Source organism: Silene latifolia, chromosome 11 (genome assembly GCF_048544455.1).
Source record: "Silene latifolia isolate original U9 population chromosome 11, ASM4854445v1, whole genome shotgun sequence".
NCBI classification, from domain to species: Eukaryota; Viridiplantae; Streptophyta; class Magnoliopsida; order Caryophyllales; family Caryophyllaceae; genus Silene; species Silene latifolia.
The window spans coordinates 205,544,301-205,616,389 of record NC_133536.1 but is presented as its reverse complement, the minus strand read 5'-3'; the positions used below and the strand labels follow the sequence as shown (position 1 = coordinate 205,616,389).

Below are 72,089 nucleotides of genomic sequence, written 5' to 3'. Positions count from 1 at the left end.
TTTTAGATGCTTGCAGGACATGGATAAGGAGCCTCGCCCCAACTTTTTCGTACTCCACCAACCTGATTTTGCTTCTCGTCACTGTCTTTTGCTAGTTCTTAATAGTTTTATCGTAGTTATGTTTACTTACGAGTGTAATAAGGGCATTATATGCCCGAACATTATGTAGGTATGCCTTTCTTTACTGCTGTCAAAAAAAAAAAAAAAAAAAAAGAGTGTGATATTGGTTATTAGTGTATGACTAACTATAGAAAACAAAAGCCTAAGAACATAGAACCTGATTCACAAACATTTCTTTATAAACGAAAATAGACAAATTACGTAAAGGTTTCGTTTTCCATGTCTTGTGAGGTCGAAACGTAACGCATCACTTTGTCGATGGCCATAGTTATCAAATACTTCCTCTGAAAGATGAGGGGGTCAATTATTAGATGACAAGTGAACTGATTGAGTGTGGAATATCAAATTATCCATCAAAGACATTCCAATAATAGAAAGGCAAACAATTAACTGATACATCCCGAAATAGAATAGACAAACAAATAACTGGAACGAAGGGATCGAGTATCAATTAGAGAGCACTTCATGGACGTAATTAACTAGATTAAGGTATCTTCAAGGTCTAGCCTTTAAATCAATTATGTTTATCATGCATGGGTGATCCCATTTGGCCAATTTATTATACCCTATCAACAATATCATCTAAAGAACAATGTATTTTATCTAGTGTTTTGCCTATTTGTCTGAAGATTCAAAAGAATCAAGTTTGATTATATACTGTTCAAAATTCAATAAAATTGGAACTTGTCTCCATTACCATGACATATACCAACATTACACCCAGGGGCGTCTAACAACCCGTGCAACCACGGGCGGAGGAACCGGGCCTCCGGTTTTGGACATCGAATTTATAGGCCTTATTGATTAAATTCAATACAAAAATCGAAGTATAGTGCCTTGTGCATTCATATTTGGGGCCTCATTTTTTCTCGGTGTACCGGGCCTCCGTTTGTTTTAAGACGCCCCTGATTACACCACTACTATAACAGTATAACACAATCAATTCAATGAAACGAATATATATATAGTTTCATTCTTTGCCATACAAATCTCTTGATTGTAAATCAAACACATGTGCATGATCTTTGTAATCTCTTTTAACTACATTTAATAAATAATTCATCCGTCTCATTTATTTATTTAGCTATTTTATTATTTATAAGTGATTTTTTTAATTCAAAGCAAAAAAATGATTAGGATAGGCGGCATGATACTCTATCTAAACGACTAAGGCCATATTCTTTTCGACTAAAAGGTGTTAAACTGGACTAAACTTAATGGAACTGAACTGAACTAAATTGAATTGAAGTAAGAGTTAGTTTGTGAAGCGACGAGCTTTACTAAACTGAACTGAACTGAGAGCTGAACTAAACTGATCATAAGCTGAAATTAAGTCCACAAGAAGAGGGCCTAAGACAAACAAGAGCGAGTCCACCTTATCAAATGTTGTGACAGGTGCTACACCATTGTTGAAAAAACATGTCAGAATTGACAATTTGCTACATGATTAATTATAATTTGACACTTTTTTTTTTTTTTTTTTGATGACGAGGGGGTTGAATCCTCCGGGCCTATAATTTGACACTTCATTAGTTAAGTCTGTCAGTAATCAGTTCCCTAAACTGATGCATTGGTATAAGTTAATGTTGAGTAATAAGTTCACTACATTATATTATAAATCATGGACTCAACCATGAAGACGAATAGCAATAATTCAACTCGGATTTTAGTTAGTGGCCCGGAATATGAATTTAACGTTTTTATTAACTTTTTGATGCAAAAACTAAGTAGTAAATTTGATTAATTATTTAAAGATTCTTTTGGGCATCTCTTGCCGCAATTTTGACTAGGTTTTGTACGTATTAAGAGGTTAGTTGCCTAGTTGCGGCGTGGACCGTTATTTTGATAGTGACACTGTTTTTTTAGGCCGTAGATACCTTGGAGCTTAATTACATTTACAACGTGCTTTCACATGCAACATGTATGAGTTATGGTGTAAGAATTTGCATTAATTAACCATTAACCATTCTACGTACTATGTATCTATTCAAATATGTAAGTTATGGTGATTTATACTCCTCAAAATAAAATGAATACATTTTATGGCGATCTCATAAGTTATATAAATGGGTGTTTAATGTTACTTCATACTCCGTATAATATTATAGTCTTTTAGTCGTATATGGTAGTGATGTGTCACGTCTTACATGTATTGAGGACACGAGAAATTCTTTGAAGGCTAATCAGTAGTGAAACTAGGTGAGTTAGTAAGAGGAGTCGCTCTAATCATGAGCAATGGAAAATTTGATAATTTTTAGTAAAAAGCTTTTATTTCGTTTTCAACTTTTTTTCTAAAAGTTTTTCGCCTCCTGGAAATTTAAACTCCTTAAAGACAATTTCTGGTTCCGTCCCTGTAGGGATATAGTTCACTTACAAGCTAATAAATAATAAGTAGTCGAAGTGGATCACCCATCATATAGTAAGAATAATCGATATCTTAGACATCGACAAATGTAGCAACGAAATGTTCCAAATCAAATAGACCACATAAACTATGGGATCTACTTTCGGCCCCCTTAATGACGGACTAATCCACTAAAAATGGTCCTATACCTACAAATTAGGCATATGATAAGCTTCACAATGGTAGTTAGTCGATAAGTTGATGAATATAATAGTGCAAAATAGAAATTGATGCTAAGGTAAACTAACGACTAAAGCAGAATGTAGCCTTGAGTCGTATAAAGACAAAACAGAATAGTTGATTAATTATCAATTAAGATATAAACTAAACATAAAAGGGAATAATATTAACATCATCAACTTGATCTTGTGTCTTCTTGCTTCTTTGGTTTGACTAACCTGTTAATTAGTTTGAAAATGCTCTCTTATTGACAAAATGAGTAGTTTGTTTAATAAAACTAGCTTAAAAACTGTTTGAAATTTGAAAAAAAGTACCTGAAAATTGAAAAGTTAACTAAAACCTAAAAGATAAACTGATAAGGTAACTAGAGTTATAAGCTGATATATAGTATCTGATTATATAAAATATTTGGCCAATTAGCTAAAAAGATACCCTCTAGTAAAATGACATAAAAAACATACAGAGTAATTGATAAATAAGCTACCTATCAAACACTTGCAAATACAATAATAAGTTAGCTTAAATTTTGGTCAAATAAAATATTTTGGTCTATTTTTTTGTCTTACCGAATAATTACTGAATATTACACACGCATTTCTTATACTACAAATTAAAACAATATAAATATGGATATTACGGAGTATTAAAATTGATCATTTGACGGATGGCCTAAGTGCATATATTAATGATTCAAATTTTCAAATATGCGAAATTCTCAATTATCACTCCTTCACTTGAAATCTTGAAATACGAAAATATTATTACTATTTTTAATAAAATTATTATAAGTATTATATTTTCACAGTTAACTTCTTATTAAATGTCCTTAAAACATAGTATGTTATAGAGTCTGTTATTAACAAAAAAAATTATGACGATATTGAGACTCGATTTTCTTACAAACCTCCCTACCTTATGATTGTATTGTATGTCGGTAGTTATTAACATTAACATTGGTATTTTTTGTTTGATATATAAAACCAGAAATACAAAGTTTCTGGCAAAGAAAACGTGAGGAGAAGAGGAAGAGACATAGATGATGGTGTAAATAAAGACGGTTGCCATACACGGGGAATGGGATAATATCCTTGACCATCTCCTGTAGTACAAACTGACATATCACACATGTTACCATTAGTTATTGATGAGTATATACTTAAGGCCAAGAAAACAAAGGACTTGTCAAAATGACCATGAATATTGTACGTTCAATGTTAACGTGTTGCACGTACACAACGGAAACATCAAACATTTAAGTTCATAGGCAATTCAACATCTTTCCGTCCATGATATACATATGTACACACAAAGGGTTCATTTTATGAGGAGATTGGAAACTTGTCTTGGTTCTTAGTAGGGTTTTAGCGAAATATAGTAAATAACTCTCATAAGTTTGATACTAGGTGTAATTAAGTCTCCTATAACTTATTAATGTAGCAAATCACCTCTATAAGTTTCTCCCAATGTGTAATTAGCCACAAATCTTATTTTTAAGAATAAAATTTACTAAATTAATTATTATACTATTATTGAAAGTCCAAATATTTAATCAAATATAAATTTTAAAGTTCCTAATTATAAAAAAAAAACATGTTCAAATATATTTTTATAATATTTATTTATTTATTTTGGTGAAAAAATGTTTATAATATGAGAATTTAAGTGAAGTTACAAAATTACTTGACCAATTCTTTTTTTTAAATTAAATTTGATTTGCATTTTCCGTTGAATATGTAGAAATATATTGTATTTAATTTTTAATAGATATATTTAAAATTATTTTTATAATAGAAAATATTAATTTTATTTAAAAAAATGATAGAAAATTTGATTTCTGCTTAATTACACATTTTTGGAAACTTATGGGGTTAATTTGCTACAAATGAAACATAAGGGGTTGATTTGCACATAGTATGAAAGTAATGGGGGTAATTTGCTACATCCCCGGTATTCTTTTATGGGTCGTTTATAACTAGAAATAATTCATCTAAAAACAAAGTACAAAATAAATTATTGTAGCGGGGTAATTTGTTTTTTTTTATGTGTGGACTGTGGACTGGGGGCATTGTCTCACATTAGCAGAACTAGAAGTAGGATGATGAGGAGACTAATTTATATGAAGTATATTAGTTGATTACTCAGTCTATTGCCAGCGGTTTGGTTTTAGGATAAAATCTCACTAATTTGTGGATAGTCTTACTTTTGTTACTTTTGAAGGCTTCTAACGAGGTCCAACAAGTGGTACCAGAGTCAATGATTTAATTGGGACCTCAAATGTGATGTGATGCCATGGTCGAAATAATGCGGAGGAGCACTAGTTGCGGGAGAGTTCCAACAACTAACACACATGTCGGAGGAAATTGTTGAGATATTCTCATGTTTAGTGTATCAGGCATTATTATCTCACATCGGTAGAAATAAAATAAGAGACTAATTTATAAGTTAGAGGACTATTCTTCTTATCATCAATTAATAATTTCACTATATATAAAACCTGAATTACTTGTAGTGTTGTGGATAGCCTGACTTTTGTTACTTCGGTGGCCTCCACACCCTCCAACAAGCTCCAACATTACATTTTCAACATCATAATTAAATTCGAATTCTAAACTTATTTTTATCTATATTGTAAGGGGTCCATTTCGTGTAAGTATCAGTGGTGGTGCACCGGTGCTAATAAGCTAAATAAAATTCGAATCTCATCTCTTTCTACCGATTTTATTATTGTTCATGTGTGAGCGTCCCAAACTTTAAAATACGAGATCTTCCACTACACTAAAATAAAGCAATAATTACTCTTCATTTAGGATAATACATCCCTCTTATACTAAAAGAATAAGAGTTCTCCAAAATTTTCCCGCCTAAATGAATTTGGCTATAATTGGGCTTTTATTATATCATATCTGTAATCGGATTTTTATTATATCATATCTGGATATACCGAACTTTCGCTTTTTCACCAATTAATACAAAATATTAATAATAATAATAAAGTTACAATTAAATTTCAAATTGAGTTAAATATTACTCTGTAGTTTATTATTGTTTTCTTTAATGTTTTTATCTAAAATACCGCGCGAATGCGCGGGATCTATACTAGTACATACATTAATCTTTGAAATTGATTTTATTTCCTTCCTTACATAGTTACATGACTTCTCTATCTGAGTATATGAGTCGGCCTTGTACGTAATTTCAGTAGTTACTGTGTTAGGCGTGCTTCGATTGATATGTCAACAAATGAAGATACAATAATACAATATGATTGTTGACTGTGTAGCATGCATGTGACCAAAATTGGGATTGTTATATGTGAACCGTCGTGTCCAACCAGATCCTTTTGCCACTGTTTGCACACTACTGAATGAACCAACACACGGTATTTTTGCAACAAAATTAATGTCACAAAACATCATTATTCTGATAGCCCTCCTTTCACATTTTTGATTGACGTTTATGGATTTTTATACACACCAACGTGTAACTTTTAAATGTCCTTATTATTGCAAAAGGATATATGAATGTGTAACATTGTAATTTTTTTTTTTTTTTTTTTTTTTTTTATGACAATGGGTTAAATCCCCCCGGGTCCATGCATTCCCGCACCATCACAATTCACATGGACCATGTAAGCCACCCCCTTCGGGGGTTGCAGTGGCCAAGTGATTATCGCCCCAGCTGGTAGTCGAACTCGGGACCTCTCAACTCCTACATTTATGCAAGCTTCAAGGTTTAACCCTGCATTTATTTTTGTTACGGTGCAAGCTCAATCAAGTTATATGTCCGTGGTGTAAAGATGGAGAACATTTTTATAAGTGTTCACCAAATCTAATGCAGAGTATTATCAATGGTGGATCCAAAAAAAATATGTTTCCGGTGTCTTTTATACGGAGTAACATTTTACACATATTATTCAATAAACATGATATTTTTAGCATAAAAAGGCCGAAAACATACAATTTTTTTTCCGGTGACCAAGGACCCCATACCCTAAGGCATGGATCCGCCAATGAGTATTATGATCGAGGTATTTTTAGAATGGGGTTAAGAGTAAATTAAATCTGCAAAAGCTTAACCTAGAACAAGCAATATTGTACTATTATGGTCAGTAAACAACAATACAGCATAGGTCTAACAAGAGGTATCGACACCTCTAGATCCGCACAACGTATATTGTTGCTAAAGGGAATGGCCCTGTTTTAGAACCTTTTCCGAGAAAATGAGCTTCTATGGTTATATACTTGTATCAGTCCTATGTGCTCCTAAAATTGTTTGATATATGGAGGTGTATATCTTAAATTTGTTTTTGATTATTTTACTTCTAAATACTAGTGCAAAAACACCAAACTATTACGTAGTATATTAGATCTCCTAGGCATATGTGTGACGATTAATCATGTTAAGCTCATTTTTCCTGCAATTTACATCATATCTGATATCGTACTACATAGATTATGCTACTTTAACAAAATTTGCAGAAGCTAAATGCTACGTAAAAATTAATTATAAACAGAAATTATACTGTAACGTGTATCATTGGTAGATCTATAAAATTAAGATGATGATTCTGGGCCAATAAGAGTATATTGTGCATGCAGCGCACTTTGCACGACATTACTAGTCATCACCACTCCCATCACATCCACTACACGTCAAACATAACCAAAATTATGCCTACAACTCTATAAAGTCATCACACTATTTAACGTCATCTTAACTTAGAACGGTTTTTACATCACGATTGAAATAAATGTGGATATAAAAAAAATTGTGAAAAATCTTAAATTAAAATGGTCTTTAGTAAAATAAATCAATTATTTTTACTTATTTGGGTACCTTTAGATTACATAAATAATGCTAACTTATTGTTAGTTTTTGTTGCGTGAATGACATTTTTTCGTACTTAATCGACAGGGTAATGTAATGGCAAAATAGAGTCATATACAACATGGTAGGAAAAATGGTATTTACAAATTTTCATCTTCGTAATAGTAAGTCGGTAGCACAAACTGTATTTTATTGGTAATTTTAAACACACTTATTAGTGATCTAATGACGGAAAATGTGATTCCATATTATCTAGCGGGTGACAATTATAGAAAAATACGTCAATTTTAAACACACTTATTCGTGATTTATGATGTTTCTTTTTTTTTCCTAAAACACCCTATATATTTTGTACCTGAAGTTTTTTAATTGACACTTGTATTTAGGCCTTATTATTTTGGGTTGAATGGATTTAAACTGAATTTAATTGATCTGAAATGCTGAACTTAATTGAAATTTGCTGGATGAATAAAACTGAATTAAGCCAAACTGAACTGAAATAAGCTAAATAAAAGCTGAAATTAATCGGAAACGAATTGTGCTATATTTGCAGTCTTGTATACATGTACTCGGTATAATTTGTAAATCAGTTTTTAACTTGTACGAGTATGGATCTAGTATTTTGCCAAAAACATAATGAGCGAGCTGATGTAACACAGTAACAGTAAACAGTAAAAGTATGTCAGTGATTTAGAAGTGATATTACGTGTTAAATTCCACTATTGTCTTTTGACGCATATGATTTGATTCAGTGAGCTATAAGACCATCCCCAAGCAAGGTCACCGACTGGGTCGTGACCTTGTTGGGTCACCTTAATGACACCTTAAATTAGGATTAAGGAGTTAATTTTGGTGACCTTCAACTACTCAGGGTCAATTGGTGACCTTGAGTTGAGTTGGTGACCTTGTTGGTGACCCGCTAGGTGGCACACTCCCATTGGCTGGAAACAAAAAGTACAACCGTCAAAATAAAGAGAAGGTGACCTTTGGTTGAGTATGATGACCCAGTAGGTGGCACTCTCTCATTGGTTAAAAAGTGGAAAATAATTGGGTTGGTGACCTAGGTCGTGACCTTCTGCTTGGGAGGATGAAAGTGGGTCAAGATAATTAAGGTGTGATAATGAGAAAAAATATTGGTGACCCGATTAACTCGACCTTCTGCTTGGGGATGGTCTAACGGTCAAATCTTTCTTAAACTATTTCATTGGCCTCAATCTTTAGCCCGTCCTAGAAGGAAGAGCAAGACGGAAAATGGTTACTCCTTATAATATAATTTCCTTAATTTAAAAGGTTTATCTAGATTAATCAAACTCACTCACCATAATCTATTGAATTGTTTAGTTTATAAATGAAGTCAAACATTTTAGAAAACTCCAATTATTAGAAATTTGGCAAAAGTATTTGTGTATTTGGTGGTGTTTTAATACTCCCTATTATTGGAATGTGTACTACGGAGTATTACCTAAATGAGAGTATGTAAGTTAACGTTTTTATTAAGTGGACAATGGAAATTTATGCGAAGTTATAATTTCTACATTATACTTAGGGGGAAAAAATGGCATAAGTGTTTTTATTCTATGAATGGAAATTTTGAATTTGTACGTTACAATGTGATTTGATATTTAGAGAAAATTATATGTTCTTATAACGATAAATATATATTACAAGTACTTTTTCTTGTTCGACTCTCTGCATGGGCAGTATGCGGTTATTGTACAGGGACTTTCGGGGTCTGTTAAAAGAGCGTGCTGGCTTACCGTGCTGTCGCGTATCTCTCGGGGTTTGGTCTCTCAAAGGTGTATCGCTCTAGGCTGCTAATGAGAGATGTTCGTCGTTACCAAAAAAAATGGTACTCCCTCCGTCCCGGTCATTTGTTTACCTTTGATTTTGGCACAAAAACCAATGAAATAAGAAAGGACCAGTTATTTGATGATAAGTGGACCAAATTGAGTGGAAATAATCAAACTGTTCATAAAAAGCTTTCCTAAAATAGAAAGGTAAACAATTGACTGAGACACCCGAAAATAAAATAGGTAAACAAATAACTGGTACAGAGAGAATAAGCAAATAACCGAAATCGTTAAGATAATAAAATCACTTATCACTAAATCACAAATTTAATATGTGGAAAATTATCAAATGCCGTCATACCAAAAGGATTAAGCTTTGACGCAAGAGCAAAGACAAAATTAGAATTGTGTTAATTCCAATCATTGCAAAACCTTGGATTAAAAAAGCTTATATCTAATCAAAGAAACACGTCATGTTTCACCTAATTAGCCATCTCATCTCACTACTAGTACTAAATTAATAGAATAGTCGCCCCAAAAAATTAAATTAATACGGAGTATAATATAAAATATAATGGAAATGTCTTTAATTATGGTAGTCTCCCTTAAATATAATGGAAATGTCTTTATTTACACTGTACATTTGTATGTAATAATGCAAGGGAAAAACAATATATTTGACTATTTCGTTTATCTGTGCTATGATATTCAATCCGTCTGAAGCTTAAGATGGATAATGCCGTTTTAAATGAGAATTTGTGTTTTTTTTTTTTAGTTTTGAGAGCTTTGTAGCAGTTATGAACTAATAAAACAACTATTGTACTTTAATATCTTAAAATACACTAGTGTGTGCGTGAGATTTCGCTTTCTCTAATGTTAACATAATAATATCATGAAATGAGATGCCTAATTATAAGTGTTTGATGATGAATAATTGACCGTCTTAGTTGTTTTATTTATATGTAGTGCGGATGGAATTATGATCCGGTAGTATAATAGTATGATGCACGTAGGAATAACGTCAAAGCATCAATAAGTTATGTGTCACATTCATTTAGATTTTTAAATGCAAATAACATTGAATAAAAGATGTTCGTTGTTGGAAAAATTAAGATACTAGTACCCCCTTAATGGAGTTTTAGGCCGTATTTACTTAGACAAGGACCATTTGTACTAAATTAAACCGAATTTAAAATGAGTTTGATTTAAAAGGTTAGAATGGAGTGAAATGGAAGGTGATATTATGAAATTATGGTCCTATGGACATATAACCTCACACATGTCAATTTTGTTCGGTTTAATACTCTAGAACGGTATGGAGGGAGAATAAAGTTTGAAACTTGAAAGGGAAGGTGGGTATGGAATTACACGAGGTATGGTTCGGGTGGTATTAGAATCCGTCAAGTTTTTAACTCCAGTCCACAATGCTCCAACAAAAGACTAGAATGATTTAAATCCATTCCATTCTAACTCCTCAACCAAACATCCCCTCAATGGTTAACCAAACATCCCCTCAATGGTTATGAACTTCACTAAGCTAAATCTAAAAGAATGGAAAATTTTAATAATAACAATAACAGTTAGGGTTAATTCACGAGTATATAATCCATATTATCCCTCACCTTCTCAAAACATATCGAATTACGCTTAACCTAAAATAAATTCAACTTCAGATAACTTCTTTTCAAAATAGTATCGCTGAGTTTTTGATTTGTTAAATTAGTTATAAATTAGTTCAGAACCCGTGCAATAAATGTACAGTATATATAATTTTTTATTTTAATAATATATTTAAATAATACTAGTATCTCATTAATTGTTTATTTTTTTTTCTTGTCATTGTATTTTTTTCTTTAAGAAAAAAAATAAAACTGAAAATTAATCCAAGATAATTGAGTGAATTGATCTCTTACTCGTTGCTACTATGTGACTCTCTCCTGGTCCTAACCGGTATTAAAAATCATAAAAATCCCCCTACTACTAAGAGAATAAAAATTCTCAAAAGTTTTCCCTCCAAAAGCCATCTACTTATATAAAGAAAGAAATGAGATTTTCCTATTAAACTATTATCTTTTTTTAAAGCATGATTTTTTTCATTAAATTATAATTATAATTATAATGTTTTAATCAAAATAAAATAAAAGGGGTAGAAAATTATAAAATACAAAATTGCTAATTTTTCTTAGAAAATGACTTGATGCATACTTACACCGTATAAATCATAAAAAGAAACTAATATTATTAGCTTCGTGAAAAAAAGTCATTAAGATAATTTTAAAAAAGTTATAAAACGAAATCATTAACTTTGTGATTAAAAAAATTGATTTCATGACATACCCAATTTATTTATTAGTTTTATAGTTTAATTTTCTCTCATATTAAAATAGGTGAAATATGAAAATATTAATTAAGGTATAAATTTTGAATAATAAGTAATAAACTAAAAAGTAAACACTCTATAAATACCGCGCATTTATTGCGTGGGATCTACACTAGTACATTATTAAATGGTTGCTTAAAGAATTACTCCCTCTGTTTTTTTATATATGATTTTCTCACATTTCGAGACACTTCATTCTCTTTTCAATGTCTCTTAAAATATAAAACTAAATATTATTATACGTATAGTCATATGAAAGAGTTTTTCGTAAGGAATTTAATGCTACCATTTTTATATTTTTTAAACAAATATATTTTTGTAAATATTAAAGTCAAAAGCTTACTCGTAAATGCAAAACGTCATATATAAAGAAATGGAGGGAGTAAATAATTACTACGAGTCCTAACTGATGGTTTTAAAAATCATAAAAATACCTTATTAAATGGTTACTTAAAGAATTAAATAATTACTACGCTAAAATCATACAATTTGTTGAATATATATATATATGAATGATCAAAGCGTCTTGCTTGTGAAAGGCTAATGTCGTCACAAGCTAAAAACCTCTCACAAAAAGGGAGAGGGGACAAGGTGGGGCACCCCCATGTGCTCCCCCACTCACCTCTCATGGGTATTTTTTGTGAGAGGAAACGGTATCAATGAGATTTTGTAATGAATGATATTTTAACCACATGACATGATTTTGGTGAATGAGCGGGAGTATTTACAAAAATTAATTTTGTCCATATAACATAAAGAGAAATATACGTTTCTGTGGATAAGTATTCAGTCGAAAATCTGAAAACCTGCAAAGGGCTCTCCCTGTAGTTAAGTTCAGGCTTCAGGTTCTGCAAAGTTTTGGGACAGCAAATTACTTAAAAGAACCCCCACAATCTGAGTGAGATTTACTTACTATTCACAACCTTTGCTTGTTCCCATTTAATTCATTTACTGTTCTATTATTGCTAGATTGTCAACTGCACGTCATTCTGTTCTTGCATTTATTTTCATTCTCAGATGCCAACTCTATTATGTGTACACTACAAGTTAACTCTATTAAACAATGTGATGGTAAGGACTAATTGCATGGAGTTTTTAACTTGATTTGTGTTTAATGTATATACGGAGTATATCCTAAGCTGGTTTCTCTTAAGATAGTTATATACTCTATACGGAGTAAATTTAAGACGGATTAAATATTACTCCTTTTGTCTTCTTCAAATTAACTGAATGAAATTAGACATATTTAATAAATTTAATTTCCTTTTTTTCAGTTAATTATGCTTGTTCCAAATAAAACTCTATTAGTATGGTGGTAGAGTCAAGGTTTTGAAGTTAGCGGGGACGAAAAGTTTCAGCAGGGGTTAACGGATAAAGGTAATAAACAAAAGTAAAAAAAAAAAAATCAAAAATTAACTACAAGCTTTAAATTTTTAATCTTCCGGCGGAGCCAACGCCTGCCAATGTTGTCAGGATCGGGATTCTACTTTGGATCGATGGGGAGGGTAGAATCGAATCGGTAGAATCGGATCGTAGAATCGCAAGATTCTACAAACTCACTAAATATAATTTTTTATTTGGTAAAAACATATAATTGAAAATCAAAACACTTATTTATTAATATTTATTCATAAAATATTGGTAATTAATGATTTTAGTATCATTGTATGAACAACTTACACGAAATTTGGGTTTTACGGTGTCATTATATAAAAATATATATTAATTTTTTTTATTATGGAATCGGATCGTAGGATCGTATTATGATCTCATCTCTAGAAATTTTCAAATTAATAGGATCGTAAGATTCTACAACTACGATAGAATCGTAGGATCCAGAATCGGTCAAGCACTTTTGGATCGTAGAATCGTAGAATCGTTGGATCGAATAGCGATTCTGACAACAATGAGCGCCTTATTAGCCTTTCCCTAGACCCTAGCTCATCCTAAAATTATGATGTTTTTAGTTAAAAATTTCGGATTTTTCAATTCATTTTATTACCTTAATTATTTACCATTTTAAAATTTGACATCTTAGTATAGTCCATTAAACCGTGTTCTTTTCGGTTGAAAATAACTAAACTTGACTTAATGAAGCTTAATTGAATTGAACCGAATGAAGCTGAACTGAAGTAAGAGTTAAATTACCCTTGATTTTCTTTGCTTAATTTCAACTTTTTTTCAGTTCAGCTCAGCTCTATTCAATTCAGCTCACCTTTTCACAATTTAATTCTTAGGCTCTATTCTTTTGGACTTAATTTCAGCCCATTTTAGTTTAGCTTTATTCAGTTCAACTCATCTCTTCACAAATTAATTCTTATTTCAGCTCAGTTAATTTCAGCTCTTTTAAGCCGAAAAGAACAATTCAATTCAGTTCAGTTCAGTTCTTATCAGTCGAAAAGTACATGGCCTTTGCGAAGATATGAGCTGAACTGAACTAGTATAGATGGAACTGAATGAATCTTAATTGAAGTGAATTAAATAGAGCTGGAATGAAGTCCAAAAGAATAGGGCACAACTGAGTAATTTCATATCATGGTTCTACTAGCGACTAAATTTTACTGCTATTTCCTAGATAGTGACACTTGATTTCTCTTAAGATCGTTTTAAGTGTGAACAACCCAAATACATGCGGAGTACTTCCTCTGTTCCAAATCCCAATGAACAGCTTACATTTGTTTTATTTTGCGAGGAGTAAATAAAGTAAATGTAAATTATTGACAGAGACGGAGGGAGTATATGCCTAGCATTAATAAATGCATATTCTTAAATCTTAACCGCATAAATAAGTTGTTTTAAATCCGTTTACGTTTACTACTGTATTATCTTAGACAAGAATTCCAAAGATAATAATACTCCTTAGACCATCCCCAAGCAGTGGTCGCGCTAACTAGGTCGCGGCCCGATTTTACTCTTAATCCTAACTTATTAACTTTGACCAATTTTCACCCTCCCAAGCAGAAGGTCGCGACCTAGGTCATCAACCCAATCATTATTCACTTTACAACATTCTCAATCATTGTTTTTTATTATTGTTCAACCAATAAGAAATTGACACGTAGAAGGTCAATAAGACCCCTCTTTTGATCAACCTTGGTCACAAATTGACCAACCTTGGTCACAAATTGACCATTTCTTGTTTTTGGTCACAAATTAACCACCCTTGGTCACAAATTAACAATACTAATTACTTGATTAACCGTGACCAAGCAAGGTCACGACCAAGCAATTGACCTTGCTTGGGGATGGTCTTATAAATTCTTTAAAGAGAGTAAGTATAAATGGTTAATAAATAATGAATTAAACCCACTGATTTCCATACAGAAACGAGTACATACATGCAAATTCAAACCAGTCGAACATGACGTTTGCATTGGGAATTCACTATACCAAACGAAAGAAAACAAAATTCATCACTCCAAAACACAGAAAACAAATTAAAATTTGAGCAGCAAAAAAGATTAAAATATTCTCCCTTCACTTTACCACTACTAAATATTTTTTCCAAAATTGGTGGGCTTATCGAAGCAAAAGAGAGGCCCAGGTGATGCCCACTGCCACACTCTTCTGTCACCTTCTTCCTCTTAAACTCCTCTCCCTTAAAAAAAAAATACTTAATTCATGAACTAAAATTACATTTAGTCGATCTTCTATAAAACCGTGTTATGATAAGACAACGTAGAAATAATAGCAACTAGCTTAGATTATACAATTAGTTGTATTACAATTATAAAACCTTGTTATGATAAGACAATATACAAATAATAGTAACTAGATTATAATACTAAAAATGTTTTTTATACATTTAATTTAAATGTTAGTCCATTTTATCATGAGACGGTCTTAAATAAGACCCGTGAATTACTCCTTATGAAATTACAAAAGATTTGTTATTTAAATAAGTGGTTGAAACTCGATTTCTAATCTAGTGTTTTAATGATTAGGTTAGCATAGAGGATTTCTGTCCCATTCTGTGTGTCACACCACTTAGCTTCTAACACCTCAACAAATTAATATATATATTGTACTCTCTCCTATTCTAAATAACTCTCCCTATTTCCCTATTTCCTTATTTGGCAAACTTTTATACTTATTTTAATCACCTCACCCCACAACAATACCCCCACAATACTCATATTTTATCTTATTTTAATCACCTTACCCCACAACAATATTTATTTTAATCATCTTACACCACAACAATACTTATTTTAATCACATAATACCTTCCATCTCTCCAATCTCCTACCCCACTACAATATTTTACCATGTAATACTCTCCTCCCTTAATTCTCGTGCCCTCCATAAAATGGGAGGGTTATTAAGAATAAGAGGGAGTAATATTTTATTTTGCCACAAGTGACATGTTAAAAGATGTTCACTTTAATCGGTCTGAGTTCGAGCTCAGGTGGGCTCGGGACCAGCTCAAATTTTTTAGCTCGGACTCGACTCGAAGCTCGTCAAGCCTAAAAAATTAAAGCTCGAGCTCGACTCGGACAAAGCTTGAGCTTGGCTCGAGTTCGAATCGAGCTCGTTTTATCTCCTTATTATTTTCACCATCTCACTTTTTGAATCTAAATAAATATAAAAAATTTTAAATAACGAATAAGATTATAAAATACTAAAAAATATTACTCGTATATTATAATATACTTATAGATGGCTAAATAACATAGGGAGTATAATTTAAATAAAATTAGTGCTAAAGTATAAAAAAAAAATGAGCTTCCGAGTCGAACTTTGCTGAGCTCGGATTCGGCTCGTAGTTAGCCAAGCTCGGTTCGAGGACGAGCTCGTTTTGACCGAGAACGAGTCAAGCTTTGGCCGAGCTGATTTTGAGAGCCTGTCGAGCCGACTCAGATCACTCAAAATACTCTCAAAATCTAATTTTGTAACCAATAAATAAAAAACAAAAATAAAGTAATTCTCCCTAATAAATACCACCAAATCTCCCCCATTTCTACTCCCCAAATTCCTCAGCTATTGAGACCATTTCTCATCAAATTTTATCTATACTTTCTCTCTCTTCCTATAAATCCTACTGCCCACAATCTTAAACTCTCCTAATTCCTATAAATTTCACATCTTTATCTTCAATCACTCAAATCCAAATCCAAACCCAAAATTTCTCAATTTTTTTCACTACCCATTTCAATTCACTCCAAAATTCAACTTAGGCATCTCTTAAAATCACAAAATTCTAAAAAAAAATTGCATCTTTTCACTCAAAAACCCTAAAATTTGAGTATTTTTAAGTTTAATTAATCAATTAATTAATGATCATGGCTTCAGAAGCTTCAATTTACTCTCCAACAGCAAATAAAACGATTTATTTCGATGAAAAATGGAAACTTTCAAAGAAAGAAGGAAGTACAAGAAGTAGAAGTTGTAGATCTTCAACTTCTTTTCTTTCAGGCAATTCGTCGAACAAGAGGTGTGCATTCTCAAGGAAGTGTGCTAGGCTTGTTAATGAACAAAGAGCTAGATTTTATATTATGAGACGGTGTGTTGTTATGCTTATTTGTTGGCGAGATTGTAATGGTGACGACTCGTGAAATACAAATACTTGTGTAAGACGATTTTACACAATAATTACGGGTGTTTTTATTTTGTGGGTTCTTTTGCCCCTCTTTCTTTCTATGAGATGGGTAATTTTGAGGGGTATTTTTGGAAGAAGAGAAGAAAATTAATTTCAAAAAATTGATGTAAAAAATTAATGGCATCCAAGGAGGAAGAGTAATTAATTAATTACTTAATTAATGATTAGGGTTTAAAGATCATCTTGATCATACACTAGTTTGTACAATTTTAATTAGAATTTTAGTATTAGAAGTTTTTTTTTTTTTTTTTTTTTTTTTTTTGCACTTGAAATAATCAAAATTATGGGTTTTAACTTTTAAGTGACTTGTATTAACTTGTCCAAATTGTAGATTTCCTTTGTATGCAAAACCAATCAAGGAAATTAATCTTCTATTGTGTTTAGTAATTGTTTGTTGATTTTTTCCAATCAGTAAATCACCCCAAAATCCCCAAAGCATTCTGTATTTGGTTTTTGGGAGAAACGGGTTGTTTACCGTCGACAACCGTGTATTTGTTTATGTAGCTAATTAATTGCTTGATCATTGTTTTTTGAGCTAGCATTGTAGCTAATGCTAATCTAGTGACTCCAACTCGAAATTCGGTTTAAAATTGTAAAATCACAAGAGGTGATACTCATATCTCGGAACTCCCATTTTTGAGTAAGATTACTAGAGGTAATACTCTTTAATTCGATTTGAAATTGTACCGGTATCAACTACTCTTTGTGACCGACTCAATGTACCAAAGAAATTGGTTGGTGATCTCAGGAGACTATACACTTGATTAAATAAGAGTAATTAATTCTTGGAAAATGATAAATACAGGGCTGTATTTAAGGTACCAATAAAGAAAAGAAAAACTTAAATCAAGCATTAATGACGCCAATTTACGCGTAAATGTGGCAAAAATTCCTACACAAATTCTCATCATAGACGGACACTATCCGTCTATAGCTATAGACGGATAGTGTCCTCTCACAAAATAAAGTGGGTAGTGCAAGTGGGTGGAAAATGAATACCCCCACTTGCACTACCCACTTTAATTTGTGAGAGGGACACTATCCGTCTATAGCTATAGACGGATAGTGTCCGTCTATAATGAGACGGACTGAAATTCCTAATTTAATTCCATTTTGGGAAGTAATTTAATTCTTAAATACCCTTAATTCTTAAAAGAACAATTAACAAAATCAGGTGAAATAGTCATAGTGAAATGCATGGATGAGCATTGTAGATAATCTAACAATCTATGGGAGAGATGATACTCATTAATGATTTGAAATTTTATTATGGAAAATGATACATACAACCCTCATTAAGGTAACTAATAAGGAAAAAAAAACTTAAATTAAACATTACTGACATCAATTTACGCGTAATTGTGTTATAAATTCTCAATTTAATTCCATTTTGGGAAGTAATTTAGTTCTTAAATACAGCCCTAAGGGCTGTATTTATCATTACCGTTTTATTATTAGGTGCGGTAATATAATGAGCGACGATACTGACTCCGGCTCAAAATGTTACCCGTATTAGCACTCGCAAAATAATGATGGACAATATTCATAATTCGGCTCAAAAATCGACAAGCATTAGCTGCCGTAAAATCTAACAATGAGAAGTGATACTTATAACCCGTTCCGAGATTCTACCAATGTCAACCACTCTTTTTGCAACTCACCCTAACAAAGAAATTGGTTGATGATCTCAACTGACCAAACACTTAATTAAGTACAATCCTATTTAATTCTTGAAAAAAAATTAACGAATTAGGTGAACACAAATTCTCATTGAAGACATGACATATCCGTCACAAGCTGAAGACGGATACCATTTTACCTCACAATGTACCCACTTTTTCTCTCTCTGCAACACTATTCATGTGGTCCCCTTTCTCCACTAACCCATTTTGTTACCATTTTATCTCACAAAATATCCATCACAAATGGTAACCCGTCACAAGGGAGACCAATTGTTAGGTGAAATAGTCATAGTGGAATGCCATTAAAGAAATGCCAAGTACAAGCATACGAATCCAACGGTCTAGGGATGCCCTAAAGAAGGTCGGCATAGATGCCCTTAATTTTGTTGCTAATTTACTACTCGTATCCCAAGCCTGAAATGTGTTTTCAGTAATTATTGCGTGATACGATTTTATTATTATGAAATGGTTTTATTGTGTAAAAAGATAACTTATTTATTAGCAGTAAATATATATTCGTTCTTTTTGAATAAAAATGGACCGTCTCAGTGTGAGACCAGCGTTTTTTTGGGTTAATAAATGTTTAAGGACACTTTGGTTTAATTGCAAGTTTATAAGATTAAGGCTTTTATGCACTTTGAGAAAAAGTGTGACCACATTGATACATCTATTAAGACAAATATGCATTTATAGTAGACCATATGCTTTTGAGTTTGAGAGAAGTTTTTTCATTATTTCATGTGTACTATATAAATCTTGACCATCTAATGGACCACTTTGACTTTTTTTGTGCCAACCTTTATGAATCTATATGGCCTTGATTTGCTTATGGACATGGTGGAATGGTGGCTAGGGAATTTTGGATAAGTTTGGACGAGTAATGATTTTGTCTATTTTTCAAAATTTTGATGAGTTTGTTTTTATTAGTGATTCGGATTTTAGGGCGAATTATAGATGTAATTAGAGGGAAATTATTTTCTAAAGTTCTGCATAAATGAGGGTGAAAATGGACAACATTTCGGTCATTTATCTATTATGCTAGAAGGTTAACAATAATAAAGATCTAGATTACTATATTTAGCATTATTAAATCTTATTTCTTGAAAAAAAATAAACATCTCCATCTTTTGATTGAGAAGATCCTAATTGAAAACGACTTGGCTTTTTGGGTTATTTGTTTATTCAGTAGAGAAATAGATTTTAGAACGAATATTTGAAACTGTCATAAATTCTGCAACATGTATTGTAATTTTGAAATAGCTTTTGATGGGATACGAATTTACGGCTCAATCCCGTAACGAAGCCCACAAAGGGATTGCCCCTTGATCGGACAGGCCCGAGCCTGGATCTGAATGCTAGAAAAACGTCGACTACACCCTAAGGGAGGTCATATGAGTCGGGCCAGCACACCCCCGACCGAGCGAGGGGAGAAAAGTTGTCAGCTCAACGACATGTCGCAGCGTCATGACGTCAAACGAGGAGAGGCTTACATAGAAGCTGCCACCACCATTCATCTTATAAATAGGGGTTACTATTCATGGAGCAAGGTAATTCATTTCTCACCCGATCTCCCACTCTCCAAAAATTTTCTCTCACTACAACAATCGGCTCATGAGAAACCTGGTTGACCTAAAGAGAATATGACTTAGCCATCGAAAGAGCTTTTCTCGGAATCTCCTCCCCTAGCACGAGCGAACCCAATTGGTAGCAAAGGGTAGCAGCCGCTACCCCCAAAGAAAAAAAAAAATCAGTTGTGATGGTCGTGTTCTGCTACCCCCAATCTGGATAAGTAAAACAAGCGCATAGATAAGCCAAATTGAGAAAACGTTTCCTTAATATAGTTCCATTCTAACCGGTCATAAGCTATCTCCATGTCAAGCTTAATAGCTATCCAACCACCATTACCACCTTTACGCTTAAAGGAGTTGAAAATCTCGTGAGCTAAAAGAATGTTATCTTGGATATATCGATTTTGAGTAAAGGCGCCTTGAAAAGGATGAGTAAGTGTAAAGTGGTTATACAAAAGATATTTTCACGAGCTTTTCTCTTTTCTTTTTTTTTTCTTTTTTTTTCCTTTTTTATCTGTATATAAGCAAGGAAGTAAATATAGGGAAAACAACCCAAAATATAATATTTATTTACCTACAGATAAAATACTTTTAGCTTTTGTTTTACGTTTTTTTTTTCTTTTTTTGAAAAGGAGCAATTAATAAATTAAGAAATCCAAGTCAAACAAACGTTCAGGGGGTGAGTCCGTTGAAAGGTCGTCACAAGCCACTGAGTCATGCATAAAAAGATAAGTAATAATGGTTGGTAGAGAATCCCAGGTGAAGACCCTGTTTGAATCGGAGAAATCCTTCCTTAAGAATTTAGCAAAAGCATTTACAACGACATTGGCTTCCCTTGGCTCAAAGACAAGCTTTAAATAAGGCGAGACTTTAAAGAGTTCTTTGCAGTCCATAACAACATTAGTTGAGTTACCCAAAAAAGGAGAGCAATAATGGTCATCCTTGCTAATAAGGTTGACAGCCGATAAGCAATCTAAGCTTTTGTTTTACGTTTAATAAGATCGATAAAGGCTAATTGTCTAGAAATCTAGAATATAGTGTGTATGTGTCAAGGTTATTTGGGATTTAATGGTTTGCGGCCTTCCCAAGCATTTTATATTTGAGTAGGACTTTAAAACTCCAGAGAATTTTCTTTATATGTTTATATTTGTTGGGGATAGTGATAATATATAAGCCGAGTCACTAATCACTTTCATTTAATTTACCGGAATCACCTTACCTTGCCCAAATCTAAAGGGGAAGGGGGGATCCGAAATTGCAAAACTTTGAACGCTGTCTTTTGCTCTCGCATGTGTTGGAGATCCTTCTTTCTCTACCACAATGACGCCTCCAAGGCCCTTCTTAAAAAATATGTTAATGGTCGCCGCCATCCCAAGCCCTTCCATCTCGACTCTCATGTTTGGCGTCGTATGGGTATCAGCTGGCCTATTGTGGAAGATTTCCTCCTTTGGTCGATTGGCAATGGCTAGTCTACCTTCTTTTGGAAAGATAATTGGACCTCCCTTGATCCTCTTCGCTCTCATGTCATCTAGCCCCTAAATTCCATCTTCGCTAATTTGTTGGTCTCCGCCATAATTGTGGACGGCTCTTGGGACCTCTGCAACCTTGATTCTTCCTTCCGCCCTTCATCTCCGCCACAATTTTTGCCATCCCCTTACTATCTTCTACACGTTCTGACCGTGCTATTTCCTCCTTTAGTTCCTCTATAGGCGTCTCCTCAGCCTTGCTTATACCGCCCTTAGCCATGTCCCCCTTTCTTTCTCTGGAGTTTGCCTTCGTTGGCTTGGCGAGTTCCAACACAACCTCATATATCTTTTTTCTTATGGCTGGTTTGGTAGGATAAGATCCCTCACAAAGCCACTCTTTTCTCTCGCTCCATCACTCCCTCCTCAGGTTGTGAACTCTGCAACCACTCCCTTGATAACTCCCTTCCTCTCCTTCGGGATTGTCCGACATCCCTGTATTAATACACATCAAACTTGACATACTTCAGCAATTAAGTAACTGGTATTTCTAGCCCCTGCTAATCAGGGAATCGACCCTTGCTAGATGCAATACTATCTTTATATTTTTTTCCCCTTAAATGAGATTTTCTATTCCCCCCCCCCGTTTTAGTGTCTTCAATAAAATGATTTTTCAAATGGGTGAAGAATCTCAAATAAATGTTGCCAAGCTCTAAACTTCACGGTAACAATTCATAATTAACTTTTCGCCATTTGATTTATTTTTATATTTATTGCAATTTTTCATATTATTGATTCCATTATATTTATGTACTAGGGACTTTGTTTTATATTTTATTTAATGATTATGTTTATTATAATGGTTAATTTTTTCTAAATCGTAAAGTATCAAAATTGTATCGAAAAATAAATGAAGATAAGTTGTTGATTTGTAATGTGAGAATTTTAAACCATTACGTAGCAATGGTTAAGCGTTTTTTGTATCACGAAGTTATATAATAAAAATTATAGCTGGAAATTAAAATAAAGATAAGTTATGAATTATAAATGAGAATTTTAAGTTAGTATCGAGCGTTCATTTGATTTTGCGTTTCTATTTAGAATTTTTATACGTTATGCAACACATTTTTTCGTGACTTCCTGTTTTTATGAATTGGCTCTCTTCTGGAATGAATTTGCTTTATTCCAATGTTAGGTTGAGTCTTTTGGAATGAAGTTAGGCTCTGTTTGGTAAAACGAACTGAAAAGGTACCTGAAAACTGAAAAGCTAACTGAAACCTGAAAAGGTAGCTGATAAGGTAACTGAAAATTAAGAGCTGATAAGGTGACTGATTATATAAAAAATTGTTTGGCAAACTAACTGAAAAGGTAGCTTATTTTGGTAAAATGACGTAAAACGATATAATAATTATTTAATATATTATAAATTGAAAGGGTAAAAAGGTAATATTACCAAGAATCAGGTACCTGAAATGTGAAATGCTACTCTAGATAGCATTTCATTTCAAGTAGCTTTTTTGGGCAAATAAGCTACTTGCCAAACACTTCCAGAAAAATAAGCTACCTGAAATTTTTATTAAAAAAGCTACTTCAGTCAAAACAGGTACCTGAAATGTCTTGTCAAACGAAGCCTTAGATACCCAATGGATTCTAACTCCATTCTAACCTCCTAGAATCTCATACCCAACTTTCCCCTTTGGTATCAAACTCAATTCCTCCCTTCTACAATTTTAAAATGAACCAAACAAGTTTATGAGGGAATGGATTTAGAACCTCATACCATTATGAATTCAAATTCCAATCCATTCCATTCCACGCTATTGAACCAATGCAAACGCCCCCTTAATAGTTTCGCTACCCTAGACTTGAAATCCTGGGTTCGCCCCTGCTCCCCCAGGCTGAGTTTGTTCTTGTTTTCGGGTGGTAGCCTAGAGAAGGGAATCATTCCACGGACCTCAAGTCCACGGGAGCAGGAGCCAAGTCAAGCTCGGTCTCATTTGAAACTCTCATTTTATTGTTAAATCTCATGTATATTAGTAATTCTTTTTAAGGACATTTATACCAGAAACAGTTTTGATTATAAATAACAAGTAATTTAAGCGCAGATAATACAATCATAAATTTATCAAAACGATTTCTTATATTAAAATTTGCTAGAAGTGGCCATGGGCCAAGTTTGGGTGGATCCAATGTAACACCCATGAAATGTGAGGAAAGTTATTCCACATGGAAAGAATAAGGAGATCATGAGAAGTTTATAATAGATTTTACCCACCACTTAGTAACAAGGCCTTCTCCTTTTGGGCTTAAGTGAGGACAAATAATTGGCCCAAATGGAGCATCCCATCTTATTGGGATTGTGTTACGACTGTGGCGGGTCGGGTCGTTACAGGTGGTATCAGAGCAACCCTGCGACCGTGTGGTGATCGGAGGCAGTTGTTATACGCTCCTAGAGGCAGTGGTTATACACTCCATTGTGATCACCCACCTAGCGGGGGAGGATTCTGGGTAGCGGTTATGCTTCCAGACACAACGGGGACGTTGTGCTCCTTAAGTGGGGGAGAATGTAACACCCATGAAATGTGAGGAAAGTTGTCCCACATGGAAAGAAAAAGGAGATCATGAGAAGCTTATAATAGATTTTACCCACCACTTAGTAACAAGGCCTTCTCCTTTTGGGCTTAAGTGAGGACAAATAATTGGCCCAAATAGAGCATCCCATCTTATTGGGATTGTGTTACGATTGTGGCGGGTCGGGTCGTTACAGGTGGTATCAGAGCAACCCTGCGACCGTGTGGTGATCGGAGGCAGTTGTTATACGCTCCTAGAGGCAGTGGTTATACGCTCCATTGTGATCACCCACCTAGCGGGGGAGGATTCTGGGTAGCGGTTATGCTTCCAGACATAACGGGGACGTTGTGCTCCTTAAGTGGGGGAGAATGTAACACCCATGAAATGTGAGGAAAGTTGTCCCACATGGAAAGAATAAGGAGATCATGAGAAGCTTATAATAGATTCCACCCACCACTTAGTAACAAGACCTTCTCCTTTTGGGCTTAAGTGAGGACAAATAATTGGCCCAAATGGAGCATCCCATTTTATTGGGACTGTGTTACGACTGTGGCGGGTCGGGTCGTTACATCCAACTTTGAGGCATATCAAGATCGGCTCGTGTACGGAGGCGGGTTAGGAGAGTTTTGCTCAGACTCACCTTAACATGGCTTGTGTCTAGGTTGGGGTGAGCTGCGTGACGAGCTAGATTATTAAGTTTCTACAAGTTATGGTTTTCTCTATTTTTTTTGAAATTTTGAAGGATTCGTTCTTATTAATTATCCAAATTTTAGGGCAGATTATAGATGTGATTTAAGTGAAATTATCTTCTAAAGTTATGTATAAACGAGTGCAAATGATATCCGTTACTCTAGAAGATTAAGTAAAAAAAAATCTAAATTACATCTACCATCAAATCTTGTTTAATTCTTAATTGATGATCCCAATTCGATTAGAATGACCTGGCCTTTTAGGTTATTTATTTCTTCGATAAAATTATGGAACTTAAAATAAATATTTGAAATTGTTGCGGTCATAACTCAGAAGGTATTCATCAACACGATTCTTGCACTTTAATTGCTAGATGTGGCAATGGGCCGAATTCGGGCAGGGTCAACTCAGAGGCGAATGACCCATAGGTTGACCCTGGTCTGACTTAGGTCTGACTATATTTTTAAACTTTTTTTCGGGTTGTGAAATTCAATTTGACCTAGTCTAGTTCAAGTGTTGGTCACATCTAAGAACGACCATATAGTTTATGGAGCCATAACCAATGGTTGGGACCGGCTTCCGACCCACTATAATGGCCACCTCTAAGAATTGCCATGTAGTTTTGATCCGAGCTAATAGAATTCCATATTTGCTATTAAGACCTGTTTTTTTGAACTTAAAGTCACTTAATTTACGTTCACTTCAGATTCTATATGTTCATTTCAGTTCAGTTCAGATTCTATAAATTCAGTTCAGTTCAGATTCTATAATTTCAGTTCAGTTCAGATCCTATAAGTTCTGTTCAGTTCAGATCCCGTAAATTCAGTTCAGATCCTATACGTCACTTAATTTAAGTTTATTTCAGATCCTATAAGTTTAGTTCAGATCAATTCAAATTTTATAAGTTCAGTTCAGTTCAGTTCAAATAAAATTAATTTCAGTCCAAAAGAATAAAGCCTTAATCCTTAGACCATCCCCAAGCAGAAGGTCACCTTAATCGGGTCACCAAAATTTTTCCTCTTAATCACACCTTATTAATCTTGACCCACTTTCACCCTCCCAAGCAGAAGGTCACGACTTAGGTCACCAACCCAATCATTTTTCACTTTCCAACATTTTCAATCATTTTACACATTCTCTACCCACCAAAACCTCTCTCTTACTTTTTCAATTACAATTTACTAACAAATTATAAATAAGTTAATTATGTAAATATCTTAATAAATTAATAAAATATGATAAGTATATTAATTTTATTTCGTACATTAGAAAAAAATATATTTTAAAATAACAATGTTAAAATTTTAAAAAGTGAAAGACGATTTTAATAATCTGACGGCTCTAGTTAAATCCAACATAATAATTGGAAAAAAAAAAATTAGTAGAAATGGTAACAGACGGCTAACACCTCCCCCAAATAATCCCTTCCCCAAACCATTATACCCCAAAACCATTATACGTTACAAAGATTCTCCCCTTTTTCTAAATCAACATCATCTTCATCATCTTAAATCCTTCTAATTTACCATTATCATCATCAACCATTATACCCCAAACTATTTACCATTGTCATCATCCTCCGTTCCTTCCTCAAATAATCTGTAATTTTAATTTATATGGCTTACAATCAAAATCAGTCATTTATTTGTATTTTTCGCTAAAAAAAAAAGGTTCCAAAATCAGTCATAACTGAGTTTGTTCAATAGGTAATTTTAAAAGCGACTCAAAAAAAATATGCTTGTATTTTATTTTATTTTGCTATAGTATGTAATCCTAATTTTTCATATTAAAATTATCTCCTTTCTTTTGGCAGGAGAAAGGGAGGAGTATTGCTGCAAAATTACAATTTGCAGGCGTCCTTTTTTTTTCCTCTTTCATATGTGTCCAGCAACCAACCAAATGATGCCACATACAAGGTCACCACCAATGTCACCAATTCTTCTTCAAGGTCACCGGGTGACCCTGAGTTATTCAAGGTCACCAAATTACCACCTTATTAGTCTTTAATTACTGTCATTAGCATGACCCAACAAGGTCACTGTTGGAAGATAAATCGTAACAATGAAAACAGACAGAAGCTTTAACAGAAACAAGAGACAGAAATAGACTTATCGAATTGAATTGCAGTGCCGTGGTATGGAGGCCACTGACTTGAAAACTATATCGGCACGACCGTGGTGGTAATCGTCTCTCGCCGGTAGTTCCCCAAGGTTAACACTGCGACACCCGTACACAACCACTCGTGTATGAGAGCCTTGGAACAAAACAGAACCGAACCCAGAAATAAACTCAGAAGCAGAATATTATCATATATGAGAGATACAGAAGAGTGTGTGAATTTGTGTGTCTAAAGTGATGAGAGAACAGCTCTATTTATAATCGAAAATAGAGCTGTTACAGGCAAAAACGAAGGGTCAAACGGAGGAAATAAAGGAGATAATAATTCTCCTTAATGACAGTCAATAAGGGATTAATGGAGAATAAATCTCCTTAATCACGGAGATCTTATTGACTAAGATCCGTTACTGGACTCCAAAACACACACAAGCCAGGCCCAAAAAGAAAAGAGGGCCTTTGGCCCGCACCGCAGGTGCTCTACCCAAACCCAAACCCAAACCCGAGCCCGAGCTCGAGCCGGGCCGGGCCGGCGCGCGCGCGCGTGTGTGTTTGGACCCAAACCCACAAGCCCAACAATCACCACAAAAGCCTCCTTGGTCCAATCTCTTACTCACCATTGGACCAAGAGTAATATAAACACAAACAATACTCATCTCCCCACCGATGTGGGAGAGAGTATAAACCAAAAAACCAAAAGATGGCTTTACTTGGCATCACACCAACAATCCCCCACTGATGATAAGAAAAGCTAAAGAGAAATTTCTAGGTAAGGAAGGACTGGATACTTAAACGTTCAATGTCTTTCGACTTGAATTGACGTATTAGTGAAATGAGGCAACAACTTACTTTCGACAAGAGAATATCTTTCGATTTGAATTCCTTGTCGGTCTTCGGTCATTGATTCCCCCACAACACATATCATACCTTCAAAGTCTGTATTGCTCCGCGATTTCAAGTGCAACGCTTTTAAAGCCTTGCGTTTACCCTGGTTTAGGTGAGTGCTCTAGTGAGAATTTAATATTCTTACATAGATGGTGGCTGAACCATCACACCCCCAAAGGTAGCTCAAGTGCTTCTCAGTAGCACTTCTCATAAGAGCTATTAAGGACAAAGTCCAACCTTATATAAAAACACAATCCATCAAGTGCGTCTCAAAGCACCACCAAAATTGGCTATGGATATCAAATGTCATAGGAATAAGCTATAGAGTCCATCAAGTATCACACTCAAACTTGATTTAAGGACTTAAGCCCCATTCCCCTCGACATGTCAAGGACTACTCTCCTTGTTAACCCCTTAGTAAAGGGATCGGCAAGATTACGTTCGGACTTCACATAGTCCAAAGCAATTACTCCATTTTTCAGAAGTTGTTTTACCACACCGTGCCTGATTCGAATATGTCGTCTCTTACCATTATAGACATTATTCTTAGCAACACCGATAGCTGCTTTACTATCACAGAGTAGGGAGACTGGTGCAGCCTGTCCCCCCCACATGGGCACGTCTGCTAGTAAGTTCCTCAACCAATCTGCTTCTTGACCTGCCAACTCAAGAGCAACGAACTCAGATTCCATGGTAGAGCTAGCTATACAAGTCTGTTTTGCAGACTTCCACGATATAGCTCCTCCACCCAAGGTGAACACATAACCACTAGTGGAGTGAATTTCATCATTACCTGCAACCCAATTTGCATCACAATATCCTTCTAACACAGCAGGAAATTTACCATAATGCAAACACAAATCAACTGTTCCTTTCAGGTATTTAAGTAAACGATGAAGTGCATTCCAATGCTCGGCACTGGGGTTATGTGTATATCGACTCAGTCTACTAACAGCATAAGCAATGTCTGGTCGAGTACAGTTCATGAGGAACATCACACTTCCTATAATTCTAGCATATTCTTCTTGTGAGACACTATCACCCAAGTTCTTACACAAAGATATACTAGCATCATAAGGAGTTCTAGCAGGTGTAACATCAAAACTGTTAAACTTCTTCAACACTTTTTTAACATAATGTGATTGACTAAGGGATATACCACTTGGGGTTTTCACAACTCTAACTCCAAGGATAACATCAGCTTCTCCTAAGTCTTTCATCTCAAACCGTGATGACAAAAATTGTTTGGTTTTATTTACAACAGATAAATTATTACCAAGAATTAACATGTCATCAACATATAAGCATATAATCACACAATCTGATCCAAACATTTTAGAATAGACACACGAATCGAATTGTTAGTTATATAGCCATCGTCGATCAAAGTGTTGTGAAATTTCTCATACCACTTTGTTTAGGTGCTTGTTTCGACCATATAGTGATTTTCTCGGTTTACACACTTACTCTCTTGACCCTTTACCACAAACCCCTCGGGTTGCATCATATAGATCTCTTCATTTAGGTCACCATTCAAAAAGCGTTTTACATCCATTTGATGTACTACAAGATCATGAATAGCGAAAAAAGCAACAAGAGTTCTAATGGTGGAAATTTTAGTCACAAGTGAGTAAGTATCAAAATAGTCAATATCTTTCTTTTGTGTAAACCCCCTCACCACAAGTCCGGCCTTGAACCTTTCTATTGTTCCATCAGGTCTCATTTTCTTTTTAAAGATCCATTTGCTACTAATGGGTTTACTACCTTTAGGCAAATCGGTTAACTCCCAAGTCTGATTAGAAACAATAGAATCTAGTTCATTTTTAATAGCTTCTTTCCAAAAAACAACATCTATAGATCTCATAGCCTCATCATATGTTTTTGGATCATCTTCTATTAAGAAAGCAGAAACAAGCTCATCAAAAGCACAAATATCACCTGCGTTTTCAGATAAGTGAAGTCTGATAGCATCAGTTCTGATGAAATCACTCCCGTAGCTCTTTTCAACCCTGGGCCTTTTGCTCCTTCTTGGTTCGACCGCATGATCCACGAAATACTAGTACTCGCATGCGTAGAACTCACAATAGGGTTAACAGCACAGAGAAACAACAGGGGCATCGGGTAGTGATACTGTTTCCTTCTTCAAAGGAAATACCTCAAAAAAAAAACTCGGCATCTCTAGCCTCATATATAGACCTGTCACTTAAAGACATGAACCTATAAGCAAAACTGTTTTGAGCATAACCAATGAAAACGCAGTCATAAGTCTTAGGTCCAATGGTTGGCCTCCTAAAGCTAGGTAAGCCTACTTTAGCCAAACACCCCCACACTTTAAGGTAACTTAAGTTAGGAGCATAACCTTTCCACATCTCATAGGGTGTCTTGTCTAGTTTCTTATGAGGTACCCCGTTAAGAATATGACAAGTCCGAAAGCACCGCTTCCCCCCACATATCATCGAAAAGGCGAACTTAAAAGCATAGCATTCATCATTTCTTTCAAAGTTCTATTTTTACGTTCAGCTACTCCATTCGATTGAGGTAAGTATGGTGGGCTTTTTTCATGTATTAAACCATTTTTCTCACAAAATCTACTAAATAACCAGAGCCATACTCTCCTCCTCGATCGGACCTGACTCTTTTAATCTTCCTATCAAGCTGATTTTCTACCTCAGTTTTGAACTTTATAAACATGTCCTCAGCTTCACTTTTATTTCTAAGCAAATATACTTTGGTATATCTAGAAAAATCATCAATAAAAGTGACATAATAATGTTTACCACCTCTGCTCATGGAGTTTTTAAAGTCAGCTAGGTCGGTGTGAATTAACTCAAGAAGACTCGTTTGTCTAGTTGTAACAGGTCTACTAGGTTTCTTAGCAAATTTGGCCTCGACACAACTAGGACACTTCTCATGAGTTTCTGAAGATAACGAAGGAATAAGCGACATAGATTTGAGCCTTTTAATCGAATCAACATTCACATGACCTAATCTACCATGCCAAACATCAATAGACTCAAAGAATATAAGCGTATAGAAGAAGCATTATTATTAATGATAGAAGAATCAACATTCAAAACAAATAAACCCCCACAGAGATAACCCTTGCCCACAAAATCCCCATTACGCGACATTACAACCTTGTCGGCCTCAAAAACAAGTTTCACTCCGACTTTGTTTAGCAAGGCACCAGACACGAGGTTTCGACGCAAAGTAGGAACATACAAAACATTATTTAAAGCAAGAGTTTTCCCGAGGTTAGTTTGAGAAAGATCTTGCCTTTGCTTGGTGATAACAAGAAGAAGAGTTACCCATGTAGACACATTCACCATCAAGAACATCTTCAAATTCAAAGAAAGAGATCCTTGTTAGCACATAGATGCCTTGAAGCCCCTGTATCCAGAATCCAATCACTAGCATTTGCAACCAGATTAGCCTCAACCACTACAAAGAAAGAATAATGTCATCCTTTTCAAGAACATTAGCTTCAAAGAAGAACTTTCTTTTGAGGACATTGATAAGCTTTGTGACCGATTTCCCACAAACATAGCAAACCGCATTTGGTTTCGGATCTTTGAGGCGGGTTTGGTGAATTTCCTTGACCAGCTTTCTTGGCATTCGACCCTTGGATTGACCCCCGACCAGCTTTAGCCTTTCCCTTACCCTTGAACCTATCTTCTTTTGAAGACCCACCGTTTCAACAAGATTGGCTTTGACAAAGAGTAGTAAGAGACAATTGGACCGACTTATCTTTCGGACGATTAGCTTCTTCATCTCATGTGGCCTACTAGTTCTTGAAGGGACAAATCTTTCTTCTTATGTTTCAAATGGTTCCTATACTCATTCCAGGAAGGGGGAAACTTTTCTAGCAAAACATTAGCCAAGAAAATTTCATCTAGTTTCATTCCCTCATTAGTGACATCGGCACACAAGTTCTCATAAACATGAACTTGCTCCATAATTGGTTTGTCATCTACCATTTGAAACCCAAGCCACTGCCCGACAACATATTTTTTCTTACCCGCATCGTCAGCCCCATATTTTTTCTCTAACAATTCCCATATAGTCTTAGCAGATTTATGGACCGAAAATAAATCAAAGAGGGTATTCGACATATGAGTAAGGAGATGGAACTTAGCAGTTTTGTTATCCTTATCATGTTTCTTAATAATCTCCTCATTCGACTTAACAAAGAAGAGACGAAGGTGGGGTAGTTTCTACACTAGCAAATGTAAATGAATAGAAGGGGGGTCGAAAAATAAAACATAGTCGATTTCTAATTGTTCAAAATACATAAGCGGTTTGACCATCTTTTGTAGTTCATACCGTCTAAGGGTTCCAATTTCGACAATTCAGACAAAATTTTGTTTGAGACGGCAGCCATTGTTACGACAGAAATATAGTTTTCAAATTGTTGGAAGATAAATCGTAACAATGAAAACAGACAGAAGCTTTAATAGAAACAAGAGACAGAAATAGACTTATCGAATTGAATTGCAGTGCCGTGGTATGGAGGCCACTGACTTGAAAACTATATCGGCACGACCGTGGTGGTAATCGTCTCTCGCCGGTAGTTCCCCAAGGTTAACACTGCGACACCCGTACACAACCACTCGTGTATGAGAGCCTTGGAACAAAACAGAACCGAACCCAGAAATAAACTCAGAAGCAGAATATTATCATATATGAGAGATACAGAAGAGTGTGTGAATTTGTGTGTCTAAAGTGATGAGAGAACAGCTCTATTTATAATCGAAAATAGAGCTGTTACAGGCAAAAACGAAGGGTCAAACGGAGGAAATAAAGGAGATAATAATTCTCCTTAATGACAGTCAATAAGGGATTAATGGAGAATAAATCTCCTTAATCACGGAGATCTTATTGACTAAGATCCGTTACTGGACTCCAAAACACACACAAGCCAGGCCCAAAAAGAAAAGAGGGCCTTTGGCCCGCACCGCAGGTGCTCTACCCAAACCCAAACCCGAGCGCGAGTCGGGCCGGGCCGGCGCGCGCGCGCGTGTGTGTTTGGACCCAAACCCACAAGCCCAACAATCACCACAAAAGCCTCCTTGGTCCAATCTCTTACTCACCATTGGACCAAGAGTAATATAAACACAAACAATACTCATCTCCCCACCGATGTGGGAGAGAGTATAAACCAAAAAACCAAAAGATGGCTTTACTTGGCATCACACCAACAGTCACGACCCAGTTGGTGACCTTGGTCGGGCATGGTCTTACATTGTAACTCTTTTTTTTTTTACAACCTTGTCACTTAAAAGTTACTAAACCTTTAATTTGTACTTACTTGGCTAGTGAGTGTAATAATGAAAAAAGAGATGGGCTACTCGTAGAATCGTCTCTTTACTGTGTGTTCATTACTTTATTATTTAATTTTGTGGAGGGAAGTATTGATGATAGATCTGAGTCTGACTAGTCATTAAAAAAATATTACAATGAACTTTGGAACTCATAAAGTTGCTGTGCTCCATTACCTAAACTGGGTAATGCATATAAATAGAAGCCTCGATCACTAAAACCTCCAAATGTTTTATGATGTGCTTTTCTAGGATCGTGTTTATACGCAATGCTTATAATCTCCTTGTTTTTTAAGGCAAAGTATAACACTCACTAACACGATAATTCAATAAAGAAAAATGATATATATACATTCCTTATAGTTGTATTAACATTTTAGAAGAGGACATAAAAGCTTTAATAAAACATTAATGACATCAATATATGCATAATTAATTCTTTTTAATTTTATTTTTCTTTCTAATAGCGGCTAGGGTGTAATTGAGCTAGGCCAATATCGTGCTTGGTTCATAGATTAAAATTCGAACTCAAAAGTCGAGCTTGAGCTTAACCTTTAGAAACCAGGCTCGATCTCGGCTATTATAATCTTTTCTCAACTTCGAATTTTTCTCATGCCCTTTTTTCTGCAAACATGATTGAAAGTATACTAACTGAACATTATAATCTCATATACTCCCTCCTATTCTACATAACTCTCCCCTTTTATGGAGGGCACGGGAATTAAGGGAGTGGAGTATTATATGATAAAGTATTGGAGTGGAGTAGGAGATTGGAGAGAGGGAATGTATTGTGTGATTAAAATAAGTATTGTTGTGGGGTAAGATGATTAAAATAAGGATTGTTGTGGGGGTAAAGTGATTAAAATAAGATAAAGTATTAGTATTGTGGGATATTGTTGTGGGGTGAGGTGATTAAAATAAGTATAAATGTTTGCCAAATAAGGAAATAGGGAGAATATTATGAATAGACGAAAAAGGAAATAGGGAGAGTTATTTAGAATAGGAGGGAGTAGCTCTCTGGAATAGAAATTGTGCCGATAGAAATAGGTGCATCGCAACACCACTAGAAATCATTTAAATACACTCTCTGTCTCAGTGAATAGTTAACATTTACTTTATTTTATGATTGAAAATAAAGTAAATGTAAACTATTCATCAGGACATAAGGAATACAATACTTTGACAAATGAAAATAGAACAACAACAATCTTCTTTGAGTTTATGGCTTGAGGTTATCTCTTATACACTTTTAGCATGCCACTGGCCCCTTTAAAACGGTTGTTGACATCGTAAATGTGATTTACAAACTATTACGTATACTCGGGATTTTACCTGAACCTGACAAACGGGTCAACCGGGTCGGGTCATTTTCGGTCTCCAGACTTCCGGAGTTTGGGTCGTGTCGGTTCATTTCGGGTTTGAATCATTTCATGCCAACTATTATCAAGATATTTGTAGATAATATTCAGTTTGCAACAATAAAAATTTGAGTCGGGTTATTACTGATTCGGTTCAGATCAAATTCGAGTGTCAGGTTGGGTTCCGATCGGGTTATTCGGTCCGAGTCAATTTTATCAGGTCTAGTTTTATCTAGTGTATACCTACCGAAGTTAACTACCGCGGATTTCAACATTCTTTGAAATCTTATACAACCTTGATTAAAAATTTAAAATCCAATTATGATAAATTGATAATGATGTAGATAAGTGATGAAATAAATAAGAAGAGAATCAAAAATAAGTGTTTGGATGTATAGAGAAATGTATGTTGGAATAATGTCGGGGACTAAAGCTTGTTAAAAAGGACATGAGAGGTAACATAACGATATGAAAATTATACGAAAAAAATACAGCATCAACACCATGAGGAGGGGCTACGTGTTCGTTCATTTGTCACATCAATGTGTACCCCCTCCTAACCTTTCTCTTGGTCCTACTATTTCTCCCTAATTTTTTTCAAATTGTTTATCAAGGATATGAGGATAAAATGTCCCACAAATAATTGTATCCTTTGACATCTAAGTTTTATTTTATGTTCAATCTTTAATATTTGATTTCGTAATTCCACTTTTTCTATCGCGTGCCCTAAAAACACGTATTAATAAGCTTAATATGAAAAAAATTACAAGTTATTATCATCATAAATGCAAGTATTAACTTACTTTTACCATCATTAATATGAATATCTTATCAATTATACAAATACAGAATATATGTTTGATTTTTGAATAAGTTTTGTATAAATGTAGGTATTATTGGTTACTGTTCGAACCACCACATAAAAGTATAAAACATACTACATATCTGATAAGATAATGTAAGATCTTATTCCAATGCATCAAAATGAAATATACGGCTTATAAGTTTATTTCTTTTTTGTTTCGTAGTTAACGATGGTGATTTAAGTTTTAGAAAAAGAAATTTCCTCTTCGTCTTTCTCTCTCTAATACATATTTTACGCTGGAGTTTGGATTATTGATTCACTAATAAATGAGTTAACACTATCTCAATTCATAAATTATATCATGCTAAAGATAGGAATAAGCATTTTTGCTTGGTTAACACTTAACAATGATATATGTCAAGTAGCACTTCTTTTATAATTATAAATTTTTCTTTGACAATATATTATGTAAAATAACTTACTTAATAGAGACTCTTTCATAGAAATTTCCAACATAATTTTGATCTCCTTATATCAATCAATCAACATTATAATAGTCGAATAATTCACTTTAATTTAATTCAGTTCAATTAAGATTGACCGGTTAAAGATAAAATCGGAAAAATGGTGATTGAGCCCCATAACTTTGTGCAATTGTGAAATTAAACCCCACAACTTTCAATTGGAGCGATTAGGCCCCATAACTTACATAATAAGTGAAATTAAACCTCTTTATCAAAATCTCACGAGAAATTCAATTTATCATATCACAAAAGTAGAAAACAGTTATTTTCTTATGAAAAATATAAAATAAAAGTTTTAAAAAATTAATCAAAAAGAATTTAACATAAATTAGATAAATTAAAATTAAAAATATTTTTCGAAAATTACACAATTTCTTATTTTTATATAAATTACAGATTTTTCAATCATATACCAACAGCCTAGGTAGCACGGACACTTCTCATAATCCACCGTCCCGTGTCCAACACCGTGTCGGACACACGCCTATAAAGCCGTGTCTAACCTTCTTCTTTTATTTGGGCACATGTCCGGCGCGTGTCCATGGTATTTAGGCACGTGTTCGACCCGTGTCCTTAGTATTTGGACATCATTTGGGGTGAATGATGTTATTTAGACGAGAAATGAGTTGTCGACAAAGATTGATTAGAAATGGGTTTGGGTGGGAAATGAAAATGAGTTATATTCAAGGCCATCACTTATGAAAATGAACTTTTGTGATATGATAAATTGAATTTCTCGTTAGGTTTTGATAAAGAGGTTTAATTTCACTTATTATGTAAGTTATGCGGTTTAATCACTCTAATTAAAAATTTTGGGGGTTAATTTAACAATTGCACATAGTTATAGGGGTCAATCACCACTTCTCCGAAGATAAAAGTTATTAAGTTATTTAACTGGTAAAATGAAAATGAAAATGAACCGCAAGTATTACCATCACTTATCTAAATTTATTATCAAATACTTATACAAAAAAAAATCGAACTTTTATGACTATAAAATATACTCCGTATATTTTATTAAATTAAAATAACGTGTCATGTGTCCTATATTTCATGGGATGTCGTGTCACGTGTCCGTGTCCGTTTTGGTGCTACCTAGCCAACAGCTATACCAACACATATACATTTAACATACTAAAATCATACGTATTAAATACTAAAACCATTTTGTTTACATACGTATGTAATTTGGTATGATTTTTTGAAAAAAAAAAAAACAATTTTATGTGTAATATTTTTTTTTTGAAATGTTGAAAAATAGAACATTTTCAATATTTCTTTACCCTTTTATTATATTTATTATATTTTTTGTCACGAAAATCTTTTATACCGACTTCTGATTTTAACATAACTGCCTAACAAAATATTTTGCAATTTCAATTTTTGTACAAAATATTGAAAAATCTGTAACTTTTATAAAAATAATAAATTGTTTAATTTTCGTAAAATATTTTTAATTTTATTTTATCTAGTTTATGCTAATTGTTTTTTTTGATTAATTTTTTAAACTTTTATTCGGTTTTTTATAAGAAAATAACAATTTTTTACTTTTGTGATGTGATAAATTGAATTTCTCGTTAGGTTTTGATAAAGGGGTTTAATTTAACTTATTATGTAAGTTATGCGGCCTAATCATAGTTATAGGGGTCAATTACTACTTCCTCGAAGATAAAAGTTATTAAGTTATTTAGCTTGTAAATTTACAAGGATAATACGATTAAGTATCAACGTGTATTCAAATCTCATGAATAACACATATTTGCTCTTATTACTCCGTTTATAATTGAAAATAAAATTAAATGAACCAAGCAGGCAAGCATTGAACGTGAATCTCGCAAGTGTGAATGTGTGATCATAGTCACTCGGAAGTTTGTCGAAATAGTTAGGACCCACAGTCACATGAATTTGAGTCATGATTCCTTGGTGGGTCATTTTGTTATCCCTTATACTATTCGGCTTGCCTTCTTTTACCCTCTACTTATAGCCTTGCCTAACCCAATGTTTCCCTAAATAGTTCCTTATCCTAGTAATTCTTGTTTGTTATTCCCTCCGTCCCGAATTCCCGATCAATCTACTTTTTTATTTTCAATCAATTTCTATACATTTAATTAAAATATAATTTATATATATGTAACAATTGTATATAACTGATTGAAATGGAAAAAATATTTACTTTGCCTTAAAGAACAAGAAAATGAAAAAAGGAAGAAAAAAATATGATAAATTAATGAGTTTTCTCAAAAGTCAACTTAGCCATATCACAAGTCAATATGCCCCCCCCCCCCCCCTAAACCCACCATCTTCGTCGGCTCCTGCCCAAACCCTAACAAAACCGTCACCCAGCTCCGCCCGCTTAAATCACCCCTAAAGCCTTGAAGCTCTCTACCTCCCCAACCAAAAACACTAGATTTATTGTATACTTTGATTTGATTACCAAATTCATTTAATTCTTAATAAATCGTGAATCAGGTTGCGTCTACTATATACATAGAACTACATAACAAACATTTAAATAAAAGTGTTGGGAAACAACTTGTCTATGGATCCAATAGAGTTGAAAATTAACTCTACCTTTTAGAGTATACTCAAGGTGATGGAAACTTATATTTTTCCCTTTATATTACGGAGCACTACTCATAAATATATTACGTGTATATCTTTCAACTTTGGTAAACTCTACCAACTCTACTAAAAACGAACTAAATAAGATCCTAACCCACGAAAAGTAGTGTGTTTATTTAAAAAAAAAAAAAAAACAAAAAAACAAAAAAACAAAATTTTGGCATTTTAACTACAAAATGTAATCATTTTAATGGTTAACTATTATAGCTTAGAAATTTGTCCTGATAACTTTTTATTAAAAATGATTATATTTGGTCATTAAATGGGTCATATTACCGAGTCTTCAGTTTGTGACGACATGCTACCCGCATTATGTAATACCTCGGCCCAAACCTAGGGTTTGGAGCGGTCACTCATGGTAGCTCGCCAGGCAATATACATGGCCCACAACTCAACTTGGATTTTCTAGTGCATTTTATCATCAATCATACGCATTTCGGGAACCTTCTCAGGAGGTCACCCATCCTAAAACTACAAGTCACCCATCCTAACACTACTTTTAGCCAAACACGTTTAATTGTGAAATTCTTTTGTATGGATAACAAAAAAGAAAGTGTATTTTGTTGATATGAGTAATACTTTCAATACTTTTAAACACTAGTTAAATTTTAAGCTTTTCAATAGAACTCTTCAATAAATTTTCCAACTGAATAACTTATTCGATTTAGTGGAGTATTACATATTCAGCATGACTTATTGTATTAACACTCAAACTAATCTATTTCGTGGCATGTTCCGGGGTTAGTCCTACAATGGAGGGGGCCTTAGTTGATGATTGAAAAGGGAGCAAAATAGAAGACCCACAAATTGGGCTTTTAGTAACAATGAGCTTGTATAATCACGTGAAGTCCATATCAACTAATCTAATCTAATTATTATGCAACAAAGTCATCAATATTGGGTCCAATTAAAGGTGCTCCAGCTACTATTTCATCACTTTTTATCTATTTTAAGTATTGTACAATAGTCATGATGTTCCAAATAGATTCCTAAATTAGAAGGTGCAATTGTCAAATGTGTTCTCAACTTAAATAATGGAGTACTATCCACAATAATGTACTCCTTATGAATTAGTACGATGCTTCCTATTTATTTGATTACTACCAACACAAATTCTTGTTTGTGATGGCACAAGAGTGACGGATATCATTTTACCTCACAAAGTACCCACTTTTTCTCTCTCTGCAACACTATTCATGTGGTCCCCTTTCTCCACTAACCCATTTTGTTACCATTTTAACTCACAAAATATCCGCCACAAATGGTAACCCGTCACAAGGGAGACCAATTGTACTACCAATAATAATAATAATAATGTCTTTTTTAATGATTTGGTTAAGTATTTTAAATTTATCACCTCAAATGCGAAATTACGAAATATAATAGTTATTAGATTTAGCCTTAGTTTATAGTAGATCTGAACAAGTTAGGGTTTATTTGTTAGTTTGTTCATTTGGCCCGTTATTTCGATGGGCTTGGACAAGAAAATTTCTAGGCTAAGTCCGACCTGCTATTTATCGCGGGCGGCAAGAAATGCGATTAACTTATAAAGAAGCTCATGGTCAAACCTGCGAAGCAAACTTTACTAAAAAAAAAGTAAGTTTTATCACACAAAAATTAGTAAAGTTAAAAAATATAGTAAGTTCGAAAGTTTTAGCTAATAGGCTTAAAGTTTTTCTAGGGGAGGTGGTATCGGAGAATCAGAGTGCTTTTACACTGGGCCGTCTTATTACTGATAATGTTTTGGTTGCGTTTGAAATCTTTCATCATATGAAAAATACTCGTAGCGGTGAGAATCATATGACGGTTAAATTGGATATGGTTAAAGCTTACGATCGCGTGGAATGATTTTTTTTGGAGAGAGTTTTACTGCGTATGGGGTTAGAAGCGACATGGGTGAATAGAGTGATGATGTGTGTTCAGACGGTCTCTTTTGCGGTTCTTATTAATGGGAAACTGACAGGGGAGTTTAGGCCTGATAGAGGGCTACGATAAGGAGATTCCTTATCACCGTACTTATTTATTCTTTGTGCTGAAGTCCTTTTGAGTTTAATGAAGCGGGCTGTTGAGAATCGTGCAATCCATGGCATTCGAATTGCGAATGATGCGCCCGTGATTTTGCATTTATTGTTCGCTGACGATAACTTGTTTCTCTTGCGTGCCAATGTGGAAGAGGTGAGGGTTGTGAAGGATATCTTATGCTCTTACGAAATGGCCTCAGGGCAGCTTGTTAATTACGACAAAATGTCGTTTAGTCGTAGTACCAGTATTGGTGGAAGAAATGCTCCTGCGGGGGGAGTTGGGTGTTCGAGTAGTAGAGAATCCGGGCAAATACTTAGGGCTATCGATGATTATATGGCATTCGAAACATGCTCTTACGGGTTTACTGAGGGATAAGTTAAGTAAGAAACTCCAAGGGTGGCAAGGGATGTTACTGTCGAAGGCCGGTAGAGAGGTTTTGATAAAGGTCGTTGCCCAGTCAATCTTTTCGTATGCAATGAGTGTCTTCAAACTCCCGAGCAACTTTTGTGAGGAGTTGCGGTCGGTTGTCTCTAAATTCTGGTGGGGCACGGAAGATGGAAAGCGTAAAACATTGCTAGCTTGGCGAAAGCTGTGTATACCGAAGAGTTGGGGGTGGTTTTAGAGATTTCCATAATTTTAACATGGCTTTATTGGGAAAACAAGCATGGCGACTCACTTCTGAACAGGATTGTTTGCTAGCTAGGGTATTGAGAGCTAAATACTTTCGGAATAAGTCGTTTATGAACTCTGATTTGGGACATAATCCGAGTTTCACATGAAAAGGGATATGGAAAGCCAAGCATGTGGTGCATAAATGGGCCATTCGAAGAATAAGGAATGAGATGGAGACGAAGGTGTGGGGTGATCCGTGGTTGAGGGGGACGAGTTCGAGATACGTGTTGTTTCCGAGAGTGGCAGGGAGTGCGACTATGACGACGACGGATTTGATACAAGCTGGTGGAAGGAGTTGGAATATGCAAAAGGTACGTCAATTACTTTTGCTATTTGAGCATGAAAATGTATTTAATATTCGGTTAAGTCGTTTGAATATGGAGGATAGTTGGTGTTGGGAGTTGGAAAAGGACGATATCTACTCAGTTAGAACGGCCTATAAAGCTCTCATGAAAGGTGAGGGGAAGAGCAGGGGCCGTCGGATTTTACGGTGGAAAAGAGGTTATGTGGACTACGAGCTCAGTTCCTCGTGTAAAGATGGTTTTTTTGGCATATTTGCAATGAGGCGATACCTACAAAGGAGAATATTGCTCGAAGAATCGGAGGTAGTGATTTTGTGTGTCCTATTTGTCTGAGCGAGATGAAGACTTGTCTCCATTTGGTTAAGGGGTGTGGTTGGGTGGGTGGGGTTTGAGATGGGTTGGGGGTGGAGATGAAGAAAGAAAACGGGCATGAAAGGGTGAAGGATTGGGTGGAAGACGTGTGGAGTGAGATGGAGGAGGAGCAACGATGGAAGTTTATGTTGGGGTGTTGGGCAATTTGTGAGGTGAGGAACAAGTGGGTGTTTCAGGGGAGATGGGTCAATGCACTGGACGATTTTCGGCGTGTAGAGGAGCTAATGAAGGAGATGAAGGCTTTAGAGTAGGCTGGGGTGGCATGTGTCAATGCTGCAAATGGAAAAGGAAGGCGGGAGAGCGGTATGTTGGGCGAGAGACGGCCGAGGCTTACGTGTGATGCTGGTGTGAAAGAAGGATGAGGTCTCGGGTTAGTGGTGGTCTGCTGAGCGGATGGGAGGATTGTTGTATGGGCGCTGGCGGAAAGACGAAGGAGTGTTGAGGAAGTGGGAAGCGGAGGTGGAAGCGATGTTGGAGGGGATTAAGGAAGCGGTGCAGAGGGGTCAACGAAGATTGGTTGTTTAGAGCGATAGCAAGACAGTCATCGACATTTTGCAAAGTAATAAGAAAGGCAGAAGCTACCTTTATTTGATTATTGAAGAACTCGAGGTCTCAGCTCTTGTAATACTACGGATTTTATAGGCTGATACTCGACCGAGTATGGCCTCCTCGGTCGAGTAGAGTGTGTCGTGTAGCCTGTTTGGCTACTGCCCAGGAACACTCGGCCGAGTATGCTGAATACTCAACCGAGTAGAGGGTACTCGGCCGAGTATCCTCTATACTCGACCGAGTATCCGGCCTGACGGGTATTAATTCCGCGGTTTTGATTAAAATGATTAGAGATTATATATAATCGTTCGTCAGTTTCTAAAGCCATTTCTTCCAAAACATAAACTACATTTCATTCTCCTCTAATCATCTTCATCAATTTCAAGGCAAAGGTCGTCGATTGTGGGTTCTAGCATCTTATTCCGTGTCAATCGCCGTAGTAAGTGTATTATCCTATTGATCTACTGTCGTTCTTATAAGTTAGCAAACCCTAATTTGGGTTAAATTGGGGGTTTAGGGTTTGGTTATCATACATGTGTTGATTGTTGATTATCATTGTTATAGGTGACGATGTGGTATTTGTTATGCATATTGTATGATTGATTGCAGCATAGCGGATTACAAAAAGGTAGGGTTTCCCTACTCAGTCTCTGTTGATTGATTTAAGATGTGTTTATATTATAATTGTGTTATCTGCTGATCATCTGAGTAATGGTGTTGTGGTGACGGTTGTGGCGTTGTGACAGCTGTGATGTTGTAGTGTGGTGATGATTGTGATTTTGATTGTGATGGTTGTGGTGGAGTCACTTGCGGGAGTGGCTTCACGCCATAGTTATTCGCCCTCCGTGGAACCCGTCACGGGAAGGGATGTGCACATTAAGGGACAGGGTTATCGCTCGTTGATGAGCGAGATTTAGGTGGGGATTTGATGCGGTCGCCCACTGGCGGCGAGGATTACCTGTTGCGATGGGTAATCTGGCAGGGCTACACACTTCGGTGTGTAGTCAGTTACTGTGTGAGTTTGGGAGACTGGGGTTGGAGGATGATCAACTGGTTGCTTTATACGCTTGTCTTATTTTGATTATTCAGTAACTGACCCCGTGTTGTTTTGTAAAACCTGCGGTGATCTATTCGGGGATGGTGAGCAGATTATGATAGGTAATGCAGATGTTTAGCTATGGGACAGTCATGGGGAGTCATCACTCGAGTTTAGCTTCCGCCGTCAAGAGACTTAGCTTGCATTCTTTGTAGTTGTTAGACCTTTCACAGTTATACTTTGGTTTGGTTTTGGAAACATGTAATCACTCACTCTTTATACTTTAATAAAGGTTGTTTGGAATTGATAACTTTGATATACTAACCTCGGAAAACCGAGATGGTAACAACCTTTCATGCTAAGGTAGTCCTGGTAAGGTACTTTGGCATTAAGGGGTGTTATAGCTCTAGTCTAGATGATCTTATCTGATCTTTCGTTAGGCGTCAGTACTCCCGTTGTGCGCATGATTTAGCTCATTTCAACGGGGTAATAATGGTAGGCGTGTTTGGGAATATTGCCTTTCGTATAATATTTTACCTTTGGTTTTTTCCGATAGTAATGATATGAGGTAACCCCGCTTTGGAATATTCAAAGAAAAAAATGTAGTAAGAAACTAAGAATAAACTAATTTAAATTTTTGATAGTGAAAAAAAATAGTTTGGATCTTGTTTTATCGTTACTTCATTTAAAAATTTATAAAATTTAAATAATCATGTTTTATTAAACAATTTAATTACTAGTATTGGTGCCCGGTTTCGCCCGGGCTACCTCTACTTAACATTAATTTTTTTTTTCATTAAATAAAATTATTTAATGTTGCATAACCCATAAATTTATCATTAATATATTTTTCTATGACATATTCTAAAATTACGATGAAATAAATTTTGAGACGAATTCACTACTCCCGCTATTAATATTTTACTCTGATTAATGAAACAATAGTAATAACATTTCACTACTTGCCTGTAATCATTGTTACTTTCACTACTCCCGCCGTAATTATTGTTACTGTCACTACTGCCGCATTAATATTGATAATTTCACTACTCCCGCCGTAATTATTGTTACTTTCTCTATTGCCGCATTAATATTGTTTATTTCACTACTTCCGTTGTTTCTACCACTTTCACTAATCTCGTTGATAATATTGTTACTTTACTATTCAAGTGAGTGATTACTATCATATAACTATATTCAATGTTACTACAATTCTTTTTTTTTACTAATGAAATTACTTTTAATACTTAGGCATGCAATTTTAAGAGGATTATATATTTATATTACATATATTACATATATGCATTAAATCAAATCCAAATAATTATGCAATATTATATATTATGGAATCTAACTTGAATTATTTATAACTTACTTATATTATATTCTTGTATGTTAAATAATTAAAATTTCTATACATCTAATAAACTATAAACTATTTTTGTATGATGATAATAATTAATACCATAAGTGTGCATGTTTATACTTAATTATTTTATTTTAAGAAAATTGATCATCTTCTAGTCTTCTATAAATATTTAGGAAAATTACCAAGCATCTTCTTTCTTTTAGCCTACTTGAAATTGTCCATCTTAATTAATTATTTTATTTTAAGGAAATTGACCATCTTAATTAATTATTTTATTTTAAAGAAATTGACCATATTTTAGTTTCTTACAAATGTTTAGGAAAATTACCATGTTTCTATATAATTTAATTATAACCCAAACTATATAATATTTGCATTGAGATCCCTTAATCAGGTCCATCACATGGTGCTAGTGATTTAAAACTATATAGCATAATTAATTTGTATAACTTTCTTTAATTACATTAAAGAAATTTGGTTTCCTAGGTTTGGTGCCCGGCTACGCCCGGGCTACCTTTACTTACCATTTAAATTTTATTTTCTATGAAATATGTTTCGCCAAATTTGGTTAACACATACGTTTACAATTTATATCTTGAAATTATGATGAAATCTAAAATTAATCAACAAATTATGTGACACGTTCACCACTCCCGCTGTCAATATTATTACTTTCACTACATCCCCTGTTAATACTATTATGTTCACTACTTCTTTGGTTAATGTTGTTTGTTTAACTACTCCTGCTATTCTTACGGTTAACCCGTTAATTTTGTCAAACTCATAAATTTAAATAAATTAATATTTTCTTAAAATCAAATTGATAGTTAATTTTTCATACTCTTTCTGTTGTTCCTACTGTTACTTTCATTACATGTTTTGTGACTACTATAGTACTATTACTTTCACCTCTCCCCCCGCCATAATTTTTTCTTTCACTACTCCCGCATCGCATTTTTTATTGTTAATTTCACTACTCCCATTGCTGTTAGTATGACATTCACTACTCCGGTTGCTATTATTGTTGCTTTTACTACTCACGTGGGTGGTTACTATCATATCTTAGTAGTTGATTATCGAGTTGTATTAGAGTTATATATTTAAATAAATCTTAGATTAGAATATTATTTAAGAGCAATCATTATTATTGAAAAATTATATTTTTTGGAAATGTAGATTGATTTATTTACCTTTTAATAGTTTCCAAAATATAAAGTACTTATATTATATTATATTCGTGTATGTTAAATAATTAACATCCTTATACAAATTAATACCATAAGTGGGGCATGTTATTTTAAGGAAAATCACCATATTATAGTGTTCTCTAAATTTATACTTCAACCAAAACTATATAATATTTACATTGAAGTCCCTTGATCGGGTCCATCACACAGTGCTATGATTAAAAACTATATAGTATAATTAATTTGTATAGATTTATTTAATTACATTGAAGTCCCTTGGTTTCTGGAATTAATATATAGTATTGATTGATAGGCTGTAATTTGTATATGTTGGAGTTAATTTTGTGATTATTTTTTATTGACTTTTTTAGCCTTAGTTTTATTTCAAAAGATTATTTTATATATTTTACCATCACACCCATAAGATCATGGACAAGCCTCCTAACTTAAAATGGGTGGGAGTAGACAATATTAATTAGCCTGCTTTAACGAGCTTGAACACGACATACAGAGTATTAGGCATATTGAACAATTTTTAAAAGGTAAGCCCGACTCGTGTCAAACCCAAGTCTCTAAATGAACATTGAACACCTCTACTTTACACTAAGGTTACATTGTAAGCTACTCGACTAGGTAGTACCAGAAAACCGACAGCTAACTCTAGTATTACAAAGCCATACCTAAGAAAAACATATAAATAATATAAAGCTAAAGTTACAACATTAAGATAAACCAAAACAACGGAGCAATTTGATTGGAATTCCGAAAGTCTTAGTTTCAAACTCATTTAATTAAGAGCAATTTCATGGCATTGATGTATTATATAACTTTAGACTATCCATTAAAACTGCGAGTTTTTTACTTCGGTAAAAAAAGATGATTGACCAGTTATACAAGTAGTTTGTATGCTAACACATATGCTTGAGAAGTGTGTAGTGCGCAATTTGTAAAAACACATTGATTGATCATTCCATTGTCATTAAAAAAAAAATCAACCCTTGTTTAAATTAAATTAGATATATCCTTAAAACTCTTAAATTTCTACTTATCCGAAACCAAATTTAATCTTAACAAGATCTGATCTAACCCAAAGTGTCCCAAATGCAAACTATCAACATCTAATATGACTCAAAAATAAAAAAAAACTCGGAAATACCCTTGAAACATAAACAACTCCATATAACTGTGGACGCAAACCCAAGTACAACCTTTCTCAAATTGCATAACACTTGAAATAACCCAATTCAACCTCTATCCAATTCGAATAACACAAATTTTCATTGAAGACAGACATATTTGTCATAAGCTGAAGACAGGTTAAATAATACCCAAGTGGTTAGATAAGACAAAAGAATGTTATTTTATAGGCATTATGCTTTCGTCTTATCTACCTAGTTAATATTATTTGACCCGTCTTCAACTTGTGATGGATATGTCCGTCTTCAATGAGACTTGTTGTTCGAATAATCCTTTTTATCGAGTCTTTCAAAAATCACCATTGGGTTGCCACGCAATAACGCCACATCGGAGACGGGATGATCTTTTACTCCATCTTTAGTGGTTGATCAATGCTGACCAAATATCAGCAACCTTTAATTTTCTCCCTCCATTTTTTTCCAATATCAAATTGATCGCCATTAACGCGATTTCTTCTCTCTCCTAGGGTTTCGTCGTCGATTAATCGTATTATTTCTCAATGATTCCTCTCTCATTAACAATGGCGAAGATTCATGTGCGTTCTATTCGCGTTTTCCCTAATTCTATGATCGTCGTTACGATTTTTTGCGCAATTTTCTGACTTTTTGAACTTGATTTTTCAGGACTATAACGTAATCTGGTCGAGACTTTGGACGAAAGGAGGTGGAATTTCTGTGTATACTGATATTTTTGCGACATTATGGAAGAATTATCAGGTCATTTTATGAGTTTGATGTTTATAATTAGTATAATGTTATGATTTTGATAGAAAAACTATGATTCTTATTGAAGTTTTGTTTAGAAATTGAGGATCACAGTAATTTTTAGGAGTTTGATGATTATACTTAGTAATGTTTTGATTTGATAGAAAAACTATGAATCCTAGTGAAGTTCTGTTTAGATATTGAGAACTATAGAATTTTTGAAGAGTTTGATGATTTATTTAGTAATGTTTTAATTTGATTTTTTTAGTAATAGCTTGTTCAAGTTACTTAGTGATTTGATGATTTGAGTTTTGTAGGACAGATAAATTTAACAGAAACTTAGTGAGATCAAATGAACTTTATATGAAGCTATGAATCTATAATCCACCAATTCATGACGGTTATATCGTTGGCATGAAATTGATGACGAAAGCATTCTGTTTACCTGAATAGCTAGCTGTGGTTTTCCACTAGTTTGATGGTTAATGTTTGGTATTTATCTGGTAGTTTGAGCTATAGTCTGTGGAGAGACACCATCAAACTGATCGATAAGCTAAAAGTTCTTAAGGTGCTACATTTAGGTAACAGAGCTGATCGTTATCATGATCATGATTAGGTCTAACTATGCGGATAAAGTATAGCTTTGGTAACTAAGAACATAACAACAATGTAGCAATATTTGAGAGAATTGAGTACACTTAGTCTGAAATCTGCTAATATTGCTAAAGAGAATAGTTGAATATAAATCCACATGTCAGACTTGGGAGTTGGGAGCGTAATGAACGTGACTTCTTTTTTTTCCTGCTAAGGAATTTTTTTTTCCCCCCGAGCTAATAACCAGGATTGAATATCACGATTTTGAAGAAGGTCTGTCGGGGATTTGTTGAAATAGGCGGATGTTCAATGTTGTGATGTCTGTTCTTGAGTGTTGGCTTGCTCCTTGGGTGTTTCTCGATATAGAGATGTAAGACAGTGAACTGTAGTCTATAGGACTTCAAATAGACTACTGTTTTGGATTTTGCGTGCTTTTGTTCGTGTTTGAAATAAAGATGGGCTTATATGCCATAGTGAGTTTTCTTTGGATTTGGAGACTATCCCTGCAAGTTATGAGAAGTGCTTCTTCTTGAGTATGAGAAACCACAGTTTGCGTACGAAATAGAAACTTTGGCAATATGGGCTACTAAGTGAGGTGGTTCTTTTCTTATTTTACGAGTCTCTGCCTGGTCACCATCTCCAAATTGCAAAAGTTTGTCTACGAAGTGTGGAAGACAATTATGTGTGTTTTCTTACCCGAGAGTAAGAGGATGGCAAACTTTTGGTTTCAAATTAGTATCATGTCTTACAAGTGATTGAACTGTTCGAATATTCTACATTTGTACTACATCCTCCATACATTTAATCGAGTAAGCTAATTGATAATAAACCCTTAGTAGTGTATTTGGAGTTTTCTATATCAAAGGAAAATGTTTATTGATAATAAATCCTTGGTTGTGTATTTGGAGTTATTTATGTTAACAAGGATGCCTGGTGTATTTGGAGTTATTTATGTTAATAAGGATGGATGGCAAGATCTGGCCTTCTGATGTCTGTCACTATAGGTAGGTTTGCTTCAAACTTCTGATAACATGATGAGCTTATTGTCTAACAGAGTTAAAACAGTCAGATAACTATCATGCTACGAGGAACCATTCAATGTACTATACCAAGAAATACATTTGTCTTGGCTTTGTCACCTTGCGTTGGTGCATGTATGTATATTGTCTGTGCTTGTGCCATTAGTTTTCTCCTTGGATATATTTTATCGTACCATACTACCATTGATGTGTTACGGACTCATGATCAGCTGGCAGCCTTTTGTGGCGAGGTTCTTACTTATCTATGCTGTTTTATCTGGTTTAGATCTCTGCATACCTGTCTTTTCCAGGACAGAGTAACTGAAGTTGACGGATTAGCATTTTAGAAAATGTATTCAAGTCCCTTTCGGAATTTTTTGTATTCTGCCTGTTTCTACTTACAATCACGTAGTCTGGTTAAATTGGCCATGAAGAAGGAGAATCAATGATAGAACTAGAAAGAATAATTTCTCATTCCAAGTTTTCAGAGTAATGAGCTCATGCTGGGCAAGCATAGTTAGCTTAAACTGGAATGAATCTGAATGAAAATTTACTCACCCCAGCTTAGCTTTACCGATCTTAGATACTTCCCTTCACTGGTCTAATTATCCAGTTCACATTTTTGGCTGCATTTTTTCGTCCACACCCCTGGTCCCCTCTTCTTATATGATTATATTCTGTTCATTTGCAAATCTTCCATGCTATGTACCTTCTCCCAGTTGGCAGTTTTGAGTCTTGTGACTAGCTATTAAAGTTCACATCTTGGGCAACTTCCTTACATGATACTGAATTGGTAATTGTTTATGTGTCAAGAGCATAAAACTAATGGTGATATTAACGAATCTTCATCTCGTTTCTGGGTAACCTGCTAACGTGCAGATTTAAAGTTGTCTTCCATAATTCCATCATAGGAAGGGTTTATTGGAACTGGTTCTTCTCAAGTTCCTAGATTAAAAAAGGTCAAAGAGATTAAATGAGGGGCGTTATTCCTAAATCAAATTCTGTATAACTAAGCAATGGGATTCTCTAACTTATATGATGTATTTCATTTGAAAAGGACTGCAAAACTTTTTGGTGGATTATATAAGTACCAGTAAGTAAAAACTACCCTCACTCCTCAATAATTTCCTGGACCTGTTTGGTGTGTAGTTCACCTTTTCCTTTATGAAGATCTATTCAAAGAATTATTTACAATTAGCTGATCACCTTTTTTTTTTTTTTTGTTCTGTAAATATAATATTGCTACATTAGTTAGTATCTTGTCTTTTTATGATTTTCTTAGTTTCAAAATTTCCTAAAGAGGAAGAAACAGCTGAGCTTAATTATGGGCTGCCTGAAGCCCTCATGTTTCATTTAGCTATAGATAATAGACTTTAGTTATGGGGTAGGGGTTAGTGTGAGGACTGAGGAGTTCTAGTTGCATTCCTTTCCCTCGTGAAGTAAGACCAGGAATGCACACCCAGATACATTACCTAACCTGTCATGATTCTTCAATTCCAGAATGTATTCGCTTTAGTAACCGTGTAGATAAAAATTATTCTAAGATCCCATGGTTTAGCCTTCTCTTCACAGCCAAACAATGATCTGATTGTGTGGTTACTGTCACTACTTAGCATTACCGTTATCTAGTTTATAATCGAAGATGTAACGCTGGTACAGCAATTGTGTTTTGTGGAACACCTGAATTTGAGAGCTGAAGGGGGTTGGGATTGAAGATTCCTACTGTTAACTGTTTAATAGTTTCATTGTTCTCATTAATATCTATGTATCATGAACGCAATTGTTTGAATTTTATGCTTACCAAGCTTCATTACTCTCCGGGAATCTTGTGGCAATATTTTTGACTACAAGTTTCTAGTTAAAACTCGTGAATGAGTAACATTGACACTTGGAGGTTCATTGTTCTAATATAGTTGTAACTTGTAAGTTTGTCCATCCGAAGAAAAAAACTTTTTAGTACTTCATTTGATAGTAATTTGTGCCCGGACTTTTCACTGTCATGAGGTGATGCTGTGTAGAAAACGGCCCTTTTCCTTCCTAACAATATCCCTAAGAGAGTTTTTGCGTGGACAGATAGACAGGAGTTGCAGCTAGTCAATGGTGAAAGGTGTACCCAACAAAGGGTGCTCTTGACGTCTTTGAAAGGAACTTCTGGATGTTCTGCACATTCCAAACTCCATGGTGAGTCCTCCGCGAAGTGTCTAGCTGAGTGATTTGGCTTATCAGCTTTATATTATCATTTGTTTATTTGTCTTGACTAGTTCTCTTTTTTCTTGAACATATAGTAGTTGAAATGGCTGATTGTCGCCCGACTTTATATATTATGGTTTATGGCCTTATTATTTGAGGGATTTGGATGTTTTGGCGAAGAAATTTAGAAATTTCCTTCTTTTGCCTTTATCATGTCTGCAGAAAATATTGTTTAATTTGTCTTCTCAGGTTTATGACCAATTACTAGTTTGCTTTTGGTAGTACTACGAGATCTATCGAGTTCAGTGGTGATGATGGACCTTAACAACTTGATTGTCTGCTAGACTACTGTCTACTGAGGTAAGCAAAATTGTGCTGTAGCACTCTTTTTTTAAAATTTGAGTTATTAGTTGAATAAAATCAAGTGGGATTTATTTATGAGCATTAATAAAATAAATCTCTCTAATTAAAATCTCCTCTTGTTTTGAATTTTTGTTAGATTTTACAAAAAAAGACATTTGTCTGTAACTCTCTACTACTGTCGCATGATGCCCAAAAGAACTCCAGCCATCAACTATTACCTTTCACCCAAAATTTCCAAACTGAGACTAGCGTAGGCTCTCTCTGTTAATGAATAGAGACATGTGAATTAATGGATTATAGATGTATGATTTTAGCTAAAATCGACAACATATGGACTTGATTAATTTACGTAGACTCTATTAGTGATCTCACATTATGGTAATGTGTGTGAATCTTGTTATCTTGGATTGTCAAATGCTAAATATTTTGGATAACGTAATATGGGTAGGGTGTGAATAATCTTGGGTCACAGTCTTGAAGATTTATCCTGGTGTAATATCGTGGTGCAATTTTGTAGCTTACTAAACTAATAGTGAGCACTTAACCGCACAAATATGGCCCTTAGCCTGGCTGTAAGCATAAGAGGATAACGATTGCAAGTAGTATAGCAGGAGAATTGGCTTCTTCCTAAATTCTAATCCTAAAACTTGAAGCAGTCATTTACCGCAACGTTATAGGTTTATCTGCCACACAAACCAGTGGCAAAAAACACCAAAAAGTTGCATATCATTGCTGCTGCGTTGAGGAAAAAAATTAGATCCCAAATGTCAATTTTCTCCCCTCTCTCATTCCTAGAGACATGTGAAAGTACCACCAACCCAGAAAGTATCCTCCACGTCAGCCCTAGAAAATCCTCAACGCCCAATAGTATTATGCCACGTCACTGGATAAGAGAGCTTACCTTGAGAATAAGTGTATTAAATGGAAGAGGATTACTTCGCAGGTTTTATGGGTAGCTTACTCAGAATAGATACTATTCAAGCCACCATTTCCTGCCCATGATTAAGATAGATTTACCTAGACTCAAAATAAAGATAGTGCCACTGAAAATTTCGCAACCGTTTTGCTTTACTTTCGATGTTGGCAAAAGTGGTAATTAACCCCCCTTAAATTTGCTCAATTGTGAAATTAAACCCAAGTTTGGAATGTAGTAAATAGTAATTGACCTTGACCCTCTTTACTTCAAGCTAAAGTCCAAAAGTGAAAATGAGCCCTTTTCTTACTTTTCAACATAAAAACTATACAATAATTATCATTTTATTCCTAAATTCATTATCCGTATATAATATTCCTACAATTTTACAATTTCTTGGACAATTCAACAACTTTAGAAGTTTTTTTTTTTCTTTTCAATTTACCAATTAAAATACAACTCAATACATTTGAGTATTTCATAAAGTAAAACTTTCCTGATTTTAATATAATTTATGCATGTAAAATTAATTTTAGTGTATAATAAATCTTTGTAAAAATTAGTGAAGTTATAATTAATATTTTTTTGTGGTTAACAAATTGTATAAATGAATTTTGAACAATTTTTTGGTGAGATTTCGGTCAAAATAAAAGAAGAGGTTAGATTTCACTTTTGAGTAAACTTAATGGGGTTAATCACTATACATAAAAAAGATACTTAATTTCACAATCGAGCAAACTTTAGAGGTTTAGTTACTAGTTTTGTGATTTTCAATAATATCAGCAGTAAATCATTTGAATAATATTATGCTCGATTATTTTGTTGTTTTATATCCGGAGCAGTAGTCTAATTAATGATAGTGCTTAGCAATAGTAATTGCGTGTTATGAAGTAATTCCGGATTCTTCTTCATTTCTAAACCGTTGTGGTAGAACATATTACCTTCCTGTTTTCTTGCTTTCTTTGTGCTAATCAAGACTGATAGTACTAGTCATTAATCTTAAAACAAATACTAATTCTACTAATAGTAATACGGATGAGCAGAATTATTGTGAAGTTGTGTGAAAGAACTTGCTATCTACCAAACTAATTAACCACACTAATAATCATACAAATCTATGATAGTGATGGCTATATGGCATATGACAGATTCAAAAGTACTGCACATGGAATAATAACAAAACACAAAAAATGTTCTTCATTAATTTTTAAAAATAAGAAGATATTTTTTTTTCCTACATTTCATAGTTGTCCATGTAAAAGATTTAAGATATTTCCCTAGGCAAAGAGTTATAGGATTTTCTAGTAAAACCTATTTTGATTATTACCGCAAGTGATTTTCTACTTCCTTCGTCAATATTCCATTTTTCTCCTTTGCATATAAAGCGTACGAGTATTATCCTTATTTTTTTCGACGTGCACGCTCTCCAGTTGAAAAGAATTTTCTGATGGGGTATTATAGTAAATTATTATTTATTCAAATAATTGTCTGTCTTTGCTAAAGAGAGGAAACTAGAGAGATATAGAGGGAACAGTGGTCCTCTTATTATTGTTTGTATATGAAAGAAAAAGGTTGTCCCTTGCTCAGTTTTCATCACCGTCAATCCATCACTGATGAAAACATACAACACCTCTTTTCTCTCTGTTCTCAGAGTCCCACTCTTCAGCCTTTGTTATCCTCAGAGTTTTCTCTTTGAACGGATCTTTACCTCTTATCTCTTCCCTTCACTCGTGACATACTATAATATACACAAAATTTAATTTTAAGGGACCCCCATACTTTCTATTGTGGGGCTAATTTTTTCACTCTGAACTCTTCAGCGAGTATATTTCCATTTAGCTCTCTGACTTATTATTCTTTCACTACATAAACCCATTCCCTGTTAGATTGTAACTTTGAATTCCGTGCCTTTCTTTCCTTCTCTCAGTCTTTACCCCATTTTACTGTTCCTATAAGATAGAAGTAGAATCAATACATTTTTCCATACCAACATCATAATTTACATTTATAGAACTGCTTTCTTTGGTCAATTCAATTGGGTTTTCCCAGGGTTTAAGGCTCAAATCAGTGAGTAGACTAAACCTTCATATCTCCTGTTTGCAGCTTTTTGCTCACATCACCTTTTTTATTTTTTTAGTAAAACCTTCTATAAATAGGTTCAGGGTTTTGGGTTTCTAATTTTGCTGCAAAACTTGAAACTTGTGACATCATCTTATGCTTGCCATTTCTTTTCTTAAGCTTTATAATTCTCCCCCTTTGCCAATTTTAAAAGCTTACATCAAATCCTTCTTTTTCCTCTTTTTGTCTTCAGCCAGTATACCCAAGAGATTTGAAAATTGAAACAGAGCCTTTGTTAAATCAACTCAATTTTTTTTAGCTTTGACTTTGCCCTGGTTTTGATACTTGATGATGAGGAAGAACACCAGTGCATCTATTTTACAGGCTAAAAGCCTTAAAAGTTTTTAGGATTGGACTGTTTTATTGGATTTCAGGCAGGTGATACTTCCATAAAATGAGCTCCTGCTTGAGTGGAGGTGGTAGAACTACATATGGAATAGACCTTGACATCATTAAATCCCCCTCAACTTCCACAAGAACATCCCACTCTTCATCACCTTCTTCTACTATATCAGAATCAAGCAATTCCCCTCTTGCCATTTGCACTCGAAAGCCCCGAACTCCACGAAAACGCCCAAATCAGACATACAATGAGGCAGCTGCTCTGCTTTCCACTGCATATCCAAACATTTTCTCAGCTAATGATTGCTCTAAGCCTTGCAAATTCATTAAACCACATGAGTATTCTTCCTTTACCTTTGAAGATTCCACTGATGATATGCTCATGCCCTTTGCTGTTGATAAACCTGTTTTCCAGATTGACTCAACTGCCTACGAAAAGCCATACTTAAATGACGCCGATGAACATGGTGGCCAAACAAATTCCTCAAATTTATGTGATGGGTTTGAAGATTTTGATGCGGAATCCATCCTCGATGAGGAAATGGAGGAGGGTGGTATTGACAGTATAATGGGTGATTTGGGTATGTGTCTTGCTGAGGAAACCAATACTTGCAATAATGGTACTAGTGGTGTAGGTGTCCCTGTTGATTTTTGTTATGGATATCCGCTCGGGTTAGGGTTAGGCTTAGGCTTAGGTGGGAGATTTGATTTTGGGTTTGGAATGATAAGAGGAGGAATAGCTAAGGCATTTAGACAAAATGATGAGGGAGACTGGTGGAGATTTCCTGCTGTTAATGTGGGTGAAATTTCACCTAGTTTTAATAAGCCAGTGACGCCTAAGAAAAAGAAGAAGAACAAGAAGGTGATGAAACTAAATGTAACGCCTCCGGCACCTAGTAATGAAAATAATTTAGTGCCAGTTCTCAATCCCATTTCAGTTACAAGTAAGGAAGATTCAACATCAAGCAAGGAAAATCCAACCCCTGTACCGAAGTCCATTGAGGGGACTCTTTTGAAACTTAATTATGACGAAGTTTTGAATGCATGGTCTGATAAGGGTTCGCCTTTCTCCGAGGACCTTTCAGGCTCCGAGTTTTCGGGAAGTGATGTCATGGTATGTAATTCGTTTGAGGTTTAACTAATTTCTGTCCCCATGGCTAAATTTTGCTTGCATTATCTAAACTATAATCGCAGGTGCAAAGTTTAGAATGAATTCGGAATTAGATGCTTGCTGTTTTGCACTTTTGTGCTTGAGTGCTTCTGGCCTTAATCATGTTATAATAAATATATGTAGAGTCCAAACTGCTCAATTCTATATCATGATGGTCAGTTTGGTCACACTTGGTCTATATCTGCTTTAGGTTCTTCTGTTGTTATCAGTCATGAGCTTTAAGTATAAGAGGATCAATTGACCAATAGATGACTGTAAAAAGGATCTTTGTGCTTAATCAAAATTTTAAATCCGCCGCATATTTCTTGTTTCGGATCCTTCTTTTGGCATTAATTTAATGATGTTTGAAGCAAGTCAATGTAAAATATACTCTTAAATGACCCAGCAAAGAAATATGCTGTGCTCAATCATTATTAAATTTCCACTGACCCGAGTACAGAGTACTCTGATGTTTTTGAAACTCATGACTATCAGCAAATAAATATGCTGTGCTCAATCATTACTAAATTTCCACTGACCCGAGTACAGAGTAAACTCTGATGTTTTTGAAATTCTGACAGCACTGCTATAGTTATTTCCTAGATTAAATGCTGTTTCGATTTAGTTGGTAGTTATTTCCAAAATATAATACTTGTGAAAATGCTTGGTTGCATTACTTTGTCTGTCTTATCTAAAGTCACAGATTCTCTTCCTGTAATTGTTGGGAGGATTTAACAAATACTTAAATTGAAATGACAGGCACGGCTGGCACAAATAGATCTGTTCGGTGAGAATGGAGCGGTGAGAGACGCAATTGTTCAGCGTTACAAGGAGAAACGACGAACACGTCTGTTCTCTAAGAAAATTAGGTACCAAGTCAGGAAGGTTAATGCAGATCAGCGGCCTAGAATGAAGGTATGCCAATGTAGCTTTGCCTTTTTGATCAATATTCAATTTCAGTCACAACGTACAAGTAATGATGAGTTAGAGTGTTAGAAATTACGGTTCAGATTTGTGTTTGTTGCTTTGTGTACCCCTTTCTGTATGTCATACGGAGTACATGGTTTGGGATGAGAGCAGGAGTAGGAAAATACATGAGGTAAACGAGCATTGCAGGTTATCTAGTTGACTGAAGCTATAGAGTGAATTTATTCTTAGATGACAATAACTAAGAAGTTGGTTCTCCTGATGCTTTTCCTTTTGATTGTTGTTCCAATTCATAGCTCAGAGTAGAGGTGGACATTGGGATGGGCTGGGCCGGGCTGGTGCGGTCCAAGGGCGGGGTGGGCTGGGGTAGAGCAGCCCTGGCACGGCACTAACATAGGACCGGGCTGTGACGGGCTGGGCTGGTTTTGGTCAGGCCCGGGCACGGCACTATAGGGGCGGGCTGGTTACAATTTTTTTTTAAAAAAAAAAACGGGCTGAAAACCGGGCTGGGCTGAAAAAACCCAACACTAGCACGGCCCGTAGGGCTGGGCCATGTGCTGACCGGGCTGCTAAATTCTGGCCCGTATGAAAGTGCTGGGCCGGGCCGGGCTGGGCTGCTATGTTGTCCACCTCTAGCTCAGAGAATCTTGTATGAGCGGTTTCACATGTGAGAACAACCCAAACCTCGATCCTTTCCTTGACAAATTCCTCTCCGGGGCTGAACATTTTCTCATAGTAGCCGATCTCAACTTATTCTGGACCCTTAAGTTTTACTTCGGTTTCCAAAATCGTTTTAATCTTTATTCTCAATTTAAATTATAAGTTTTTATAAAAGAAATCCGGACTTCGATTTTAAAACCTATAAGTTTACCTGGCTTTTGTATTATGTTTCACTCCCTTTTGTTTTTCACTTTTTCTTTTATATTTTTTTCGCATTTTGAGGTGTGCGTTCACCCATGGACGGTTCTAAAGGATGATTCATGTTAGCCGACCCCAAATCATTTTGGGAATAAGGCTCTGATGTTGTTGTTGTTGTTGTAGTCGATCTCAACTTATTGTCAGACCAACAAATAACGATCTAAAACGTTGCGACAAGAATTTATGCTATCATAGAATCATGGGAACCTTTTCTTTGTCATGTTTTCTACAGTAAAGCTAATACAAAACAGTTTTACTTAAAACTTGCATTATTTTGTGTCGCAAACTAAGCTATTACTCCGTAATACAGAATATTGACATTGTATGTTCATCACGTGTTGCAGGGCCGGTTTGTTAGAAGGTCGAGTTCATCTGGAAGCGAAGAAAGATAGGAAGGAATTGGTAGCTTGCTAGTTGCTACTAAGCTTTTGAACCTTTTGCTACTTTGAACTATAGGATGTTATACTTTTGTTATACTTTTGTTAAGAATTTTTGCCGAATTTCAACAGGCTGAAAGGTAGCCGAGAGTCTAAGACCAGGTTATAGGGATAATTGAGGACTGAGGTGTTTTAATGTCATCGTTACCTTGATTTTTTGTAGACTTAATTCAAGGTTACCGTCTTTTCTTTTCAAGAAAATGTTACCTTGTAGTAGTATTTATTTGTCTTTTTATACTCGCAGTAAGTAGTTATGTCGGAAATAGAACAATACGGAGTAATTGAAATCAAACCCAGAACAACAAAATACTCATGCCATGGCCATCAGGATCAGTAAATGGTATTCATTTGTTACAGTAGGAAATATCTTTACTAAAATCAAATTTTACAGTGGGGATATATTTTTCATGATTTCATCATACGTCCATAGAAATCCTGCGATTAAACTCGCCTTTGTGCGAGTAGCGTTGTTTTAAGTGACTGTCATATTTAGTTGAGATTGTTAACTCTAAGTCTACGGGTTATGGCTGTCATATTTATTCACATCTTTTTCTTCGAATATAATTTCATATTCATATATTGTGGCCTATTTTTCTCACACTGTAAGACGGTCTTATTCTATCATTTATGTTGATAGTATTAGCAACAAACTAAATTTATCAGAATTTTAGTGCATGTCCAATTGGTCAGTTAAGCTTCTTGGAACAGGGAGGTTAACTGGTCTTCATAAGACGTATGGGTAGATGACGTATGACGTATAATTTCATCACCGCTTGGGCGCTTATGGATTTCATCTAATGATAGCAATAGATGAGGTGTATAAGCTATTATGAGGCCGTTGTATGTCTTAAAAACGTCTTATTTAAGAACTTGTGGTTTACTTTCTATTGTAGCTTTCATTGCTAGGTATGTTGTTTCAGTTACCTGCTTAACTTTTCGGCTGTATTCAGAATTTTCTGGTCAGTTCGGCGTTTGAGATTATGAAAATTATGACTGATGCAGTTTGTTAAGTCGAGATCCTGGTGTTTGAAGATTAGTGAAAAGCGCAGCAGAGAATTTACCTCTTTCTGTCTTTCGAATGGTAATTTTAGCGACAGTTTTACCATTTGCAGTTTAAATGCTGTTCATTCTGATTTCTGAAGCTCCTTTCGTTCTGGCAAGAAATTACTAATTAGTCCGTTCCCTCCTTCTGAGTATAGTCACGGCTCTTTCTAGTGTATATAGAAATTTAGAGACATATACTGATATACTGTAAGAGAAGTCTTTTGCAGTGAACTGGTAAATCATGTTTATAGATAAATTTTCAGTGGTGCTCATGGACTAGCATTTGCTTAAATACTGTAAGAGAAGTCTTTTGCAGTCTGTTCATTTGCTTGTACAAGATTTGATCCGAAAAAAATAAAATTGACTCGAAAAAAATGAAAAAATAAACTCTGTTGGTTACTCTTCACTGGTATGGTTAACGGGGAAGCAGGGAAAACGAGTGGCCGTGTAATTTACAAACAGAACTCCGGTCAGCTAGAGACGTCATTCTCAGCTGCAGGACAATAAATAAAAGGATAGACGACATTTTTTAGCAAGCGAGCTTTCAGCATTTGGGAAGATCAGTTGGAGCTGGAGGTAGTTTCTGATTCGGTAGCTGTCCGTCTAAAACAACCCATGCCATCTTTAATCCCCAGCTCGTATGAACTTCGAGGTGACAATGCATAAACCACACACCTACCACATCAAAAAGATTACCGTATTAGTTTTTAGGGATATTCTCTCGTATACCCCTCAACTTTTTCATTTTCTTGCAAAAAAAAACTTTGACTGTCAATAACGCTCGGCTACAAGTTCAGAATACGATAATTTTTTTTTTTTTTTTTTTTTTCAAATTGACCGTCTTTAGGAGGTCTTCAGTTTGAAAAAGAATTCACCTACGTCTCAACTCGAAGTCAAGAATTATGGTCGGTCAAAGTTTATTTGTTAAAAAAAGGTTTGACCAACCATAACTACCAGCTACGAGTTCAAAAAAACCGTGATTTTTTTTTTCAAATTCAAGGCCTTGACGAGATAATTGGTTTGAAAAAAAAAGAAATTACCGTTTTCTGAACTCGTAACAGATAATTATTGTCGGTCAAAGTTTTTTATTTTTTTTGTGAAAAACGAGGGTTAAACCTTAGAAAACGAAAAAGTTCAGGGTACTCGTAACAGAATTTTACCAGGATTGTCGGCCAGGAAGCGAATGGCAACCCATCCTCCATCTGGGACACCAACCGTGTTCCTTTCAACAGGGTCAACAAGGTTGAACTTAGCCGGGTCATTAATAGGATTAAAATTCCCGAACCCTTGACCGACAACAAAGAAGTTGAAACCATGGAGATGAAGGGGATGGCTCTCTGTCCCAAGAATGCTAGTATCCTGCATGACTAGCTCAACACTTGTGTTATATGGAATCACCACTACTTTTGTTCCGTTCATGACATTTGTATTATTGGGAGGCGTGCCGGTGTAGTTGAACTGGTTTTGTGGTGATGTCGGGAAGTTTGTCGTGTACACGCCATTTGATTGGTGAAGGAAGTGTGTTTGGAGAAGAGCTTTGGTTGGCATTACAAAGGAAACATTGTTAATTGCAGCGGAAAACATGGTTTTGTTGGTCGGACCTTGACAAGTTTGGTTTCGTGGACACGGGTTGGTTCCTAATCCGACAGTGAAGAAGAAATGTCTGTCGACATTTTTAGGGACGTTAGCCGGGAATTTGGCATTGTTTAGGCTTCTGAGCTTATTAGTATAGTTAGTAACAAAAGACGTGTCTCGTAGAGCTGGAAGATTTGGTTTGAGTAGCGGTAGCTTTTTAGTAGAAGTTGATGGTGTCGTGTGGTGGTGGTATTCGAGGATTCCAGCTACTGTGGAGTTGTCGAAGGTTCCGTTTCCTGTGACATAAGGTCGAGCCATCATTAGGAATCTGGCACCGGGATAATAAGGTTTGGTTTTGAGGAGGACGTTAGATGTTTGGCCGGGAGTTATTATTATTATGTCGGTTTCAAAGGGCTTGACGTAGACAGCATCAACGTCGACCACAGTGAGAGTATGGTTGGCGATACTGAAGAAAAGCTCGTCATTGAGTGCAGCATTGACGATCCTGAGGAGGTATGTTTTCCCTGGTTTTACTTTCAACTTGAAGGTATCTGCAATTTTGTTTGCATTATTTTGAATTAGTCTAGATTCGAGTGAGGTATATGATCAATAGTATGGTATCGGAAGTTTAGGCAAGGTCGAGTTTAGGTACCTTTAGCCGAGCAATTGTATAACGGACCAGGGAGGCCGTTGATAGTGTAGGCGTCAGATACATTAGGACCGCCTCCCGTTTGGAGTGCTTGGTTAATGACTGCCTCGGTATCTGCATTCCACCACTCTCCTGCATTGGCCGGAAAGTGTAGTGTAAATTGTGTAAATACACAAATTCTTACTTGTGAGCGTCACCAGTCACACCCGATTTAAAATAATGTTAAAAAAGGGGGTTATGAGACGTCAGAAGCAAGACTTGCTGAATGGGTACAACATATAGGAGCAATGATATTTAACAAGGGATCGCAATTAGGGCTTACCAAAGACCATAGGAACTTCCTTATATGGGTGTGGAAACGGGTATGGGATCTCGGGTTTGGGGAGGATGATGATAGGCCCGTAAAGTGTCGACCGGAGCCAAGAAATATGGGCATGCCACCAAAGAGTGCCTCTTTGGCCAACTATGGTGAAGTTGTATACATAAGATTGCCCAGTTTGAATGGGACATTGTGTTATATATGCTGGCCCATCTGCCCATCCACTTCTAAGTTGTCTTATACCATGCCTATTCACATAATTACATAGATCAAAATTAAGATTTATTTTTGTTAATTATGAAGCACTAATGCTTCATATAAGGCTGCGTACATCTAAGCCCTTCTTATCTCGTAATTCGTAGGAGTGAGGAGCCACTGAAACATAATTATGGTAATTATGTTGGAGTTTTTAGTGTAAGTTAGAGCGATTAAGATTTAAAATTAAACAATAATATTTTATTTCTTCATATCTAAGTAAAGAGTGGTTAAGATTTAAGACTTTTTTATAGTTATGATTAATTATGATTAATTAGTCTCTTTAGAGTAATATTTTATCAACATTTGTTTATTAGATGAGCATTTTGACATTTCATTTTCATTTGTTAAAAGGGATTCTTGATATAGAATTTGGTAATCTTGACTAGAGGAAGATAGATTTTTGAAGTTGACATCAATGTTGTGAAAAATACGGTACGTAGAAAACTTGTGTAGGACGGTTTTACATTTTCACTTTCATTTGTTAATAGAAATAGTTACTGTATTAAGTTTAAGTGAGACATTTTTAGGTATAAAAAAGAAGGGTGAAACCCAATACCAATGGATGCTAATATTGTTTTGAACATGGTTGACAACTTTGATTAGTAGTCGATCGCCCTCTCGAGCAACAATTCGAGGCCCTGGAAATTCCCCGTTAACTGTAACGATGCTCTTTGTGTGACATAATCTTGTAACATTTTGCATCTTAATCTATTAAACAAACAAACAAACAAACAAACAAACAAACAAACAAACAAACAAACAAACAAATTACACGATTAGAAAATGTAATTTATAACATTTAAAATAATGGTAAGAGATAAAAAAATCAAGTTATAGTTATGTACGTCAAACTTGTAGTGTCTAGTGATGCCATTGTAGGCTGCTTCAACGATATTATTTGAAAACCCTGAAAAAGCAGCAATGCTGAAAATGGCGACAAACAATCTCAAAGTTGCCATAATTGATCTCGACTAGTGTTTTTTTAGAGGATGAGGAGACAAAAACCCGATTAAATTGAGAATGATGATAAAAATCGCGAAAATGAGAGTTATATAGGGTATGGTAGCTAATTAGGTGAAGAGATAAATGGAAATAGATGTTCCAGCATGCAATGTGGACCAAATTTGTTTGTTAGAATGCTAGTTTTAGAGTGATCGTAAAGTCTATGTTGCATACTTGCAATTGAACAGCTAGACTATGAAAATTACAGTCGATTTCGAGTTAATGTCGATGATGATTATTCTTCAGTTTGATAGTTAATCTTTCGTTGTTACTCTAACCTATTACTTACTCTCAGTTGAATATTCACTTGTATATATAATCCCATCATTATTAATTACTTACCTACTAGATTTTGCAAAAGTCATAATCAAAGATACGTTTTGAGATTCTACTATTTAGGGCGCCTATTCACTGAGATAAAAGGAGTAGTTTATATTGACGTTGAATTACATTAATGAAACAACACTAACAATATCGAATACTATTTGGCTACGAGATGACGTCCTGAGTGGTACCGAGACAATTGAGCTAGTTTTGGTATTACCATGTCACATAATACAACAGTGTTTTAGTATATACACCTTACATAAGGATATGTGACTGAAATGAGAGAGTGATCAGTGATATCTACCCAATCTCGATACTACCAAGTGACACCCAGTAAACTAACTACATTTCTTTTGATTGTGAAGGAATCGTTTCATGCAATTGCCCATGTAATTAACTTTATTAACGTTTATTATCGGATTTCTAAAAACAACTTTTTTTTTACAATACATGGATAAGGTTGCATGGTATATGTGACATTATTATTATTTTTGTGTAAGGAGAGCTACAAGTAAAAAGGGTGGTTTTAATACTGACATGGTTTAAATTCAGGTGATGAGTATTAGAGTATGTATCATTTTCTATGTACCAACTAAACTAGTTAATATCTGCACCATGTAAGTAGATGCGAATTAGTTTAAGTCAAGTTTAAGATAAGACTTTATTGTGAATCCACACAGGAGATCGAAAAGGCTGCGTACTTTTTTGTTGTATTAATACGTATCTTGTTAACAATTCATTGTGATTTGGTACGTGGAAATTAAAATGATGGAAGAAAATGTATAAATCATTTTAAGAAATGAAAAGGCTTCACTTAATGGATACTCATGTCCTTTGAAAAACTTTTAATTTTATATACAATAATGTTGTTTATATGCATGGTTGTAAGGTCTATTTCCATAGTTCCATACAAAATTGCATTACAAAATACTACTGCATGCTACGCAACTTATACAAGACATGCATCCTTTAGGTTTACGACAAAAAGTGATCCGGAATATGAAATTCTTCTACGACTATCTAGTACGAGTGAATTTTTACATGTATATCCGTATATATATACACTATAGTTCGTTGCGAAAATTGCTTTCAACTGAATATAATTTTCATTATATTTATTAAAATACTTTTATATGTATAGATGATTAAAGTGAGTGTTTCACAATTCTTTATATTTACGTAAAAAACATTTTGAGAAAATTATAAAACTCAGACCATTAAATCCATTAAGAAAAATATATTTGAAAGAGTCATTGTATTTATTAGACACAAAACTTAAAGTTAACTACTAAAAGATAAGTTTTTGTAGTACGGAAATAAAAAAAAATTATATTTCGCATACACATGAGATTTTGAGAAGGTTTAAATAATGTGATAATGTGATAACGAGTATGTATGTACACAGTGATCACGAGTGCATTTAAATAATCAAAACAAAAGTAATGAATTAAGTATAATAGTGTTATAAACGACATGAAAAAGTAGATAATATTTTACATTTTTCTTTCATAGTTTCAATTAAATGTGTATACGTCAAGTATAAAACGATAATGATTATGGCTAACTAAATATTACTTTTAGTGAAATATTTTATTTGTTGCTTCGTATTTTTTAAATACTTTAAAGTTAAACCTCAAAGTATAATATTTGAGAATGTTCAACCTATTTTATTTATAGGTAAAATCTTAAAAATCATTATATATACTTCGTAGTTGTTTAAAAAAAAAATAAAAAAAAAATCGCAAAATTCTAATAGAAATGTTTGACACATAGCACATGCAAGACACAACCAAAACATTCGAATAAGTTTATTTTGGACCTTATATGTTTGATCCATAAATATCACAGTCTAGACATAAAAAATTGAAAAGTGCCTAAAATTATATTCACATCATTTTAAACATAGATTAACTAATTTGGAACATAAATCTAATTTAAGAACTTAATGTTAATTGTTACATTATTGAAATACATTTTATTTTAGTTAATATGATATTTGATTAGTTACAAAATTATTTATAAAATGTTTATCATGCATAACTAATTATCACTTATTAGTTACTCCGTATAATTAAAATTGTATGTATTTTATTTTATTACATTGAAGTCAAACCTATAAAAAAATAAGATTTGAGAAAGACTAATTTATTTTATTTATAAACAAAAATATTAAATGTTATATATTAATTATATTTTTTTTTTAGTTATAATAATAAAAGTTTCAAACAGGCCGCGCGAAGCGCGGGATAATACCTAGTTTATGATTTATTACTGAACTTGGCCTAAATTTGCTCCTTTTTAGATTTAGAGATCTGAATTGCTTGTTTTGTATTCCGAATCAACCTATATTTCATTTAATCGGATAAAATAATTAAATCGAGTTAAAATTTATAATTAACTTAAAATAAATCATTTATTTTATTTATTTGGCACTTTAATAAATTTTTCTTACCTCCACACATCAACTAACTTTACCTTTCTAGTTTATTTTTCTAAATGTTTTGTAACGTACACGAAGTAGAAGATTGCATAAATTTGAATATTTATTTACTCCAAAATAAAATTTGAGTATCATGGTCTTGGACCTTTGGCCCACAATCGCAGCTAAAAAGTTGTTCAAAAGACATAAGTTGAGGAGTCAAATTTAGCCCAAAAGATCAAGCTAAAATGTTGAGAGGAAGACTCGTTAACTGGATCCAATTCAGTCAACAATGACGAATTTGAGGCCTACAACTTTACACTCAAGTGCTTCAACTATGCAAGGCTTTACCTAGACGTGGCAAAGCAACCCGGCTTAATTGACCCGATTCGAAAAGGCTGACTTAACACCCGAAGTTGAACCGAACTATATCACCCGAATTTGACCCGATAACTCGAATTGACCCAAACATGACCCGAGCTTTCTTGACCCGTAACTGACCCGATCCAAAAATGACCCTATCTGAAACCACCAAACCCGAAAATGACCGACTAAATATAACTCTAATTAAACCGAAAAGACTTGAAATGTCTTTTTCTCTCTTATTCATTGACCTGAAAATGACCCGGCCCGAAATGACCCGACCCGCTTGATCCGAAACAGACCCGACCAACAAACCTTAAACCCGAAATGACCCGTCCCAGCCCGAATTAACCCGATATCAATGAAAGACCCGAACTAACTCAATCCGAAATGGCCTGACCCAAACCTAACCCGTTAAGCCGTTTTGTCAGGTCTAGCTTTACCTACTACAACCCATTTTATATCACAAATTTGGGACGAATATATGTGTCTTAAACATGCAACGGGTTAAATAGTTTGATAGGATATAAAGTAAATAAATAAAAAAAGGTTGTCCATCAGACAATACTTCCCTGTTCCATTTAATTCTTCAATTAGTCTTACTTTAGATGGAGATATCTATTTAAAGTGTAAACGGGTTAATATGTCACCATCTATATAATAAGATAAAGTGGTGACATCTCACTTGTTGTTTGTCTTATTATGAAAGTGGTGTGATATTTGACCCGTCTACAACTTTAGACGGATAGTGTCCGTCTAAAGTGTATCCGTCTAAAGTGAGATTTTGTGTTAATTCTTTATGTTTACTTTTCGGTCCCTGTTCATAAATATTAAGAATATTCTATACTTCGAATATATAACATAAAAGATAGTCATTGTGCGATCTTGTTTAAATTGTATTACCGAGTGTATTATGAGTATCAAATTTATATAATTTTTAGTACTATTAATTAATGATATGAACAAAAGAAAACGAGCATTGATATACGTGTAAATAAACGTAAAGAATTCAATGGAACAAAGGAAATATAGTTTAGTTCTTCGTCTGTTTTAAACTTAAGACAGATATGACCGACTTAAAAGAGACCAACTGATATTATATCCGTTTACTCAAATACTCAATTATCATTTGGCATTTTCAGTTTTGTAACCAAGCACCTTGTGCCCATACTAGGGACTAGTAGACCTGGCAAAATCAACCCGACTCGATTGACCTGACCCGAAAAGGTTGGCCCAAGACCTGAAATGCCTCACCCGAAACCCGACCCGACCCGATCCGACCGATAATGATCCGAGCTTTCATGGACCCGTAAAAAACCCAATCTAAATGACCTGATCCGAAACCACCCAACCCAAAAATGACCTGATAAAACATAACTTTAGTTGACCCCAAAAGACTTGAAATGCCTTTTTTTTCTCTTAATCATTTACCCCAAAATGACCCGACCCGAAACAACCCGACCCGCATGACCCGAAAATGACTCGAGAAACATATCTGAAAGGATGTGGAAACCGAAAGGACCCGTCTCGACCCGAACTATTTCCTGATAATGTGACAAATCCAAACTGACTCGACCCGAATTAGCGTGACCCAAACCAATCCGTGGACCCGTTTGCCAGATCTACGTAGGGAGTCATTTTTAGTTTCGATATTTACACTGTCACGTAATATAAGACCATTTTATAGTACATAAAAATTCTTTTATTTACTAATTAAATATTTTACTATTTGTTACTTATACTGTGAGACGGCTTATATAATGTAATTACTAGGGAGTATAATATAAAATGAGATATTACCGTTATCTCATGTTGTAATTAAGACGACTTATATAATGTAATTACTTATTCTTTATCAGTTATCTTTCCTTTATTATGACTTATTATTATAAGGTCGGACTTTGAAGGCCTAGAAATTTTATATTAGCAAAATTTTATTATGTTTAACATACTGTACTTGTTTCTAACATATGGAGAGTCTCATGATCCTATTAGCTTTAAATCCCCTCTACCATTACCGATATATTCTTCATGACGGTTTTTTTTGGGTAAATAAATGATTTTAAAATTCCGGTATTTAGGTAAACACCTTACGAAAGACTATGATGTATAAAATAAATTAGCTTTAAATCCCCTCTACCATTACTAAGAATTCTAATATAAGTTCTCAATATCCTCTTCACACTGCTCTCAATTTCATCTTTCCGTTAATTTCATCTTCGTACATACGTTTGTTCGATTACTTCAATACCTTATTTTAAATAGATGTGTATAAAATAAATTAACAAAGCGAGTGACCTTATAAGAACATAAATTCTCATTGAAGACGGACACTATTCGTCACAAATTGAAGACGGATAGTGTCCCTTTCATAATATGCAAGTTGCACTATCCATGGGGTGTTCCATTTCTCCCCCACTTGCCCTCCCACTTGCCTTATTGTGAGAGTGACACTATCCGTCACAAGCAAGACGCTTTGTTATAAGGAAGTCACTAGTCAATAGGGCTGGGCCGCCAAATAAACTTGAGAAGCCCAACTCCAAAAGATCGTTTGAGACCCTATATAATATAAAAAAAAAAATATAGTGAACGGTACTCGAACGTGGACATTTAATTAGCAAATTAGACTCTAAACTAACACAAAATCTCATTTGTGACGGCACGTATCCGTCACTCCAAGTGACGGATACTATTTTCTCTCACAAATGACCCAAATAGAGGAGAGAGGGAAGCACATGGAGGTGCCTCCACCTTGTCCCCCCTATTCGTTTTGTGAGTGGCATTACCCGTCACTTGCTCCGATCCATCTTCAGCGAGACTAATTGCTAAACTAAAGGCTGGAGCCCTTTTTTAAGAACATTGCTTATCAGACGGTCCTGCTAGCCAAGTAGCGAACCCATGAGACTTTTAATTTTTTTTTTTTCTTTTTTTCTTTTTTTTTTTTTTTTTGAAGTGTAGGTGTGTTACACTTGTGTTCTGACAAGTAATAACATGAGCAGGAGCCGAAGGCCCAGTGGTCATGACTTATTATGACCCATAAGACTCATGACACGTGAAAAGGACATACAAAATCCATCAACTCAATCTCACCTAATCAATCATGTAATCTAGTGAGTTGGTCTTCCTTAAAATTTATTTTTATATGAAAAAATTAAATGAGATTTTGATATTATTCTACAGGTGAATATGAACACTTTTAAAAAAAGGTTGTTAATAAGCTACTTCCTCCATTCAACTTTTATCACCTCACTTTAATATAATACTCCTCCCATTTATTAGAGAAATAGGGTGATAATTATTGAACGGAGGGAGTATAACAGTATAACACAAGTTGGACTATTCTGTTTATATTTAACAATAAAGTGATTACAAAATTCTGTTTTATTGTTTGAAACGAAAATGGCTCGTCATGTTGTCTTTTATAAATGGAAAGTTGTGTTAAATTGTGTAGGTGTTATAGGTGGAAGAAGAGTGTATAAGGAAGAAGCTATTACTGCCTACTAGTGCCACAAGACTTTCTCCGGTGGCGTTACCAACATCCTAAAAAATGTCACACATTTAATCTATCGAAAATTCAGGTTACACCAATAAAGTTGTCTCTCTAACTTGAGTAGTGATTACTAAATCTAGTAAACGGGTCAATGTGATTGGGTTCAAATCAGGCTAATTAGGTGTAAATATTTTAACAAGTGCTACATTTGATCAATAGAATGATCCGCAAAATATACATGATTTACAAAGTCAAACCTTCAATTTCTTAATAATAATTGAGTAATAGAAAAATCGAGTGAGCCACACTCGGCCCCATCTTTCCAAACATAAACATCAAACTAAAGTGCATAACAAGTTATAGCCAAAATGAATAATAAGAACTTAATAATTCATGCATTATTGTTATTATTTCAAGCTATTTACATGTAAATGCTTCAAATCTAAATAAAGGCAACACATGATGTTTGGCAAATCTAGACGACAGTCACGTATCATCTATTAACATGACTATACTATACGTGGTACTATTCTAAATTTCTAATATCGTTCGCATATATATAACACAAGTAATTATAGTCACCTGTATAAATCTAAAAAGTCCGAAAAAAACAAAATTAAATTAAATTGTGCTTCTAAAGGCCTAGAACTAGTTTCTTACTAGCCAAATCACACCTAACCTCCGCTAACCCGACCCGAGAATTTTGTAAATCGAATTCCATCCACATATTTTGTTGATGATGGTGCCCAATAATATAAGCCTCTGCACCAAGTAATTCTGAATTACCAAATGTGAAGCAATGTACTCCGTCGGGTCCCCTAACTTCACCGGGGACCCGGTACAATAAACGCTCAGTGGATACACTCATTTCGGCCCCTTGGAACAATAGTGTCACGGTAGGTAATGGCGGGTAACTTGTTTGGGATAACGGGATTCTAAAACACAAGTCCATTGCACCTTGGAACACAAAATTCGGTTCCCCTAGGTCTCTTAGTGTACCCTTAGTTTGGGCCAAAAACTCATTTTTCAAAGCGGTATAGGCGGGTCCGAGCAAAAAGGTAAATTGGGTACCCGAGTCAACCATGGTTTGACCCGCACCCGTATGGTCGGGTTGTAAGATTGACTGTGGTAAATTTAGTAATTTCGTACCAACTTTAATTCCTTCAAAATGTAGCGAATATGCAACACGGTCAAAATAAGGCAAGGGATAGGGACTAGACATTTGTACTAAGGGTGTATAACTTAATTCCTTAAGCCAAGGGACGTTAGCGTCCCCGAATAATAATACACCCGAACTGTCTTGACCCGAAATACAATATGAAAACTTTGGGTAATTCATTTGTGTCACAAATGATAACGAA

At 34.7% G+C, this 72,089-nt stretch overlaps 4 protein-coding genes across 4 annotated transcripts in view; 2 read left to right on the top strand and 2 right to left on the bottom strand.

Annotated features, from left to right (window-relative positions):
- The first annotated feature begins 16,650 nt into the window (after positions 1–16,650).
- Positions 16,651–17,680, top strand: LOC141612434 (small polypeptide DEVIL 11-like). The gene has a single exon (XM_074431207.1). It carries the CDS (start codon positions 16,978–16,980, stop codon positions 17,254–17,256), a length of 279 nt encoding a protein of 92 aa, XP_074287308.1. The 5' UTR covers positions 16,651–16,977; the 3' UTR covers positions 17,257–17,680.
- Positions 17,681–54,006: 36,326 nt separating this feature from the next.
- On the top strand, positions 54,007–59,483 carry LOC141612433 (protein CHLOROPLAST IMPORT APPARATUS 2-like). The gene is made up of 3 exons (XM_074431206.1): positions 54,007–56,964; positions 57,760–57,915; positions 59,190–59,483. Exons 1-3 carry the CDS (start codon positions 55,903–55,905, stop codon positions 59,235–59,237), a joined length of 1,266 nt encoding a protein of 421 aa, XP_074287307.1. The 5' UTR covers positions 54,007–55,902; the 3' UTR covers positions 59,238–59,483.
- A 1,077-nt stretch (positions 59,484–60,560) lies between these two features.
- Positions 60,561–64,191, bottom strand: LOC141612432 (laccase-17-like). The gene is made up of 6 exons (XM_074431205.1): positions 63,973–64,191; positions 63,684–63,835; positions 62,873–63,117; positions 62,554–62,682; positions 61,487–62,452; positions 60,561–61,001 (listed from the first exon to the last, which is right to left on the bottom strand). Exons 1-6 carry the CDS (start codon positions 64,084–64,086, stop codon positions 60,871–60,873), a joined length of 1,737 nt encoding a protein of 578 aa, XP_074287306.1. The 5' UTR covers positions 64,087–64,191; the 3' UTR covers positions 60,561–60,870.
- A 6,906-nt stretch (positions 64,192–71,097) lies between these two features.
- The window catches only part of LOC141612430 (aspartic proteinase PCS1-like), a 1,799-nt gene continuing 807 nt past the window's right edge, over positions 71,098–72,089 (bottom strand). The window contains exon 1 of the mRNA XM_074431204.1: positions 71,098–72,089. This exon is cut by the window's right edge and continues 807 nt beyond it. Within this exon, the coding sequence (XP_074287305.1) occupies positions 71,363–72,089 (727 nt within the window). The 3' untranslated portion in view covers positions 71,098–71,362.

What these genes read in the sequence shown, in the direction of transcription:
- LOC141612434 (XM_074431207.1), top strand. Translation starts at nt 16,978, where the DNA reads ATGATCATGGCTTCAGAAGCTTCAATTTACTCTCCAACAGCAAATAAA.
- LOC141612433 (XM_074431206.1), top strand. Translation starts at nt 55,903, where the DNA reads ATGAGCTCCTGCTTGAGTGGAGGTGGTAGAACTACATATGGAATAGAC. An exon ending in TTTCGGGAAGTGATGTCATG is followed by an intron (nt 56,965 to 57,759) that starts GTATGTAATTCG and finishes TTGAAATGACAG; the next exon opens with GCACGGCTGGCACAAATAGA. An exon ending in ATCAGCGGCCTAGAATGAAG is followed by an intron (nt 57,916 to 59,189) that starts GTATGCCAATGT and finishes CACGTGTTGCAG; the next exon opens with GGCCGGTTTGTTAGAAGGTC.
- LOC141612432 (XM_074431205.1), bottom strand. Translation starts at nt 64,086, where the DNA reads ATGGCAACTTTGAGATTGTTTGTCGCCATTTTCAGCATTGCTGCTTTT. An exon ending in GGAAGTTCCTATGGTCTTTG is followed by an intron (nt 62,683 to 62,872) that starts GTAAGCCCTAAT and finishes CGGCCAATGCAG; the next exon opens with GAGAGTGGTGGAATGCAGAT. An exon ending in CTTCCTGGCCGACAATCCTG is followed by an intron (nt 61,002 to 61,486) that starts GTAAAATTCTGT and finishes TTGATGTGGTAG; the next exon opens with GTGTGTGGTTTATGCATTGT.